General features: G+C 42.5%; 2 protein-coding genes across 5 annotated transcripts; one reads left to right on the top strand and one right to left on the bottom strand.

Annotated features, from left to right (window-relative positions):
* Positions 1-13,921: 13,921 nt before the first annotated feature.
* Positions 13,922-44,872, bottom strand: LOC147896148 (SH2 domain-containing protein A-like). 4 transcript variants are annotated; one of them, XR_015541883.1, is made up of 12 exons: positions 44,430-44,872; positions 44,126-44,311; positions 42,843-43,049; positions 42,566-42,667; positions 39,454-39,531; positions 39,147-39,314; positions 38,234-39,018; positions 18,526-18,688; positions 15,728-16,074; positions 15,482-15,553; positions 14,837-14,964; positions 13,922-14,710 (listed from the first exon to the last, which is right to left on the bottom strand). XR_015541883.1 is itself a non-coding variant. In XM_087382491.1 (11 exons), exons 1-11 carry the CDS (start codon positions 44,598-44,600, stop codon positions 14,955-14,957), a joined length of 2,289 nt encoding a protein of 762 aa, XP_087238617.1. In that variant the 5' UTR covers positions 44,601-44,872; the 3' UTR covers positions 13,922-14,954. The 4 variants fall into 4 exon arrangements, 1 of the variants encoding a protein (XP_087238617.1); XR_015541884.1 differs by having other exon boundaries at positions 13,922-14,964; positions 15,342-15,553; XR_015541885.1 differs by lacking the exon at positions 14,837-14,964 and having other exon boundaries at positions 15,342-15,553.
* Positions 44,873-62,211: 17,339 nt separating this feature from the next.
* Positions 62,212-63,054, top strand: LOC147896147 (uncharacterized). The gene is made up of 3 exons (XM_087382227.1): positions 62,212-62,293; positions 62,555-62,649; positions 62,795-63,054. Exons 1-3 carry the CDS (start codon positions 62,212-62,214, stop codon positions 63,002-63,004), a joined length of 387 nt encoding a protein of 128 aa, XP_087238353.1. The 3' UTR covers positions 63,005-63,054.
* The last annotated feature ends 9,035 nt before the right edge of the window (positions 63,055-72,089 follow it).

The raw sequence follows: 72,089 nt of genomic DNA, 5'->3' as shown, positions 1-72,089 counted from the left end.
ACAAACCTATCAGGTGGTCTAGACACTCTAGATGATCTTCTCAAGGGCATTTCAACTTGCTGTCCCACCTGCATATATCACCCACATTTGGCTCATCATTTCCACCAATAGATGATCCATCGTCTACCCTTGATTGTATACCTGTGGGAGTACTTGGTGGTACCATTTCTTGCACATTTGGTGCATGGACAGCTTGCTGTCTATCAACATATGCAGATGGATTCACATCCTGGAAAGTGATTTTCCTCATTTCCACATCCCTCATAGGTGCCTTATGCATCTTCTTCTCATTGAAGACTACATCATGGCTACGTATGATCTTCTTTGCTTTTGGATCCCAGAGACGATATCCCATCTCTCCACTTTCACCATAACCCAGAAAGATGCATTTCCTAGACTTAGGATCTAGCTTCTCTCGAAGCTCTTTTGGCACATGTGCATATGCCTCACACCCAAATATACGCAAATGAGAGTAAGAGGGCTTCTTGCCACTCCATGCCTCTTCAGGAATACCACCATCCAAACTCTTACTAGGTGATCTATTGATCACATGCACTGCAGTCTTCATTGCCTCAGCCCAAAAACCACCAGAAAGACTTGCATTGGAAAGCATGCATTGCAACCTTTCTTGAATGGTACGGTTCATTTTTTCTGCAACTGGATTTTGCTCTGGAGTACGAGGGGATGTGAGCTCCCTCTTAATCCAACGTGTATCACAGAAATGCTGAAAGTCATGAGAGAGATACTCTCCACCATTGTCAGTCCGTAGGCATTTAAGCGTTCTACCTGACTGATTCTCAACCAAGGCCAGCCATTTCTGAAATACCTGGAACACATCACTCTTCCGAGCTATAGCATAAGCCCACACTTTCCTAGTTGCATCATCAATGAATGTCACATAGTATTCAGCCCCGCCTAATGACCGTGTAGGCATGGGACCACATACGTCTGAATGCACCAAATCAAGCATTTCAAACTCTTTCTTTCCCCTTCTTTTATGGGCTGATTTAGTCTGCTTCCCATAGAGACAATGCTCACAAAATTCAAAATCAGAAAAACTCAAATGCGGTACATAACCCAAACGGCATAAGAGTTTCATTCCATTCTGGCTCATGTGCCCCAACCTGCAATGCCACAAAGAAGTGCTTGGCTGCTCGGTTATTGCAACAACATGATCAAATACCCCTGATACATGTAAGGGATACAAAGTCCCACACTTGGCACCCCTGGCCAAAAGCATAGATCCCTTCTGAATTTTCCAACTCTGAAAGCCATAAGTGGTGTGAAAACCAGCATCATCTAGCTGACCCACTGAAATAAGACTCTTGGTCAGCTTAGGCACATGTCTCACATGTTTCAAAACAAATGCAGACCCATTTGCAAAAGAAAACTTTATGTCACCTGCTCCCACTATGTCACATGCATAGTCATTTCCAAGATGCACACAACCTGTCTTTCCACTGTCATAAGTGGAGAACCATTCCCTATGGGGAGTAACATGGAATGAAGCACCAGAATCCAAAATCCAATCTTGGGAATATGCATCATCTGAAGTGGTAAGCAACTCTGCAGATAAGCTAGACATGAAGAGAACATCATTGTCACTATCAGTGTGACTGCATTGATCTCCTCGATCTTCACTTTTCCTTTGTCCTCCCTTGGACTCTCTTCCTTTTAATTTGCACCCCAATTTGCATTCTTTTTCTTATCCTTTTGCTCTCTTTTCAGCTTGTAGCAATCCTTTTTCATATGGCCCTTCTTGCCACAATGATAACACTCAATGTTCCGTGCCCTGGATTTGCTACGAGACTTCCCTCTTTCTTGGGACTTCCCCCTCAACTGTGATCTGCCCCTTTGCACATTTAAGGCTGCATCCTGCTTGTTGCCATCCATAGACTTCCGTCTAATCTCCTCGGCCAACAAGCTACCCACAACATCATCAAATTTCAGTACTCCACTAGGTGCAGAGTTACTGACAGCTGTACGGAAGGTATCCCATGAGGATGGCAATGAACATAAGAGAAATATTGCCTTAGTCTCCGCATCAAAATTCATTTTCTGAGCCTGAAGCTGGCTGAAAATAATATTGAATTCATTCAAGTGAGAAGCAATGGAGACCCCTTCCTTCATCTGCAGCTCAAACAACCTCTTCATGAGGTAAACTTTATTAGAGGCAGTTTCCTTCTCATAAGTGGCACACAGTTCTTCCACAAATCTTCCGTAGTCTGCTCATTTACTACTGTGAAATAAACTAACTCTGCAAGATGAAGTCTAATAGTAGACTTTGCTAATGCATCCAACTCATTCCAATCATCCTCAGACATATTTGCAGGCTTAGCTTCAATCCCTGCCAAGGGTTTAATCTGCTTCTTTTGAATAAGCACATCCCTTATTTGTTCTTTTCACAAAGAAAAGTTTGTCCCATCAAACTTTTTAATGCTGAAAAACTCCTTTTCAGACATGGAAGAGGATGCCATGATGCAAATGAAACAAAATCCCAAATGCTAGTGCCTACAAGAGAGAATCACACCAAATACCAGGTGCACCCAAATGTGTATGCCACAATAGAGTGAAATATCACCAAAACTCAAAGCTCAAAGCATCTGACTCATGTGCATATACTATGCATCCATATGAGCAAATCTGGCCCAAAAGAAAATGCCAATAAGTGCCAAATGACTCAAGCATAAACACTGTCCACTGGCATATGCATCAATAATGTCTCATCCAAGAGAGCATAGCACTATCAGTGCATCACCTGCAATGTTTCAAAGCTGTCCCTCAGCATAAAATAGCATCCATGTGCAAAGCGTCCATAAAAAATAGCATCCCACAAGGCAATTTGGGCCTATCAGCGCATCCAACAAGGACCGCAATGCATCCAAATGGCCTATAAATCATCCATTGCAACCCAATGCATACCACGAATGAGCGCACACTGCTCAAACTGCAACCAGAGTGATCTACATAAGGTATGCTCAAGAAATCATAGTCCCACGGTAATGAGCGCTACTGAAAATAGAACCTGAGATGCTTCAAAACATGGGCGCCATTGCATAATCGGACTCAGCAAGAAAATCTGCAAATATCTCTCTTCTACCAGAACTCCAAAATCCCAACCGATGAGTGAGAAATGGGAGTCAACACTTATCCATTGCCATGTGGCATAAATCTAAGGTTTCAAAACCTTAGAATGAAAAATGCATAACAGAGAGACGAAATCGAATACACAGAGATCTATACCTCTGAAAATCCTCCACCGAATCGCGCAAGAACTGATAGGTAGGGGTTTTTGGGCGTCCGGAACACAATGGGACAGACAGTTTTGGAAACCGTGGTCTCAATCACTGGGTCCAACACACGGACTGAAAAACGTTTTTGGAAACAGAACTATCTGTAAACTCCACCGGAGTGCGAATGATGAGCAACATAGAAGTTTTAGGACCTCCTGAGTCCACCGAAACTGACAGATCTGCAAATGGTTGCTCCAAACTTGAGTTCCAACACCCGGGCAAAAAACGCAGGAATTGACACAGTGAATCAGAAATCCAATGAAATGATCCCAGATTCAAGAATGAAGGTGTTTCCAAGCTTCTGAAATAATGTGGACACCAAAAGCAAGCAATAGTTGCCTCTACAAGTCAATACGGAGTTTCTATCATCGAACGGAACAGGAAAAAGCTCAAAAAACGACTTTTTCTTTGAAAGCTCTTAACAGGCTCTCAAAACCACTTCACAAAGCCAAAGTGACTTTTCTAAAGGTTCCTCCAAGGTCTCTGCACACTCGGATGCAAGTAAAGTCACCCACAAAGCTTCCCACAAAGCTTCTCCTTCCTCCCACAGAGCTGCTGAGCTTCAAGCATTCACGCACGCTCAGCTAGATCACCCGGGCTCTGATACCAGTTGAGAGTGCTCTCAACGGAAGCAAGAATGGAAGAAGGAGAGAGAGAGACAGAGAGCCACACAAGTTTGGTGGGTGCAGAACCACCCTAATCTTCTTTTTCATTCATTTAAATATGTGTTTGAGTATTGTATATAACTGGGGTTAAGGCACAGTGACCTTTAACCCCCACATTATCAACTATAATGCACGTGGTAATCAGAACCAGCATGGTATACTTGGATCTTATAAATGAGGATTACAAGCAACAAACTCCAAGAAGTTAGAGTAATATACAAGCACTAGCAGAGTGACAAGATCTAAAGGTACAAAGCCCATGCCCGACCTTGGAGATGCACCAAGAATGACAACAAAGCCAATCAACTGGCCCAATCAAGCACAGGTCAGAAATCAAGTTCTACAACAAATACTAGAGAATAATGTAGCATCAGAACCATGAAGATCACATCTACAAAGCAAAGGGAAAGCTAAACTTGACCTCGGAGAAATCCAAACACAGTCCGACATTATTCTGACACAAGACGCCTGACATCAAGCTACAGCTAGTCCAATTCAGCAGCAACATACAACAATTTAACATGACCCCAGATACACAAAGAAGAGTACAAGCCTCTCCCAACCAAAAGTATATTCCAAAAGATAGATAGGATTTGGTAGCCGGACCCAACTCCACTTAACACAGCAGCAAAACAATGGTGACTAAATCAAGATAATAGAAATCAAAGAGGAACAGACAGCTCCAATTCCAACCACCATGTTCAAAAACAGAAGTCAGATACAACAGAAGGACAAGCTAGAACAAGATGATCCTATACTCTTCTTTCAAGAGCTTTTGGAGTCCAAAGTGAAAATAACATTGGATCAACTTTTGAATCTTGTTCCAGCTTTTAAGCACGAATTATGTCAAAATTTTCATGTTACAAACAATCCTCTACCCATAAATCAGCCTCAGAGTGATGATGAAGAGGAAACCCCCCGACATCTACACATCTACTATTGACGATGTGGACTATCAAGTCCCACTCATAGATCTGGTTTATAAAAGGCAGAGGATCCCTGAGGTACTAGTTGATGGAGGGTCAAGAGTGAACATTCTCTCTGAGGATCTCTTTAAAAAATTTTGTTGTAATGAACTTGCCCCAGCACCATTTCAGGTGAGAATTGATGACCAAAGGAGGATACAACCTCTTGGAATACTATGAGGGCAGGAAATCACTATTATGTGACTCTCCTCCACAGTTACATTTGTGGTACTCAGGATGGAGGAAAAAGATTGTGCATATTCCATGTTATTGGGCAGCAGACCATGGTTGAGAGCTGCTAAAGGAAAACAAGACTGGGGATCAGAAAGAATCACAATCAGGAAGGGCAAAAAGAAGTTCAAAATCAATCTCTCTTCAAGGAGAAGCTTCCCAAAACAAGCTCAGCCACTACAAGCAAAGGGCATTAATATGATAGCAAAATTTGAGGAGGATGAGGAAGAAATTTTCCCAAGGAGAAATCCTACGGTTTTCCCAAATCAACAAATAGAGCCATCCGACCTACATCCGCCGACCATGGTGGAGCAGAACACAGTCGGAAACAGATCCTATCAGCATCAACATCCAAAGTAACAAGCAGGCCCAGCTAAATGACACACTACATGAGGATACTCAGAAATCAGCTGCACAAGCCATCCTAGAAGCTGAAGCTCACTTTGAAGAACATATGCAAAAGAGTGCTAGAGTCCGACAAGATGACTTAGAGGAAATGAACCTTGGAGACCCCCACAACCCCAAGACAGTTTTCGTTAAGTACAAGTCTTCCCCCACCTTTCAAAATGGCTTTAAAAGACTTATTGATAGAATATAAGGATGTCTTTTCTTGGCATTATACTGATATGAAGGGAGTAGACCCCAAGTTCTGTCAGCATAGAATCAACCTTAAGCAAGATGTTGTACCAGTGATACAGGGCAGATACAGAATGAATCCCAACTATGCTAAACAAGTTAAGGAGGAAATTGATAAGCTATTGAGAGTTGGTTTTATTTATCCTCTCACACATGTTGCATGGCTTTCACCTATTGTGATTGTGCCCAAAAAGAATGGAAAACTTAGAATATGTGTGGACTACAGAAAGCTCAATACTACAGAAAGCTCAATACTGCCACCATTACTGATCCTTTCGCTCTACCATTTTGTGATTCTTTACTAGATGTTGTAGCAGGACATGAAATCTCTAGTTTTCTTAATGGTTTCAGTGGGTACAACCAGATCAGAATGGCACCTGAAGATAAAGACAAGACAGTATTTGTCACTGGATGGGGAGTGTTTGCTTCAAATGTGATGACATTTGGTCTTAAGAATGCTCCTCCAACATTTTAAAAATACATTCAGGGGAGGCATTTGCTGAATATCTTACCTCTCTCATGAAAGTTTTCCTTGATGATTTTTTAGTATTTGGGAAAAAAAAAGGAGCATCTACACCACTTGAGTTTATGCTTTGCCAAGTGTAGAATGGCTGGTCTGAGCTTAAACCCAGCCAAATGTGCATTTGCTGTAAGTAGAGGAATTCTACTAGGACACATCATCTCCCAAGATGGAATGGAAATTGATATAAACAAAGTTTCAGCCATTCAACATGCTAAACCACCCAAGAATTTCAAGCAGCTTCAAAGATTTATAGGGCAAATTAAATGGCACTGCAGATTTCTTAGATACCTTGCTAACATTTGCTATCCTCTCACCAAACTGACATGAGAAACAGAGCCATATATTTGGGGTGATGCTCAACAATATTCTTTTAATATGCTGAAGAAAATGTTGATGATAGCTCCTATTCTTCAACCACCTGACTGGACTCTTCCTTTTGAGGTTTTTGTTGATGCTTCTGATTCAGCAGTTGGTGCAGTACTTATGCAACAAAGAACACCAAAATGGTTCAGACCAATTCACTATGCCAGTAGAATTTTAACCAAGCATGAGAGAAACTATGCAGTCACAGAAAGAGAAGCACTTGGAATGATCTATGCATTGCACAAATTCAGACATTATTTATTGGGCAACAAAGTACATTTTCATGTGGATCATCAAGCTCTCATTTATTTAGTGAACAAACTACAATTAACAGGCAAATTGGCTAGATGGATACTTTTGTTGCAGGAATCTGACTATAGTATTGTGCATCAACCTAGAAAACAACATTCCATTGCTGATTACTTGAGCAAGCTACTATCAGGAGAAGTTCCAACTGGCATCCCAGATGAACTTCCTAATGCAGGCATTTTTATGATAAGAATAAAAGAGCCACTTAATTGGTATGACAAAATGCTATTCTTTCTCACTCATGGGTTAATCTCTGAAACATTATCTAGGGATCAAAGAAAGAAACTTGTTTTATAGAGCAAACCTTTCCTAGTCATTGCTGGCATTTTGTATAGAAGAGGAATTGACTAGGTGATCAGAAGGTGTGTCCAAGACCATGAGCAGAAAGCTATCCTAGTTGAAGCCCATGGAGGACCAGCAGGAGGACACTTTTTTGGAGACATTACAGGTAAGAAAATTTTGCAAGCTGGTTTATGGTGGCCTACAGTTCTAAAAGATGCTCATAATTGGGCCAAAGCATGTTTACCCTATTAGAGAGATGATACACCACTTGACAGTGATAGGAAGCCTCATTAGCCAATCATCCCCTTGGGACCTTTTAAAAAATGGGGACTAGATTTCATTGGACCCCTCAAGCCTCCAGCAAAATACTCAAGTAATCATTATATTTTGGGTGCAACTGACTACTGTACAAAATGGGTTGAAGCTGTAGCCCTAAAAACATGCAAAGCTAGAAGTGTAGCACATTTCCTGTACCACAATATTGTCACTAGATTTGGTGTTCCTATTGAAATAGTGTTTGACAGAGGAACACATTTCCTGAACAAAACTATCAAGAAGATGAATAAGATGCACATGATCTTGCATAAAAAATCTACAGCCTATTATCCACAAGCCAATGGGCAAGCTGAGAAATCCAATAAACTGATGAAAAAAGTCTACAGAAGAACAGTTGTTGATCACCCTGAGGATTGGGATCAGCACTTGGATTCAGTGCTATGGGCACTAAGAACAACACACAAGGTTGCAACTAGATTAACATATTTCATATTGGTGTATGGCTGTGAAGTAGTAGTACCTATGGAATTTCTGGCAGATAGCCTAAGAGTGGCAATAGATAAAAAATTCTCTCTAGAAGATTCAATTAATGCTAGATTAGAGCAACTTCTACAATTGGATGAGCACAAAATCACAAGTTTCCACACTGTTGATATAATTCAGAAAAGGAGGGCATCATGGATAAACAGAAACATCAAGTTCAAATTGTTCAAAAAAGCTGCTTTAGTGTTAATGTTTAACACTAAGTTGGGGGAAATGCCAGGTAAATTCAAGCTCAAATATGATGGTCCCTTCAAGGTGCTTGAGGTTTTTGAGCAAGGTACCTTCAAATTGGTTGACCTACATGGGAACATATTTGACAAACCAGTCAATGGTTTTAGACTCAAACCTTATATTGGACCTGACCCCACTCAAGCAAAAATCAACAAAATCTCTTTGCAACTATGCCAAGACCTCAATCATGATCCTATGTACGTCTTAGCTATTCAGATTGACAAATCCATCTTTAACAAGCTCCGACTACAATCCGACCCGCCAGGCACACATGAAACATGTTGTGACATCAACAACAACATTGAGGTAAGCTCTTATCCCGACCAGCCCAATTTACTAAGTGATACAGGTGCAGCAAACTTCAAAGAAGTAAGCACAGTAGTGAGCCTGGCCCCAACAATAATTCGACAAACGCCCGACTCCGCGGACTCTAACTTCGACTCTGATTCCAACTCTGACTTCGATCCCCACAAAATGTACAACATCACTGCTACCCTCTGACTTCAATCCGACTCCAACTCCGAGTCCAACTCCGACTCCGACATCACTCTGACTCAAATCAAACTCCTGGATCCGCTATCACTCTGCTTCATGCTGAATGTGACACATTGTCTCCGACCCGACTATTGTTCCGCCATCAGGCTCCGCTCTGACATACTGATGAAGTTTCAACAGCCCTCCAACCCTGCTCCATCAACAAGGAGATCTATCTCATGCATACACAAGTCTTCGTATAGACAGGACAACTAACTAACGTACATGGGAAGATTTGCAAAATTCTCGACAAGGCTCTTTACTCAGGCGAGGCTCACAGATCCATATTAGCCATTCCAACCGACCTCTCCTCGACGAACTCCATCATCACAACTACATCCCACAGGGCTAAATGCAAGCTGATAAGCAATTCCTCACACACGCTGACAATCACTCGCAATTTGTTGCATGCCGATCCATCCCTTGCAACACAAGATAGACATATTCTTTTCCCACACACCCTTCTATATATGGCACCCAAATGCGGCCATCGCCTCACATTCACAAGCACATCGGAAGAGCCCAAGCCCAACCTTCACCTCTTGAGCACAACAGCACTCTTGGATGCAGACATGGCCCCTAAGCGTTTTGTAACGCCCGCTCGCAAAAGTCCAAGGCAACTCCGACGTGTGGAGAAGATCGTGATATCCCCGATCTGGAGGAGACCAAATCCGACGATGAGCCTCCTCTCCCACCCCAGAAAAAACTAATGCTCACCGCGCAAGCTTCACCAATTTTAAGGTGTCCCTAGACCTGACAAAGCATCAAAAGTGGCTGAAAAGGATTGGCCTATTGCAATATGCAAGTCTTCCCTGGGCATCCTGGAAAGCTTCTCCATAGTCTCTCACACAGTACAAAAGCTTCCAGAAGAGTGGAGGTAAGCTTGCCGGCAATATCATGCTTTCTTCGGAGATTATTGCATAGGTTTTCTAGCTCTCGATTATCAATGAGGAAGTGGTCTACAAAAGATACGTTGACTCCGACATGCAAAAGGAGTTTGGCCCCCCGGAAACACAGAAAAACTACTTCTTCATCAACAACGTCCAAGATTTGAGGAGACTCCAACAACTCGTATGGTATCTTAAGCGAATGCAGTTGCTTGTCAAGACCAACACTATGAGCCATGACTCCTATGCCACCCTCAGTGCAGTTGAGAAGGGTACCAAAATTTCATGGACGCATCTCCTACACTCTCGACCGATGAGTGAAATCGCCAAGAAGGACTTAAGTTCATCCAACACGCACTCAAAAATTGGGCCTTTCATTGCAGCCCTATTCGAATTTGCCAATCGATTGGATGCAAAGGGCCTAGACACAGTTCAACATTTCAGTCCAAAGCGCACCAAAGGCAAGCAAGTGCAAACACCCCAGGAGGACAAAGGAATGAAAGACATGATGAAAGCCCTGAAAGATGCCCAATACTCATCAGAAGAAGCATCTATGGCGATTTATGGACAGTCCCTAACTGAGCGACTTTGGGATACACCCCTTGCAGGGGAGAAGTTTCTAGCCTCACCATCCGAGTAGAAATCCTCAAAGAAGATCAAGCTCAATCTTCAATCTAAGTCAGTGCTTCCAAAAATCGAAAGATGGAAGAAACTGGAGGCTAGCATTCTATTGACAACACCTTCCATGAGCGGTTTCCAGCAATTCTCCCTTGTTCACAACATGCTGACCTGTCGACATCACCAACACAAAAGCAGAAGGGTTACAAATACAGAAGGAGTACAGGACAGCAATAACCCAGAACAAGCACTAAAAGTTACTGTTACTAAAAGAACGAATTAATGCTTTAGAGGAAGTAGACCAGAAACTCAGGGAAATGGCAGAGGAGATTGATGGTATTTTCTTAAGTTCCTCTGATCTGATAGAAATGGAGACGCAGCTAGTCCAAGCATCATAGGAATTGTGGACAAATCTTAAGAACTGCTTGTTTGCCATTACACAACAGACCATATGAGGCATTTGCCTCTACTACCTATGCCTATGACATGATGGCCCAAGAATTGGAAGCCCTTAGAGCTCCAGCTCAGAATGCTAAACAGAATCAAATGCAAGCGGAAGGTGACATAGAGATTTTAGAGATGCTAACAGAGCCTAGGAAACCAGATGAAATAGAGCAGGGCTAGTCTACACAATTGTCTGCTCAACATGCTTCTTTGAAAGATGACAAATATCAGGATACATAATTCATTTCTCTCCCCAGCCAGGCATTAACCCCTCTTGCAGATTTTGAGGAGACAGATACCAAAATGGAAAAGGAACCAGAGCTACATGACAACTACAAAGAAGACACGGAGGACACAGACCCCATTGTTGCCACAGCAACAGTTATTGATATAAACTCCACACATACTATCAAGGTCCACGATGGACTATTTTCAGTAAGGATTCGTGTCTCCCACTTTCTGGCAAAAGTTTTTCCACCGGGAGTGCCAGGTGTTGAGGGTTACCTCTCCGCCCACGTATGCTTTACCCTAGGAGGGTTAGTACACCCCTAGTAAAGGGAAGTTACATTAGGATTAGTGGGATAATTTTGTAACTGTAGGGACAGTTATAAATGTCCCTAACAGCTAGTAGGAGTGGCCTTATCCCCCACATTATGTTTTGGACTATTTGTTGTTTCTGGTTGTTACCCGATTGAAGTTGAAGGATGTTATAAGCTCATCTTCACCTCTTGTATGGTGGAATACAAACCACTAGTAGCTTTTATACTCTATAAACAAAAATTATTTCGATGTTTCGAGTTGTCTTTGCATTTTTTCGACGTTAGTCCGATGTAAGTCTGACCCTAGCACTACTATTGCCAGGTGTGGATATGTGTGGTTGTTTTCCAGCTTCTTGGAGACACCATCAACAGCGAGCAAGCACACATTTAAAATACCCCTACTTTGAACTTTTTATTTTTTGTATACTTGTTTTCCCTTGTTCATTTATGTATACATGTTGCAATTTTGATTTTAAAGTACCCTCCATGTACATACCATAATTAGATTAGACAAGTATTTTTACAACCCCCTCCTATCCATAGATGGCCCATAAGAACCACAGATAAAAAAATCCCCTTCCATTAATGATGCTACTATGTTACATGTTGTACATAGTGGTCGGTGCCCTGAGATCTACCCTTAGGATATCTTTGCACTTTTATTATTATAATCTCTTAATGAACATCACCCAACTCAATTCACTTTGAGATCATCATATGTGATTTCATTATCCATCATTTTTACATATTTATTTATCATTAAAGCATTCCTTGGTTTGTGGTGTTTTGTTTTATCACACACTACCTTTTACATTGCAAAGACTGATTGCATAGCCTCCTAGTCTATTAAATACCAACTTTTACAAGCTAATATTGCACATAGAATACATTTGCTCACCGGATTCCAAATTTAGCAATTGCTCAAGGATCTATGCCTTTTTGTTACACAATTCACCACCTTCAACTATAGTAATGGGTCTCAATTGTTCCTATTCCTCATTAAAAGAAAAGAAACTCGACCAAAGTAAACCATACACATTTTGGTCAAAAAAAAAGGCTTTTATTAAAACAATGCTTCCATAACCAAACCCACAACATCTTCATCCCATCTTCATTATCAACTATGATTCCTATGCCATTATTGCAAATTAAAAGGCTATGAAATTGAATATTTCCTTTAATTATTTGGAAATTCTGGATTTTGAAATCTATTTGGTTTCTTTTGTTGTGTAATTTAAACTTTAGGGCATTCTTACAGTTATATTTATTGTACAAGAAGGATAGTACGGTGATTGTTTGTACTTATGGTGGTCTTTGCTTATGGGATGCGATAGTGTAACTTTGTATTTAATATAGCCTTGCAAACTTACATTCTTTTTTATGGTTTCTCATTGCTATTATGTGGCATCCAGATGTGTGCTTACCTTACACATAGTTCTTGGTTGACATGGAAGGTGTCATACATGTGATGGGTGAAGAGTTCAAGGAAGACACCATAGACCCATTCTTTGTGCACATACTACGAGATGGGTAAAGTGACAATGGTGAGGAGGGGGATGTCTCATGTTTGATGAATGGACAGGTATTGAGAATCCATGGATTTTCAATTTCTTCACATGGGAGTTTGAACATGGTAATATGCAACAAATCAATGTGGGTCATTCGAGGATACTTTATGCCTATTTTACTATTTGCAAACTTGCGAGTTGTATTAATATGCAAGGCTAGTACTTTATGAGTATCTACTGACACATGTGTATAGGCCATATGGATTCTTGATGTATATATCAAATGGCCACTATATGTGTGTCGTCCTTCTCTCAACAGCACCTCCATCCATGACTTTGGGGAGAAAAGTTGAAGTTTTCTAGAAGGCAACTACATGAGAGAAGGAAGGATAAGTGATGTATTGACGTTACATGCACAATTATGTCTCTCTCTTCCAAAATTGTGGCATGTTCTTTATGAATATGTGCATCCATGATCGTATTGTTCACTTTATGTTATCTTGCTGGTCTTCACTTTTTTTGCTAGTTTATCTAGTTTTTGTATTCTCTTTATATGTTTCTCCATACTTTGTTCGCTTTTTGGTTTTGTGTATATACTTTTTCATGGTATATCATATTTTTCTTTTCTTTCGAATTTGTTCACCATGTAGTGTATTCTCATGTGAGGTGATATTGGCAATGTAGATGATTTGCTTATGGGAAGATTGGTTTTTTTCTTTTTTATCGTCTTTTAAACCAATTTGTTCACCCATTTGAATAAAATATTCCAGCACAAATTTTTTCCCTTTAAATACTATAATGAACAATGAAAATGGAATACTTATTCATCTAGGTATTAATATTGTCATGGTCTGGAGGAGCAATGGAACAACCAACAACTTTCCTCAAATGCATTACGGAGACCATGAGATACAATTAAAATAGGAAACACAACATAGTAAAAATCAACATAAAATTAGAGTCTGCCAACAAAGTCTTATGGGTTGACATCCACACAAGCTATATTAAGATTGAAGTTCGACTTACAGCAGAGGTGGAGAGCAATCTCCATCCCAAACCCTCCAAAAAAAACCCTAAAATACAGAGGTGGAGAGAAATACTCAATCCACAACCTCCAATGGAAAGACCAAAAACCTGCCTCTAATAGAAAGAAGAGGAGCGTGAAGCCTTGCCCTAACCCTGTGAAGTAGGGGGCCTGGCTTTCCCAGCGAAACACGTTTCCTCCAGCTCCAAAACAGGACCTGAGTGAGCACCTAGGGTCACTAGAACCATCAAAGCTGTTTGAAGGAGAAGATGCCAGACACTGTCACGGTAAAAGGGCACCACTAAATAACAGGCGAAGGAGCAAGGCGTCGCTGCTGCAGGCATGAAATAAACTTGGTGAAGCGCTCTCCAAGAACCATCCAATGTCTCGACGGGAGTGGCAGTGCCCTCAAATGTCAGCAGCCCAAGGACCGATTGGCAAAAGGGAAAAGGGAAAATGCAACTTCAAGTTTAATATCAATTTGACAACAATAGAATTCTGGTATAGTTGACCCAGAACCTTTTTTAATTGAAAAGGGATCCTGCATTGAAATTTTTTCAGCTGAATGAACGATTGTCAGATTACAATGATTTTACAAGATACAAACATCTTACACTCTTCAAGACCAGTTCCAAACGGTGTTGATCCAACTTCTCTTTGTGTTGATCAGGCTTGAACTATTCAGCAGTGATGCAAGCAATTTCAGCTCGCTATTTCTTCTGATATCTAGACTTCAAAGATTAAGACCAGTAAATGTCTCGTGGGACTATCCAGCATCCAGCTACAGAAAACCCACTGCAGTTTTTGAGGACCTTTCGCACATGACACCTTGCTTGTTTCTTGCACATGCCATTAGCCAAAAACCACGACAGTCAATAAACCATTGTCGTTGGCTAAAAAAACCACACGCCAAAGGATCCAGACAACACAAGCATGAATACATCCACCATAAGCAGCTGACTCACAAGAAAAATGTCATCCCCCCTTGATGATGCAGATTTTCTCGCCATTCCTCAAATATGAAACTTCTCAATTAGCATACACATGGAAGGCCTTGATACTGCTGATCCCATAATGGTATTTTTATTGCAATCTGAAGAATCAATGGCAAACGGAGTGAGCATTTTTCTTGCTATTCTTTGGGTAGGGAGAGAAGCATAGAAAACTGTAAAGATTGATCAACGCAATCTAACAAGCCCTATGCACCGGCATTCCAGTAAAGTTCTCAAGGAGATCCATCCACAGCCAATTACTGGGGAAAGGCCTAGTGCAAAAGGGAGTTGAAAACTTTTGTTTCAGGTCAGTGGGCAATCATGACATGTGACCCCAGATTCTAAACTTCCCTCATTGAAAGCCTCAAACAAATTGTTCATATAAACTTTCAAAAAAGCCCAAAAACAAGCAAACAAACAATTTCAACGTAATAGGCCATACAAAACGTAGTTGTGCCAACTCTACTTTATTTTTTACCTCGCCTTACAGAATGGGTGTTGCAGAGGATGCAATAATTACTTGATTGCATTAAACTTTTGAGCCCCTGCAAACACTTGGATGCTCTAGTATGATGGATCGAGATTTTAATATCTTACAAGCATAAACATATTCTTTACCCATATGGTTGAGACAACTCAGTCTGGGATAGAAGCAGTTCAGAAAGGGGCCTTTTATCTCCTGTGCTGAACCTGCAAGGACAAGAAGCTTGAGAGAAGCAAAGAAAAGAGGGATCCTGATCTGAATATAGAGGCCCGAAATAAAATGCTTGGGCCTCAGTCATAAAGAGCCACCAAATATGAACTAAGTAAACAAATGTCCCTAAAAATATTTAATGTAAGAACTTATTCGTGTACAGGACTTACCCTGAATTTTTATCAAGAGAGAGCAGCTTATGATGTAGCCTGAGATCCTGACCCACATAACTCACAATCAAGCCCCCAGCATCTGGATGTGGCCAGCTGCAGGTGCTCACAAAGCGGAGTACAAAAGTCCCAGGTTTAGATCCATCCTGAGTTCTTAACAATGCTTCTGCTTCCTCCCGTGAAATCATGCCTTGGATCCATTTTGGCTCTTCAATTTCCCATGTCAGGCGTACTTGAGGATTTGATAACGATAGGGATACGGGATATATCCAATACCATAACCGATCAAATTCCTCACGGGAAACATACTCTCCACATTTTGTTAACTGTCTCAAGAAATTTATGTCCTGCGACATGGCATGAAGAGTACATACACTTAATAACCAATATGATGAAACCTGACATGCTAAAACAGAGATGCCTAAAGAACAGAGTGAAAATTTTGGTGCTAAAACCGTGATGTTTTATGCATAGTGAGTCTGATTGGTGTTGTGACCTATTAAGACTAAGAAGTCAAGTAGTATAGGACCAGTTCAATGCTAAAATGAATCATATGAAAAGGTACGTGAGGCATTTGAAGACACGTCATTGAAAAGATAAGCGCATCAGTAGAAGTTCCAACGCTTTTTATCAGCTAACTTATAGCGCTATACGCTGGCATATGGCCATTTGTGATAAGCCTTACCAAGATTGGGATTTCCAGACATTATTCTTATATATATACCTTCATAAGACTAGAATATATCCAATCTTACAAATTCAAAAAATTTATGATCCATATCCATTAGATTCTTTTTCCCGATAGGCTAGGATATGGCCATTTCTTTTAAGTCCCACCTAGATTAGAATTTCCAGACAAGATCAATATGTGTTACATCTTCGCTTGTCTTTAAGGCCTTTATGTTCACAACTTTGAGACATAGTAGCTTGGTAATATATTAAAGCACTAACTTGGAGCACAAAAGACGTACTTTTAGCATCCTCATCAAAATTTGGCTACCATAAACGTGATTTGGGCATGGTACTGTAGACTGAAACTAGAACATATGAAAGTATCACAGTAAGCAGCGAAATGGACTCCAATTAGAATGAACCTTATTTCAAAGAAAGGAAGCCATGGCTCGTGCACAACAGCCTTCAGAGAATACAACTCTCATAATGATAGCTTCAATTTTAGCAAGCAAGAATATCCCAGCCACTGTATCTCAGCATTAGATAATGCCGTCGCAACCAGATTTTATGGGTCAGCCATCTTTTGGAAGTCAATATCGAAGGACAGGACCCCTCAATGAGGGAAATTGCCATCATAAGAAATTGAGTTATGTTTCTGAGATCTGAAACTGTAACCAACAGATTGCCTCGATTGGTGTCCAAAGAGTATTTCTTCCACAGAGGGTGCACTACATCACTTTGGTTGCCTGAAAGCAGGGAAGGACCTGATGCCAATATTCATTATTTCCTTTCTTTCTTGCTGTCAAAATTTTGTCCTCAAAGTAACAAAAGTTTGCGCTGGACATGAGGGAGAACTCAAAAATTTGTGTTCTGGCCTGTTTCAAAGAAAAGTAAGCATGACTATCAATCAAACTCTGGTCCTTTGAGCGGAAGGCATTCTACAAAGCTGGGCCAGACTCGACATTCAAGAAGAGCCCGACGTAAATAGGCCAATTGACCATTCCAACCCTAATGCTGACTCCCCACCAATTGAAGACTTCACAAGAGTCAAATAACAATATGAAAAATGTTGCCATATACCTTACACTTTTCACTGTTGGCAAAGAGGACAAGAATTACAAAAGAGCCTCTATAAAGAACTCAATGACTCCTTCGACACATTGAAAAATCCCTACAGTAGATATGAAATCATTCTCCCATCAATATGCCTAGTGGTCCCACACCCAACCCCACCACCTCCATATCCTAGCATGACAGCATTTCTAAGTCACACAAGCTCTAGAACACTAAACTTTTTGAAGCAATAGAGATACTGAATGCCTTTCTAATGGAAGAGCAACAGAGATATTGAATGCTTGAAAGAACTTTGTGTGTATGCATGTGTGCATACGTCCGCAAGCATGTTCAGTGTCTGTGCACACATGCATGTGTTTTGATATACATAGATAAAGGGAAATCATCAGAAAACAATCTTGCCCACAAGCAAGGGCAGGTCAAAAGTACAATAGTCACACAAAGACCTTCAAAACAATACTTTCAGGCCTATGCTATTAATTATGAGCCCCCTGAAAAGTTTAATCATGCTGGTAAGTCAAGATTGGCTTTTAAGATGATGGAATTATGGGCTCATCTAAAGCTTGCTTTGGATGATTGAATATAGAAATAACTGCAACAAGAACAAGGAAAACAGACTGATTTAATGACCTAACTGTAATCTCTTGAACTATAAGCTTTTTTAAGTGGCTGTGATGGCTCTCTAAATCCATTCAGAACACCTGTTGAGAGAAAATAGCTAGAGTGCTCAAACACGTCTTTTAATTGTCACCTACTCATTGACCACAGTTTTCTGGCCCATTCATCCTCAATCTGGCTTACTACATGGCAGTAAGATCACCGTCTTTCTCATCAAAGCTTCTGTTTCAATGGGTTGACTGTGCAGAAGGTGATTCCCATGTTTGAGCTCACATGCTCAAGCACCTTTAATTGATCTCTTCCATGTGTTTATGAAGTGGGCATATCATCCCTCATACATGAATTCAGTGAGCATATGATCCCTCCCCAGAAAGTTTTATTTTTTGTGAAAAAAAGCGTCTTGCAATATTTTTGGACCTTAATAAATAATTCACCTTGAAAGAAAAGCGTCTTCTTCTTGAAGCTGACAATTGAAGGAAGTGTTCTTCCACATGGTCTATCATGATATTCCATGGAACTGGATAAGCATCTTTTGTGATGCTTTTCCAAGCTTCATTTCCATCTTGAATTAACTGTTTGGAAATAAAAACCTGATACCTGGCAACATGAACAGAACAAACACCTTTCCCTGATAAGTACACAGGATCCATATGTAAGGTTAACATCCAAACTTGAAGAAATGGGGTCACAGAAAGAAAGTCAAAATAATCTGCTAATTTGTGCATATGCATATGCAGCCCATCAATTTCATATGCATTTTCAGGATGGACTAAAAGACAGGCTTTCCTTTTTAAATTCATAGCCTTTTTAAATTCATAGTAAGAGTACTACAAATTAAAGGGCTTAGACAGGATATATAGTTCTGTGTTTGGAGGCACCTAGATGGCATTGAATCCTTGAATGCTCTAGGAAAATTTGGAGCAGCAGCTTATGACATTGTAAAATAGTTCTGCCATGGTTTTGCGAATTGAGACATACTTTTTTTGACAGCTTATCTCATTGTGTTGTGAGCTAAGTTGATGTAGCAACTTCCTTTACTGCACTCAAAAAAGGACTAGGTCGTGATTTTCGACTTATTAGTATGATGGCATTCACAAGATATATCACCTATAACTGGAACAAGAAGAAATCTGACAATATCCCTGCTGGAGCATGAACAGTAACCTCTCAATCGACCAAGTAATATATACAAAAGATGGAATGCAAAAAACAATAAGCGAGACTCTCTCCATCAACTTCATCAGACACCATGTAGAAGAGATGTCCGGCATAGGGGTATAGCCTCATAGTTCGTCTTTTGTAAAAGACAGGCTTTCCTTTTTAAATTCATAGTAAGAGTACTACAAATTAAAGGGCTTAGACAGGATATATAGTTCTGTGTTTGGAGGCACCTAGATGGCATTGAATCCTTGAATGCTCTAGGAAAATTTGGAGCAGCAGCTTATGACATTGTAAAATAGTTCTGCCATGGTTTTGTGAATTGAGACGTACTTTTTTTGACAGCTTATCTCATTGTGTTGTGAGCTAAGTTGATGTAGCGACTTCCTTTACTGCACTCAAAAAAGGACTAGGTCATGATTTTCTACTTATTAGTATGATGGCATTCACAAGATGTATCACCTATAACTGGAACAAGAAGAAATCTGACAATATCCCTGCTGGAGCATGAAAAGTAACCTCTCAATTGACCAAGTAATATATACACAAGATGGAATGCAAAAAACAATAAGCGAGACTCTCTTCATCAACTTCATCAGACACCATGTAGAAGAGATGTCCGGCATAAGGGTATAGCCTCATAGTTGGTCTTTTGTAAAAGTGATTTACTACCTATATCTATACTTTTCAATTGTCCTTGTCTCATCCTTTTCTATTCTTTCTCCATCTCTCTTTTTCAACTATAGTTCTCGTATCATACTTCTGCGCCTTTTCTCTTGTTGTCAATTTTCCTCATGTCTTCTCTTTTGTTGCTAATTCATTTTACAGCAGTATACCTCGCAACATGTTTACTCATCCTTTTTTTACTCGATTTAGCACTCGTGGACTTTTATCTTGATCTACTAACATAGTCCAACATATTAACATTTTGCAACTTCGTATGGGTGGATTCTGGAATATTCTTGTTATTTTCTTTTTCCAAAACTTTCTATTAATGCTTTCATCGCGCATCGGGCTGGCTCCCGTCTTCACCCGTAAGCATTTACCTCCTTGAAAGGAGTAGGGGCTTTGCAATTGATTGCTTTAGGCCCACTCAGGTTGATTCGGTGGGGTCAATTCTCCATCTCCCACATCATGGTTTCGGAGCACAAGAGTTCAGCTACCAAAAGGCCCAGTTCAGCTTCTAGGCGATCCAATAACAAGCATTCTAAGGGATCTGAAGACAACCTTAGTGAGGATTTGTGAAAGCAAAGATCACGGAGCTTCTGTCTCTGAAGCGAAAGCCTCGATTTCAGCATCTATTCGAGGAGATGATGACCAAGCAAGGAGATCAAGAGCATTTTCTCGCCCCTCCACATACTTCAAGGAAGCATTCCCGGAGTCCTGCATCGCACCAAGAGCATCATACTTCAAGAAAAAAAGGGAGGAGCTCGAAGCCTCACGGGAGACGAAGCCAAAAGAATGGAAGGAGATCTCCCAGTTCAAGCCCATCTTCTTCTAGTTCTTCTTCTTCTTCTTCTTGTTAGAATTATTAGAATTATTATCATATTCTAGGCAGTGGCCAATGTATTGTAATAAGTAGGTTAGGGACACTTTTCCCTAATTGAGGTTTTTCCCCCTAACCACAGCCCAATCCCTAACTACGGTTAGTGGATAGGATAGGGTTTTGTCACTTAGACAAAGCCCCTCACTCTCTCTTTGTACATACACTCTTCTATTCAGTACACTTACGTTTGCTCACTCTCTTGCTCATTGCTCACCTTGCTCTCACATTTGGTATTAGAGCAGGTTGTCCCTGCCCGTGCTCATTGTCCAGCCTTCAACCCGATTCAGCTCGTGCCTGCTATTTCCGTACAATCCCATACGACTGTACGGATTCCACACTTTTTCCATCGACAGCTATGTAGATTTGACGCCGTACGGATTTCGCTTGGCGGCCATACAGCCCATACCATCCCACATTTCGTATGCCATCATCCGTACTGCATTCTGTACGCCGTCGTCCATACTGCATGCCGCCATTCCATACCAGACTTTGCCGTACTGCTACATCCGTACTTCATACATCAGGTCGTGTGGGCATCCGTACAATGCAGCGCTTCATACATCTATGCCATCCGTACAAATTGGCCGTACACTGTCCGTACCTTGTACAAAATCCGTACTCACAGTTCCATACTGTCAGTTCCATACTGTCAGTTTCCTACAAGTTGAAGGTGTTTGTACTTCATGCAGAGTTTTCTTTGCAGGTGGATCTAGGAAGAAGCTTTTGTCATGCATTTTGCATTGAGCCATTGTTTGGCTATGGATTCAAGCAAGCATTTCTTTGTAGCAGGTGGAAGTTTGGGGCTTTTGCAGAAGACTTGAAATTTTGGGTGACATTTGGGGATTCTGGTGAATTTGCCCCACTTTCAACTCAATTTCATCTCAAAATTTGGGGCTTTTGGTTTTGAACTGCAATCTCATGCATTTTGGGGGCTTTCAATTAATTTTTCCTCTTTTGGATGTAATTTCCCTGAAGAAATTGAGGCTTTTGGCATTCGGATGTAATTTGGCAGTTGAAAGACCATTTGGGAGTCCATACACTGTCCGTACCTTGTACAAAACCCATACTGACAGTTCCATACTGTCAGTTCCATACAAGTTGAAGGTGTCTGTACTTCGTGCAGAGTTTTCTTTGCAGGTGGATCTAGGAAGGTGCTTTTGTCAAGCATTTTTGCATTGAGCCATTGTTTGGCTGTGGATTCAAGCATGCATTTGTTTGTAGCAGGTGGAGGTTTGGGGCTTTTGTAGGAGACTTGAAATTTGGGTGACATTTGGGTCTTCTGGTGAATTTGCCCCAACTCCAGCTCAATTTCACCTCAAAATTTGGGGCTTTTGGTTTTGAACTGCAATTTCGGGCATTTTTAAGACTTTCAGTTAATTTTCCCTCTTTTGGATGCAATTTCCATGAAAAAATTGAGGCTTTTAGCATTCAGATGCAATTTGGCATTTGAAAGACCATTTGGGAGATTTGCAAGCAATTTTGGACTCAATGCGAGTCAAATTGCAGACTTTTGCCACTTTTTGCATATTTTCTTTGCATATTTTTGGGCATTTGCAGAGCATTGTGGTGCATTTCAAGCCTTTGATAGGCTGTGACAATAATTGTCACTGAGGGCAGATTTTCTTTGGCAGACTCTGGTTGTGCATTTAACATCCCAAGTTGGGATTTTACTTGTCTAGTTTGCTGTGTTTTTTGAGTTTATCTGGCAAAAATGGCTCAAAACAACCCCAATGAGGTGTTTGGAGTCCTCACACAAGAGGATAAGTTGGATGGCACCAACTACTCCCTCTGGAGTTTCATGGTTTGCAACATCTTGGTTGGCAAACATCTTTGGGATTATGTCAATGGAGATGAGGCCAGGCCAGATTCTATGCACCTATCACTCCTACAGCTGGAGACAGGGGTGGAGGTCAAAATGCAGCACAAGTAATTGGAGCAGCTGTGCTCCAGTGGCTCCCACAGCAGAGCAGAAAAGATGGGATTCTAAGGATGCACAAGCTCTTTCTGTGATTTCTCTTTCTGTCAAGAGGTTCATTATTCCTCACATTCGATCATGCAAGACCTCAAAGGCAGCTTGGGAGATTTTAGAGAGTATGTTTGCAGCAAGAAATGATGCCAGAGTTTCCTTCCTGAAGAGAGAGCTATCTCATACGCATATGGATGCATATGGATGAGGGAGATTCCATGGATGCTCACCTCACAAAGCTTCAAGATTTGAGGGAGCAATTGCTGAATATAGATGAAGTTATTCCGGATTCAGAGGTGATTACCACCACTATGAATTCCCTTCCTGAGTCCTATCTTGGTTTCCATACCTCGCTGAATTTGTCATTGAGGGGGGTAGCAATCCTCTCTATTTTCACGAGTTGGTAGGACTGTTGTTGCAAGAAGAGCAAACAAGAAGAAATATGGCAACTCGAGCTGGCGAGCATGCCATGCTTTCTAAGTTTAAGCCCAAGGGAAAAGGGCAACAAAAGCAACATGCCAATCAGCCTGCACATCAGCCTAAAGCTGATTCAGGACAGCCCTCTTATAAGGCTAAAGGTGATGTAGATAAGCCTAAAAATATGCGCATTTGTCACTACTGTAAGAAACCAGGTCACTACATTGGTGAATGCAAGAAGTGCATAGCTAAAGAAAAGAAAAGGGATTCAAGTATGGCTGTGTCAGAAGCATCAGCTCCTAATGCACATGATGGAGGAGATGTTACAGCCAACTTTGTGAAAGAGCACTATGCCTTTTTGTCTTGCATTTCAGATTTTTCAGTGGATAGTTCAGATACTACAGCCACTATTGATGATGATCCATATGCTTTCTTGACTTGCAGTTATGACCCTTCAAAGAATGCATGCTCTCACAGTGTCAATGAGACACTGAATACCTGGTATTTTGATAACGGTGCTTCTAAGAACATCACTTCTAAGAAGATCCTTTTTGCATCTCTGCATCCTCCACCTACTAAAAAGAAGGTGATGTGTGCAAATAATTCTTCTTATTCAGTGTGTGGAGTGGAGGACATTGTCATGACAAGAGAAATCACTAATCCGTGATTAGTAGACATTAAAACATTATTATATATTATACGCCAATGGTGTAACATGTATTTGTATTTATGATGGACACCGGCCGATTTATTATGGCGGTGGATCATCTCAGTAGAAAGGACTAGTCGAGCTGGAGCCACTGCTTCAGACAGCATCAAATTTGGACATGTGATACTTATTCTCTTAATAAAAATGCGCGCACACATGTCTAGGTCCTAAGGGCAATAGGAAGGAAAGGGTGCATTAAGGTGCATTGAATGGTAGATGCATGGGTCATAGGCTAAGGGTAAGTGTAAATGGGAAGATGGAACTCGAGTGATCTCAAGGAACATTAATGAAAGGATATCACCCTTTCATTGTGAATCTCATGTAGCATTCTTCATTCACCTTGCATTCATCCACCATCTCTCACACACCTTGCATGTCGGTCGAATTAGAAATCCGCCATCTCTCACACACCTTGCATGTACGTCGAATTAGAAACAAGTACTTTCACGAGGGCGCTCTTTCCCATTGGAGGGCCAATTGGCATTCAAATTATGCATGCCTTGCACACATTTGCATTCTCCAAAAGTCTGGTTCTTCACATTTGGTATCAAAGCTTCAACAATCCACTACCGGGACGGAAAGAGAAGGAGAAGGAGTGAGCACGAGGCAAGGCACAAGTGCGTGGGACAATAGCTAACGCGGAAGGGAGCCGCATGAGAAGGTAGCGCACAGAGAAGAGTGCACGGAAGGCATAGCGGGAGAGCACCGTGAAAGCGGACCACCAAACGGAAGCCAGTGCGAACAAAACCCCTCGCATGGGACCCCAAAGAACTCCGAGCGCAACAGGGCCTTTGGTCAGAGTGTGCGCACGAAGAGGGTTGTTGAACGGTCGAAATCAATCATGGTAGGCTCCGAATTCAGTCTACTTGAATGCAGGAAAACGAGGGCTGCTAGGCTACGAAATGTGGAGGAAGGGGTTGAATCCGCAACTCTGAGGTAAGGGCTCTCTCTATTTTTTTTGGGTCTATGGACGAGGAACGTGGTGTCCTAACGGGGTGAACCAACACCCCACCCCCCGCCACTCTCCACCCACCCCCATGCGAATAGACCCTTAAAACCCTTAAACTATGGGGAAAAGAGACCCCCCCGCCCCCCCCCCGGTTCTCCCCAACGGAAAGTCGGATTGGAACAAGATTTTAAGGGGGTGATCCAACCACCAACTCTACAACACTTGACTTTTGCTGTAAAATAAAATAAACCCCTTTTCTGAAATTACAGCAAGTCATTTTCTCTCTTGTATTACTAAAAGGAAAGAATGGAAGGGGAAGGAAAGAATGGAAGGGATATTTCCTCCACTACCAGAAGGAGATAGGGAGAGAACACCATCACCTCCTAAAGAGGATAATGTAGATGAGAGTTACACACATATTGGATATGATAACCCACGTATAGAATTACCTTCATCTCTCCTTCAAGAATCTCTTGATAGGGAGTTTTCGTTTAGAAATGAAGGGAGAAACGAGTCCATCCAAGAGCAAGGCGTTGAGTTTACGCCTTTAACTGAAAATCCCATACACATGAATTATAATCCGAGTGCGAGAGGGAGAGAGGAGTCCCCCATTGATAAGCTGGTTTCTCAGCTTAGCCATATGATTAACAGTCCATTATGACAAAATTAGGGACTAAGAGAGTGCTGAATTTTGGGGATGACGATTGAAGTACCCCCTCAAAGAGAGCTAAATTCCAACCCCAAGAAAGAACAGAATTCCCAAAGTATGATGGAGCAAGAGAGGCGGATAGAATCCTCAATTGAATTCGCCATTTTGAGCCATCGGATATGCTTTGCATTGTCGATCAAGCATAAGACACCGTTTTTGCCTTAGTGTCATGCACAACCATGAAAAAACACGGTCCTAGGTATGTCAATCAAACAAGTACTTATCGGATGGGGGATCCAGTTTGCATGCAAGTCCGTTTCAACTAGGTTGAGATGCGTGCAAAGTATTGTCACCATCGGATATGCTCTGCATGGTCGATTACGCATTATACAACGTTTTTCCCATAGTGATATGCACATCCACAAAAAAACACGCCCTTAGGTATGTTATCTGACCAAGTACTTATCGGATGGGTGTGCCTCTTTGAGAAAATTTCAATAATACCACCTAGGTTAAGGCGTAGAAAAAGTATTGTGCCCATCGGATATGCTTTGCATGGTCGATCGAGCATTAAATACCATTTTTGCCTTAATGTCATGCACATCCGTAAAAAAACACGCTGCTAGGTGTGTTATCCGATCAAGTACTTATGCGATGGGAATGTCACTTTGCATGTAAGTCAATTCCACCTAGTTGAAGGTGTGTGCAAAGTATTGTGCCCATCGGATATGCGTTGCATTGTCGATCAAGCATAAAACACCGTTTTTGCCTTAGTGTCATGCACAACCATATAAAAACACGGCCCTAGGTGTGTTATTCAAACAAGTACTTATCGGATGGAGGCTCCACTTTGCACGCAAGTCCATTTCAACTACGTCGAGGTGCGTGCAAAGTATTGTCACCATCAGATATGCTTTGCATGGTCGATCACGCATTATACACCATTTTTTCCCTAGTGATATGCACATCCGCAAAAAAACACGCCCTTAGGTGTGTTATCTGACCAAGTACTTATCGGATGGGTGAGCCTCTTTGAGAACATTTCAATACCACCTAGGTTGAGGCATAGGAAAAGTGTTGTGCCCATCGGATATCCTTTGCATGGTCGATCGAGCATTAAATACTATTTTTGCTCTAGTGTCATGCATCCATCAAGATAAGACCGATCACGAGAAACTTGGTCCTTATCACAAACGAGAAAAGAGCCTATTCTTCAATGGTCCAAATTTGTAGAGCAGCTTAAGGCCACTTTCATGCCTCGGAGGCATGAAGAAGAATTGAACTTCCGCTGGGAAAGGTTCTAGCAATTCGAAAACAAGAGTAACGCTGAATTTACAGCTAGGTTCTGGAAACTCTCTTTAGAGTAACCTGAGAAGAGCGAGGATGATAGAAGGAAGAAGTATTTAGCTTTGAGCTATATTTTGCCCATCAAGATAAGATTGATCACGAGAAACTTGCTCTTGCCACACTGCATCTACAGAAGGATGCTTTGATGTGGTGGTCCTTATCACAAACAAGAAAAGAGCCTATTCTTCAATGGTCCAAATTTGTAGAGCAGCTTAAGGCCACTTTCATGCCTCGGAGGCATGAAGAAGAATTGACCTTCCGCTGGGAAAGGTTCTGGCAATTCGAAAACGAGAGTAACGCTGAATTTACAGCTAGGTTCTGGAAACTCTCTTTAGAGTTACCTGAGAAGAGCGAGGATGATAGAAGGAAGAAGTATTTAGCAGCCCTAACCCCGAAAGTGAGATATAAGGTTGAAATGTTCAACCCAACCACCTTGAAAGACCTCACTAAATTGGCTGAGATTGCTGAGAGGAAATTGAATCCTCGTAAACCCTTCAACAAAGGAAAAGAGAAAGCTATTGTACAAAATGTTAATAGCCAATCACGTCCTGAATGGATTCCATTTCCTTCCATGACTAACGATGAGAAGAAAAAGCTAATTGAGGAGGGTAAATGTTTCAGATGTAAGAAACATAAGCCAAGGCATCCATGGCATAAATATCCTACTCTATTAGCCAAAATTGCCAAAACCAATTCTGTAAAAGGGAAAGGCAAAGCATCCAAGCAGAAGGGTGAGGCTTCTACCTCCTCATCCCAAGACCTACGGTGAACATAGAACCTAGAGTAAATGCTATCCATTCAGCCAACTGAGTAGGCATATTCATTGTAGAGTATGGATAGAGAATAAATATTTTTCTCCTCCGTGTAGAGCGTCTGATAGGATGAATAGGGCTGAAATAGAAGAGTTGGGAAAAGAGATTGAAGCTCTATAGTTTCTATAGACCAAGCAGCTCTCCATCGCAAATTCATCTATAGCCAAGGTCTACCTAGTTCAATAACACATTTGGGTGAGAGAACATCTTTTGAATATTGACCAGTTTATTGAGAATGTACTTCAGCTTATTGAGCAGGTTACTGTAAAGAGATTTCAGCAGCCAAGTATTCAGAAGAGGATTCTGAGCATGAAGAGATACTGAAGAGGCACTGCAGTGGTATTTATGCATTTTGAATATTCAGCATCAAGAGGAACCAGAACTTGAAGATGAGATTTAAGTTCTGTTTAGAAGAGATCGTGTACTGCCACGAGAAGACTATTTGCAGTTTATGAAGAGGAGATGCAAAAGAAAAAAGCGTATGCAAGAGAAAAAAGCGTACGCAAGAGAAAGACAAGAGAGGATCCAGAAGAGAACTTCTGCCCTCATACACAGTAATGTTTGCAATCCCATGAGGACACCTGCTTTTGGTGGTTATCTCTATTATGCTTTTGCAGGTACTCTTCTTGATAAAGCAGAACCTGACTCTTTTGAAGATACCAAGGATAATGTGCATTGGATGCATGCCATGCACAATGAATTACAGTCCATTGAGAAAAATCAGACTTGGGATGTTGTGGATTTGCCACCAGGTAAGCATGCTGTCGGTACCAAATGGGTTTTTAAAGTGAAAAGAAAGCCAAATGGGTCCATTGACAGGTACAAGCCAAGGCTGGTTGCCAAAGGCTATGCACAGAAGAAAGGCATAGATTATGAGGAGACTTCTGCTCCTACCTCTGGATGACCACCATAAGGTCACTCATTGCCATGGCTACAAATTTTGTTTGGAATGTCCATCAATTGGACATGAATTAAGCTTTCCTTAATGGGGACTTACAGGAAGAGGTTTATTTGGATTTGAACTTTCTAGCAATGCACTTCAAGTTTACAAGCTTAATAAAGCTTTATATGGGCTGAAACAAGCTCCATGTGCATGGTATGCCAAAATTGATGCAATCCTTGCAAGGGGTTACATAATAGTCCCACGGAAAGCACCCTCTACATCAAGAAGGATGGGGGGGATATTTTGATCATCATTCATTATTTAGATGACATGCTGCTTACAAGGTCAAATGAGGAAATAATTACAGATTTCAAAGCTGAGTTGAAAGCTGAAGTTGACATGACAGATTTTGGCATTTTAAATTTTTATTTGGGGATCCGCTTTATACAAGACAAGCATGGCATTGTTATGTCTCAATGCAAGTATGTGCAAAAGTTCTTGGATAGGTTCGACATGCATGATTGTAAGCCTATAGCCACTCCCATGGAGCCGGGGCTAAAGCTTACTATGTATGATGCAGGTGAATCAGTGGATGTCACACTTTACAACCAGGCTGTTGGATGCCTCATCTATTTGTGCAATACTAGGCTCGATATTCAGTATGCAGTATCTCAAGCAAGCAGATATATGCACAGCCCAAAGACTATACATTGGCAGGCTGTCAAACGCATCTTCCATTATTTGCAAGGCACAAAGTCTTATGGCTTGATGTTTCCCAGGGGGGGTGACCTGCAGATGCATGCTTACAGTGATTCAGATTGGACTGGAGACTATGACACCAGGCAGTCCACTAGTGGTAATTGTTTCTTTTTGGGCAAAGCTTGCCTGCTGAGCAAGAAGCAATCTACAGTGGCTACTTCCTCATGTAAAGCTGAGTACAAGGCAGCTTTCACAGCGACAGTTGAATGTGTTTGGCTGCATTGTTTGTTCGCTGATCTTCGTCTCTCATTGGAGGGTGCTTCTCGAATTCTCACTGATAGTCAAAGTGCTATAGCAGTGGCAAAGAATCCTGTGTTTCATGCTCGCACGAAGCACATTGAGGTTCATTATCATTATGTCAGAGAGAAGTTGCATGCAGGGGAGATCAGTATGATCTATGTGTCAACACATGACAATGTTGCAGACATCTTCACCAAAGCACTTCCACCTGAGAAGTTTCAGGCATTTCGCAATGCCCTAAACTTATCTCCTTTTGGTGATTGATCACTACCTTGTACATCTCATTGGCACTGCAAGGGGGTGTTAGAATTATTAGAATTATTATCATATTCTAGGCACTGGCCAATGTATTGTAATAAGTAGGTTAGGGATACTTTTCCCTCATTGAGGTTTTCCTCCCTAACCACTGTCCAATCCCTAACTATGGTTAGTGGATAGGATAGGGTTTTGTCACTTGGACAAAACCCCTCACTCTCTCTTTGTACATACACTCTTCTATTTAGTACACTTACGTTTGCTCACACTCTTGCTCTCTACTCTCCATTGTTCACACTTCTTCTTCCTCTTCCTCAACTTCTTCTGTATCCCGGGGACGCTCTATCATAAGCGCTAAAGAAGGAGATCCAGATCCTAAAGCAGAGACTTCAAGGAAGGTGGTTAGTCGGTCAAGTTCAATACTTTTAATGGAAAGTATGGAGCCACTCAAAATGCTTTGCAGTCCATTCATCAATTTGATATAGCCTTCAAAACGGGGCACTATTGTGAGAAGTCCAAGTTAAAGATTGTAAGTCTTCACCTGACAAACAGTGCCAGTGCTTGGGGGGGAGCTCTTTTAGTTGCAGAAGAGACTCCAAAGACATGGAAAGACTTTAAAAAGCAGTTTTATGAGCAGTTTTTGCCTAAGAATTTTTTTGATGATGTTCATACAGCCTGGGAAAGTGTGCGCATGGAAGCCTCTGATACCATCGAGACATACAATCAAAAGTTTTGGACAGCTTATCTTCAGATCACACCTTCAAAGAAATTTCAGAAAAGACGAAGCTTCGGAAGTATCGAGCGGGGTTCCTTCCCAACATACGAAACTCAAGTAAGCATTGATTCAAAGAAGACGAAGCTCCGAGATTTGATGCATTCAGCTTCCGTGGTTGAACTGTTAAGGAAAGACCTCCTTCACACTATGGCAAAAAAAGGGAAGGGTGTGGATACTAGCAAGAGGGTTGTGGCACCAACCAAGGTACAAAGAGATTTCAGCCTCAAAAGCCGAGGGGCCCATTCAAGCCCTTCAAAGGGAAGTCAAATTTTACTCCTAAACAGATTGAAACCTTCCGAAACGAGGGTAAGTGTTTCCATTGTGGAAAAGAAGGGCATATGGCTGCCAGTGCCCCGAAAGGCCTGCGGGTCCAAGGGAGCAGAAAACGCCAAGAGAGCCGCCAAAGCTTATGGCGGGAGGAGTCCCAAATATGTTGGGCAGAACCACAGAACCAGGAAACCGAGAACTTTACCTCGCGTGGGGTAAAGAGATCCAAATGCCTTAATTCTCTTTGATCTAGGAGCTACCGATAATTTCATTTCAGAAGACCTAGCTTTGAGGCTAGGAATTAAGACGGAAGAATTGGAATTATCTTTGGATGCAGAGCATGTTTCTGAAGGGGATCCAGTCAAAGTCACACCTTAGATTGGGAAGCTCAGAATTCATGTACAGGACTATGTAGACCACGAAGAGTTTTATGTTTCACCACTCAAGCATTATGATGCTATTTTGGGTATGCCGTGGTTCATAGAAAGGAGGTAGTTCTTGATTCTAAAGCAAGAACCCTCTGTTTTGTGCATCAGAATAAGCAACACAAAATTTTGGCCAAGGAAAAAGGCGAGACCAATTTAGTTGTATTAAATATTTCCATTGCTAAATCAATAAAGTCTGCGATTTCTGCGTATATGGTCTTTGTCAAGGAGAAAGAGGGTGAGCCTCAAGTGGGAATAAGTCTAGAGTCGAGCCCACGTGCTCCACCTCGAGCGTCACTAGACTTTCCGTCCAATGTGTTCTTCTCCACCTTACTACCTGTGAATCAGCCTAGGTGGGCAGCTCCTACCAAGCTTTGTCTGCAACACACAAGTCCCTGTTCCACTGCTCCAACCTGCTTGTGAATGGCTGCTCCAGAAGGTATGATGATCTCAGCACCTTGCTGCCCTAGAAGACAGCCAAGGTCCAGCCTCTCCCTAGAGCTAAGTCTGCAGCACCTGTTGCACTCTCTCACCTCCTGTAGATAGGCCCAAAGAGTAGGCTTCCTGCTGCTCCTTTCTGCCTTGGAACTGCTGGCTATGCTGGATAATTTGTGAGGCATCAAGCCTCTCCTTTTATAGGCCCTAAGGCCTGCTGTAGAAAACCGACCAGCCAGCTTCATACTGGCCGACCAGTCTGCTGCTGGTCCAGCCCTTCAAGGGCTCACAAAACTAGGCCTTTATGGCCCACACTTTTAGGGCTTTTGGCCCTCCAATCTAGGCAAGGGCCCAGCCCCTAGGTCAGCCCTATATAAGGCCTGGTTGACTGCCTCAAAGCAGCCCAACCAGCCTGTCTCCTGGCCGACCCATGTGCTGGTCTGTCCCGCCTCTGCTGCGCCACTCTGATCTGCCCACTTGCAGGCCCGCTCCATCACTTGCATGCCCCGCCATCTGCACTGTAGTTCGCGCAATCTGTTTTATTGTTAATGCATGCATTTCGCTAACCTCTAATGGGTTAAAGTGTTGGAATTTATTTGTGCAATGTGTAGGACCCATTGGTTTGTGCAATATGTAGGACCCAAGAGAGTGCAAAAAGGACTCGATTGGGGAGAAGCACAAAAAGCAAGTCCCACGAGACTCTTAAGCAAGGACAAGGGGGCACCTCTTTGAAAGAGGGCCCACAAGACTAAAAAGGCACCTAAAGCCTCCAATTTAGGAAGAAAAGCCTGAAACCTTAGCTTTTATGACAAAGTAGCATTTCGAAAGCAGGCCCTAGCTTTCTGCTAGGCCTAGTCTATGAAAGAAAGGCCTCTAGCCTCCCAAAATTCATTCAGAATTGTACTCATTCTATGCTCTTTCAAGAGCCAGTTGTACAAAGATTATTCTATTGCAATAAAGACCTTCGGGGGGGTCCAGCCCTTATTTATGGGCCCTAGTGTTGTGTTTTGCTCCATACCCTTCTCTCCCAGCACTCTATCTAATTAGCGATTCACCTTCCACAGCTCCAGCACGTATCTCGAGAAGTATACCGATTTTCCAGCGCCAAGCTACACAAGGGGGGGGGGGGGGATCTTAATATACCTAGATGAATCCAGGAACATTCCCAAACTCATCCTCTAAAAACACAACATAGTGCAGTTTCAATCTCACGATAGTCACTCATAAGATTGAAAACCATAAACTCCATCACGCATAGCACGGACTAGCTACTATGACATCCCCACTCACGTCATCAGCGCCCAACAGTGCGTGTAGACCATAGTATAAAAGTATGCTTTCACACATACAAATCCACACACCCATACCATACTTGAGCATCCATTTATACAAAGTCTTCGTACTGAGTTTCTGCCGGCACTCCAAAGGTGAAGGGCAAATTCAGCCATGACGAAGGCTAGCACTAAAGGAAGGAATGTTAAGACCACATTGTTAGAAATGACCCAACAGAGGGTACGCACAGCGGAAGACTGATAGTAATGCCCAGGAGCTCACACAGTGTGGTGTGGGTGTGGAATCACAAACTTCTTTACTTATGTGCATTCAATAGATGTGCAGACTCATCAATAGACAACGAACCAGCCAGATAGACAAACCACCAAAATAATATATTTCCGTCCAAAACTATGGACACAATACAAAATAGATAGATCCAGAGTCCCACCAATGGTGTGGTCCTCTGATCTAACCACGAGGTCCTTCTCCTCTCTGCTGGCTATCTCTAGACTCGAGCCCGCATGCTCCACCTCAAGCATCTGTAGACTTTCCGTCCAGTGTGTTCTTCTCCACCTTACTGCCTATGAATCAGCCTAGGTGGGCAGCCCCTGCCAAGCTTTGTCTGCAGCACACAGGTCCCCTTGGCCTCCTCAATGTAGGCCCCAAGAGAGCTGTTCCACTGCTCCAACCTGCTTGTGAATGGCTGCTCTAGAAGGTGTGATGATCTCAGCACCTTGCTGCCCTAGAAGACAGCCAAGGTCCAGCCCTTCTTGGCTAAGTCTGCAGCCCTTGTTGTACTCTCTCACCTCCTGTAGATAGGCCCAAAGAGTAGGCTTCCTGCTGCTCCTTTCTGCCCTGGAACTGCGGGCTGCTGGATAATAAATGCCCTGGCAAAGGGCTCCTTTTATAGGCCCCAAAGGGGCCTGTCATAAAAACCGACCAGCCTGCCTCATACTGGCCGACCAGACTGGCCGACCAGTCTACTGCTGGTCCAGCCCTTTAAGGGCTCTAAAACCGGGGCCCTTTGGCCCAAACTTCTGGGGCCTTTGGCCCTCCAATTAAGGCAAGGGCCCTAGCCAGGCCCTTTTGGGCTGCTGCTAGGCTTCCCTTTACTGCTGCTGGAGACCCTATTGCAGGCTGTACTCCTGCCCATAGCCTCTGCCATCTGCCCCATATCTTTCTTCATGCAGGTGCCTTCCTGCTGCAGCATCCTTGCCTCCTGCCAGGCCTTCACCAGCCCCGTACAACCATGTATGCATCCCGTACCTTCTCCGTACTGAAGCGCCGTCTGTCCTTGCTGGAAATCCCTGCGCAATCAGGCTGCTGCAGGTCCCTGATGTCGACGTGTCTGCCCCATACATCAGGAGCTCCACGACTTCCCAGGTACCCTCCTTTCTTTGTGTGACGTGCTGCCCATGTGGCAGCCCCGTCCCTCTTTCTTCTCTAGGCAACTTCTGCCCTAGGTCTCCCTCCCCCACGCTCTCCTCATTTGGGGGCTTATAGATGGGGAGGTGACCATTCCAACACCCCCTCTCACCGACACATCCAGGCCCAATGCCAACACGTTGATGAAGGTGCTCCAGTAACTCCCTGGTCGTAGTCCTCTGGAACTTTTCAATGTCGAAATCTTTTCCTGGTTTTTCATCCAGTGGCTCCTGCTCCACCAGGTCCGGTTCCGCTTCCGCACACCATCCTGGTACATAGGTCCATCTTTGATAGCACCTCCTGGCACCACCTCCTTCCGTCACATTCCCGCCTCTAAACTTGAGCAAACCAGCCGTCACGATCTTCCAGTTCTCCCCCTCATAATAAGTGAACAATCTAGGGTCTTCCAGGCACCATGCTCTGAGGGTTTGTTTCAACCCGTCCTTCCTTTGGCAAGGTCTGCAACAAAAGTACATCTCCAGATAACCTGGACTGCGAACTTTAAACGCACCTGACCTGAGTCACCCTCCTTCTCGCAAGGGGCACAATCCTCCAATCGTAAAAGTCGATTCCCAAGACCTTCTGAATCAGGGTCGTCCTTCAGCAAGGTCCCTGACGTCAGGCTCCCACACCTGTGAGCCTCCTACTTCGACTCTGATACCATGTTAGAAATGACCCAACAGAGGGTACGCACAGCAGAAGACTGATAGTAATGCCCAAGAGCTCACACAGTGTGGTGTGGGTGTGGAATCACAAACTTCTTTACTTATGTGCATTCAATAGATGTGCAGACTCATCAATAGACACTGACCCAGCCAGATAGAGAAACCACCAAAATAATATATTTCCATCCAAAACTATGGACACAATAAAAAATAGATAGATCCAGAGTCCCACCAATGGTGTGGTCCTCTGATCTAACCACGAGGTCCTTCTCCTATCTGCTGGCTATCTCTAGGCTCGAGCCCGCATGCTCCACCTCGAGCGTCTGCAGACTTTCCGTCCAGTGTGTTCTTCTCCACCTTACTGCCTGTGAATGAGCCCAGGTGGGCATCCCCTGCCAAGCTTTGTCTGTAGCACACAGGTCCCCTTGGTCCTCCTCAATGTAGGCCCCAAGATAGCTGTTCCACTACTCCAACCTGCTTATGAATGGCTGCTCCAGAGGGTGTGATGATCTCAGCACCTTGCTGCCCTAGAAGACAGCCAAGGTCCAGCCCTTCCTGGCTAAGTCTGCAGCCCTTGTTGCACTCTCTCACCTCCTGTAGATAGGCCCAGAGACTAGGCTTCCTGCTGCTCCTTTCTGCCCTGGAACTGCTGGCTGCTGGATAATAAATGCCCTGTCAAAGGGCTCCTTTCGTAGGCCCCAAAGGGGCCTGTCATGCCTCATACTGGCCGACCAGTCTGCTGCTGGTCCAGCCCTTTAAGGGCTCTAAAACTGGGGCCCTTTGGCCCAAACTTATAGGGCCTTTGGCCCTCCAATTAAGGCAAGGGCCCAGCCCTATATAAGGGCCCTAGCCAGCCCTTTTGGGCTGCTGCTAGGCTGCCCTTTGCTGCTGCTGGAGACCCTATTGCAGGCTGTACTCCTGCCCATAGCCTCTGCCATCTGCCCCGTATCTTTCTTCATGCAGGCGCCTTCCTGCTGCAGCATCCTTGCCTCCTGCCAGGCCTTCACCAGCCCCGTACAGCCACGTATGCATCCCGTACCTTCTTCGTACTGAAGCGTCATCTGTCCTTGCTGGAAATCCCTGCGCAATCAGGCTGCTGCAGGTCCCTGATGTCCACGTGTCTGCCCCGTACACCAGGAGCTCCACGACTTCCCAGGTACCCTCCTTTCTTTGTGTGACGTGCTGCCCATGTGGCAGCCCCCTCCCTCTTTCTTCTCTGGGCATCTTCTGCCCTAGGTCTCCCTCCCCCACGCTCTCCTCATTTGGGGGCTTACAGATGGGGAGGTGACCATTCCAACACACATGTGGACATCACATGGCTAGTGTTATGGAGGTCACATTAACCCAATGTCTGGTGTTCTAACCTTGGGAAATCAGGACACGTGATACCTCTGGTACACTCAGGGTGGTTTTAGGCTTGAGACACCTAAGACATCCTGCATATATATCAGTGAGAGCCATTACTCACTTGGGTCATTTTTGGGAGGGGGCCTTCCAAGAGCCCATCTAGGCCTGTGTCTCCCTAACAACATATGTACGCAAATGGGACTACCTGGTTTAGGATGTGCTGTCCTTAGGATGGACTATGATCGGAGGTTTCCTGACTCCTAGCTCAGTGGTGACCCTGAGGGATCTACGGTTGAGCGGTGACACTCTAGCCTACACCATATGTGTCCCTATGAATGTGTACTGACATTGATGAGCTTGCAAGATACCACGGAGATAGAGGTCCTAGAACCCCCACGTTAGTGGTGACTAACCTGTAGGGGCTGTTTCACGAGCATCAGCAAGACCCCCAATTCAGCAGCTCATAAAATAGCAAGAAGAGGAGAGAAGTAGTAGTCTACCTCCATCCCACAGAAAGGCCTAGCCTTTAACCCCTCCACCTCGAAGGAGCAGTTTGCATTGTAATCATTCACGCCTTCACTCAGCTATACAGAAAAGTTTAATTAGCATGTGCATGCTTGTAAGGTGCGTGCAGTGTGTGTGTGTGTGTGTTCGCCCTTCCTTTGGCTTTGCAGGAGCCTCGAGGTTCGTATTTTCTAAGTCTCAAGGGGATTCGTTTGGTTAAAGATGTTGTTAATGATGCTGGATTTCCCCTTACTTTTCCTTTGACCGCTACCAAATTTGGCCTTGGAATGCATTATCGTCCACTTTGGCATAAGATTACTTTGATGCTCCAACCTTTTTAGCTGGTTCCTCGATTGCATCTATAGGATCGTCTTCAAGACTGGACACTTTCTTATGTAGGCTTGTCATGCCGTCCTCTGCAGTTTGCACATATTATTGTCTCTTCTCTTTATAAAGCTCTACTTCCTCCACCATTTATCTCGCAAAAGACAAATCAGCTTTGGCATCTTAATCATCCTATGAAATGGTAGGGGAAACGTTTGCGACAGATTTGGCATTCTAAGATCCCTCTCTGTCAGCAAGTTTTCTTGTGGAGAGTTTTGTTGGGTGTTTCTTCCTCATGGACAGCTCTTGGCACGATGACATATTGCTTCCTCTATTTGTCGCAGATGTCTGGCTCCGAGAGAGATTGTGCCTCATCTCTTTTGGCATTGTCCTTCCTCTTGTGCTTTTTTGGACTTCCTTGGGCAGATTTTGAGAGCTCGGTTTCCTCACATTGCTTTTGGCAAGTTCTTCTAGCTTTTTGGTGTACATCCACCTAGACAAGAGTTTGATTTCTTTTTTGTTTGGGTTCGGTACTGGGCACTTTGGACTCTCTCGAAGGATCACAATCATAGGGTCTTTGGTAATCCTGTTTTTTCCAATTTCTCTTTCTTTAGATACTCTTTGTAATCGCTTTTTGATTGCTTGCAATCTCGTGTATTTGATCATGATGTATATTTGTCCTACAGTGACATTTTCTCTTGATGTATTATAGCTCCCCCTTTCTGGGATAGCTTTTTTTGTAATATAATGACTCAAAGATTCCACAAAAAAAAAAAGTGTGTGTGTGTGTTTTGGGGGGAGATCAAAGATTTCACCAAAAAAAGCGTGTGTGTTTTTTTTTTTGAGAGGAGGGGGGGGGGGGGGGGGGAGAGAGAGAGAGAGAGGCATTAAAATGCTTTGGCGAAGTGCATTGTATCAAGAGTATCATAGACTCGCTTCCTTGTGTTAACTTAAGGAGACATATAATTCAGAAGAACCAAGCTTATTAAACCCTGGAAAACACTGCATACCCATTGTGCTGGCAAGAGGTATAGTGGGATACACGCTTTGCAAAATCTGACAACTCTTGATCAGTCCGGCACATGACTGCTCCTTTCAGAAAAGCTGCACGGCTATAGATGTTTTCCAAACAATACTTGAACACAAAGAAATCTGATAGTCCTTCTGCATGGCCAACTCTAAAAACACCAGGGCTTTGTAACGTGGGAGCATTGAGGTCTTTACATGCCAAAATTTCCTCCTGGAATCTTTCCTGTTTCATGCAATGGCCATTGTCCAATGTACCATCCGACTGCATCAAGTGTGATGCAGGAGCTTGGGAGATATGGCATTCTTCATTTCCAGGCCATGCAATTCCAAAATTACTGCCTGCATATGCATTTTTGTGAACCTCGGAATGGGGGGAGGCAGTGACATCACAGGTGGAAAAACTATGTGGAGTCCCACATGCATCCTGAGGATCTGGAAATAAAGTAGAGACCTTCTTAGGAACCGTGCGTGGGCATTTTGCAGGAGGCTGTCCAGAAATAAACTTTGAAGGCAGACCAGTATTTGCATTCAAATAATCGTTACTTATAAGGGAAGTTTCCATTACAACTTCCTCCGGTGACCGGACAGTTTCCATTGAAACCATAGAAGCATTTGGCCTCTTCCATGGACCAGCTGGAGCTCTGCTGTTTCGATTCCGAGATACACACCGAATGGGCCGAGAAAATACTCGGAGAAAGGGATAACTTGGAGTATTTGGTGAATCAAAGCATACACGGAAAAGGCGATTATCACACTTTGATGACAACTGCACCCTCCCCCCCCCCAAAAAAAAAAAGCAGAGATTTATAAAACACTAGATGTATTGATCTGGTTTTGAACTAGAAAGAATTAGACTTATATCACCCTTAGCTCTACTTTGCCAAGGAGCCTAACCTGTGATATCTTGAGCTTGAAAGATGCCCGGCCATGAACCAGCTTGATTGGTCTCTCTGTGGAAGGAAATTCCACACCATCAAAAGTCGTCAATAGTGGAGCTTCGGCATCATCTTTCGGCTTCTCCACAGGAACACCGTTATCCGCATATACAAGGAGTGCAATAAGCTGTATCAAAAAGCAGCCCCTTCTCGTAAGCCTCGGACTGGAAGAACAACCGCCCTAATACTGCAAATGACTTGCATTGCAAAGTAATGTATCAGGACCCATTGATACACCCATCTTGTTACAAAGGCGACCTACTTACCTCCATGTCTTTGTGTATGGAGCGACCCAAAGCATCAAGTAACACCACATCAAGGGCAAAATTGCGGCGACAAGATGCCTACACACCATACAATAAATTGTCTAAGCATTGTGGTAATGCATATAATATTTGAGAACCGTTCTTATAGTCTATAAGCATGCACTTGTGTACATGCGTACATGCGTGTGCGTGCGTGTGTGTGTGTGTGTGTACAGGCTAGACTAAACCCTGCATGACGAAGTCTCACAGCCAGAAACAGCATCACTGCCTCACCCTCCAAGCTAACAGCAATCCCAGGCCGCTAATACAAAACACGATAAATATAATAAGACAGCTTATAGGATTTTGATAACACTAACCGTGGTAATTTGATAGATAAATACCATAATAATACCTGCAATTTCAAAAGTTTTGTACCAGAACAAATTATTTTCAAACACTCCAAGACAATGATCTCGCTAATTATATCTAACATTGATGCCACATGTTTTAGATCAAATGTCACAACAGCCTTACTCTTGTTACATCATAAGGCTATATTATAGAATGCTTTGAACACTGCCACAGTACAGATGTTGCAATACAAGGGAACAGATGATAAGACCCAAGGGAATGGTTGAAACAACTCTGAACAAAGGGTATTAGCAAAGTCCAAGCTACAGCATTTATTAAGCCAAATCACCCTCCTCGGATCTTGAAGGAGAACCCTTAGCATTTCTTTCATCATTTACAGTCCCCCATTCTCTCTCTCTACTTCATTATATTGTAAACCTGAAAGCTGCAGTCATATCTACACATAATGATGCAGCACATTTTTTTAACAATTTTTTAACAGCACATTTTTGAAATAATCATTATCAAACTCTCTCTCTTCAGGCCAGTTCTTTTGACTTTGCTCACTTTCTTTCTTGTATATATTCCATTTTTCTTGTTCTTGTATATATTCCATTTCCTACACGTTCAACTTTGAAGTCTCAAAAATCTCTTATTTGTAGAAGATTAGGAACAATTATAACCAGACATCTTCTGAAAATGCAAGTAAATAAGAGGTTGGTTTTTATGCCTGAATGTCTTTCATTGCCATGGACAACCCAATCGATCGGAGAGAATTTTATCATTTCTTATTTCCAAATAAGTACAATATAAACTTGCCACTATCAGAGACATGATACATGACATACCATCAAAAATAGGATACATGTACTATACCATCAAAGATAGGATACATGTACATATATTTGACAGCAACTCCAAAGAAGTTTATCAAGTGATAGACGATGACTCATCTCACCAACACCACCATCTGGCAGTCCTATGCACGCCCGCTATATGACATTCCTCACCAGCTGCCACCTGACTCTCACAGCAACCTCGCCCCACCTCCTGTGCACTTTCACCACTGGTAACATCAGACATGTAGCCCTAAAGCTACATAATGTCCAAGCCAAAGATCATGAGGGGCTATATACATTGCATATGGACCAAGTACCCTAGCCCCGACCTTAGCAAAGATTTTTAATAAAGTGTATGTACTGGTAATGGACCCTTAATACCATCATCCCTATCCACAAGGCACGGGATCCCATGAACCCGAAACCATCCTAATTGGGCATGTCGAGCTTAAGATCTATGCCTCGGTACTCGACACATAGGTTAGCCAGTTTATGGAGCACGAGGACCGCAAAGCTGTTGGATAGGCAAGCTTTTGAACTGATCAAGTGACCCTCGATCACATCCTCACACTCCGAGGTGTCATTGAGGAGGCCAGGATACGGAGACAGAGGGTTTACTACTGCGTTGTGGATTTCAGTATGGGTTTTGACATAGTGCCATGAGGCTGCCTCGTCAGACACCTACAGGATCTAGGGTACGGTCAGGAGATTATCTAGGCAGTTTCAACACTTTATGAGAGGGTTTCAAGCAAGGTTCTGGACGGCGACTGGATGACTTACGAGGTAAGGAGCACGATTGGAGTCAAACAGGGTTGCCATGTTGTCACCAACCTTGTTTGGCCTCTACATCAATAAGCTCGAGACTTTCATCGAGACATTAAAAGGCACGAGCTCATTTCTAGCTTGCTCCTTGGTTCAAATCCTCCTCTATGCAGACGATGTATCTTTCCGCTGAGGGTCTCCAGCTATAGAAAACAAGATGAAGCCGATTTAGAGAAAAGGATAGAACTAACAAAAAGGGGAGAGAGAGAGAGAGAGGAAGGGGGAAGGGATGCGAGATGAAGGAACGGGGTAGGAGAGAGAATAAGAGGGAGGGGGGAAAGAGAGAGAGAGAGAGATTATCAAAGTCTTTGAAAGACCGAAGGGTCTATGAGACTGACAAATGAGCTGAATGGGTGGAGCCTCTAAGCGGGCATTTGCACCCAAGACAAGTACAACATAAACATAAAACACTAGTACATTTCTAAGCCCATAGAGAGGACAGAGGTTGTGGTGTGCCGTGACTATGGGGTTCTCTATCTGCTCACAAAGGAGTCAAGTCCACAAGAAGCTCCAGTGATGTGCAAGATTGCAGCGGCATACAACCCATGATAGGGCATTGGCAATGGTCAGTATGTGTGGTCCGATGTGGTCTCTTAGCTATGGCTGTAACATGCAACGGTAATCTAATCATGTAATTCATAGCAAGACCTTCTTTAACCTTTAGCAAGGAATTAGCGTTGTGTACCATAGAGAGAGAAAGGAGATGAGGGTAGAGAGAGAGTTGAGTCAACAACCAATTGGGTCCCTGTACCCACTGAGGGCCCCCTCCCCCAGTCAGGGGAGAATAACAAACAAGTGCCAAGTTAATTTTATAGGATCAAAGGGACTTTTAGCTGTGTTTTATAATTATAAGTACACATTAAAACAAACAGGGACACATTTGAGCCATTTTACTTTTTTTTAGCACATACCCACCCCAAAAAAAGAACAAAAAACAAAACTTTTTCCCATACGGCGTATGCAGACCGTACTGTACAGCATGTAATTTATTATTCTGTACACTACACGTACTAAAACTACCCTCGGCTTTACCACCACAATTGCAAATAAACCACAGAAAGTTGCCGACAACTCCGATTCAAATCCTGTCTCTTATGCACAGAAGTATAAGAACTAACCTTGCCTCCTACCACACTCCAAATCCCGTCTCCACCTTCCTCTACTTCGAGGTCATCCGATGCCCCTGTAGAACCATCAAGAGATAATTCTAATGGTGGATGCTGCAACAAAACAAACAAATCTTTAGATTCAAGAAACAAAAACATTAAAAGGTTCATACCTATCGATCTTTATCTGACAACAGCATAGTAGAAAATATAATCTGATTTGAAACTTCTACTTGGCTCAAAAAAGCAACCGAGGGTTAAAGTGTGCTGTCATTAAGAGCAAGCATACCTTGACATAATGATTTGTCACAGCTGGTTGGGGCAGCACCCGGACATAGTGTGCATAACCCTGCACATTATCTGGGCTACCACATCCATTTCCACCAACAAGGGTGATTGTGCTTCTTGCTTCTTTACGATTCTCAATGAACCCATGTAAACGATTCTCACCAAGAACCACTCCATCCATATGTAAGCGAATGCCATCATTGCCCATCTGTATTTCCGGTCCAAAATGACAAGCAATAAAAAATAGATCAGTAGCCTACAGGTATTGACACAGAGTACGACATCTCCAATATTGAATGATAGGTGATCCTGCAAATCCTGAGCCTCTAAGGTTTGAAGCAATTGTGTATCATCTCCTAAGTATGAATCACAGATGATCCTGCAAATCCTGAGTCTCTAGGGTTTGAAAAAATGATGTACAGTCATAATTCAGTAACCGGCAATTACAAAAGGTAGACTTGCAACAAAACATAAGGTTGAAGCTGCTATCATTGGCTGCCATTCTAGAAATTTTAAATAAGTCAAGAAGCACAGTGGTGGTTGAAAGTCTCCCCTTTACCACTTGCCACCTTAGCAATCTTCTGAGACTCAAAACCATGATCGACAAGAGGGTAGAGCAGGCCCCTAACAAGCTACAATGACATTTGAAGTAAAACTTCAGGTTGAAGTTTCTAGCATTGACTGACTTTCCAATAGTTTAGAACAAGGAAGCATAAACGTTCATTGGTTTATTGGGAGATGGATTTAGACAGGCAGGCATGTTGTGTGTGTGTTTTGTTTGCTTTTTTAGAGTAGCTTTTTAGCCTGACTCTCTCTCTCTCTCTCTCTCTCTCTCTCTCACACACACACATAAAGCAACCTAGCTGAAAATACCTAAATCAGGCCTCGAGCAGGAGCACCCTAAGGCCTAAATGTGCAAGGCTGCTCTTGCTCACATTGTAATATCTGTGTGTTCCTCAGGCAACATAAAGACAGGGACTGCTTTTGTCGTCTCCACAGAGAAGAAAATATCATTGTGTCTTCATGCTCAGGAGCTCTAATCTCCTGCAGCAACGACTTTGAAGAATCACAGGGCTTACACTCAAAAAATGCCTTGCTACTTACTGGTGCAGACGAACTGCTGGCAGACTTTATGCGTATGCACGATAATTTCCCCATCCAAAATATCGTCACATGGACGGTCTCTGTAAAATACTGGATCACGCTTCAAACAACAATCCTCAATGAAGATATCTTAATTTCACACTTCCAGACTTGGTAAATGACAGAGACTGGCCGACTGACCTCACAGCCTATGTGAATCCATTTTTCTATCGGGCAAGGTTGGTCAGCAGAAACAGAACCATGATTCTTCATTTCACCACCTGCAACACTTGTTTCTTGCGGTGAGAAGCTCCAATAATAAAGACTCAACTTCCTATTGTGATCCATCGTTAGAAACGGCCTTTCTACTCTGCTTTCAGAGCACACCTGCTTGCACAAGGAAATATATATCATGGATTGGAATGGGCAACTTAAAACTGAAACTACGAAAGGATAGGCATTAAGAATGCGGTGTAAGATACTTCTTGTTAGCTTGAAAAAGTACCTGACGGATGACAATGCCAAACTTGCTAGTCTTCACAAGATAGATCCAGAGGCAAAGCGTGAAACTTCCGTCGTCTTGCATGACATCTTCGGTGAGTGGCACAGAGAACTTGTCCAACGTCAAATAATCATCGTCTCCAAAAATGGAGTTGTTTTTGCCTTTGCTCGACATCTATGCAGCTAAATTTCATGCAGAAAATACGCTAAAGGGCAGGCTTCCGAGCTTCGAAGGTATGAAAGGGTAAGGGAGTCTCAAGGACATGCTTTGATACCTCATCAATAGATAAATTGAAGTGGTAAAAGAGCTGAGAGCTAAAATCCAGCAATACGAATTAGCAAGTGGTACAGGCACTGTGCTATACCTCGAGAAAAAGCACGTGATTGATACAGTGCAACACGCGCTTTGCTTGAATTTCTCTCTGAATCCATGGAAGCAAGGAAAAAGCTTGAAGCTATGGAGACAGAAGGAAGACAGCTTGATATACAGTGAAGAAGACACAGTTAACCTGACTTGAGTTTAAACACCACCCCGAGTTTCGCTCGTGGGGCGGTTGGCCATCATGACACACCGCCCCCCTTTAACCTCAACTGCCTACTAGCACCCCCTAGTCCTTTTTTTTTTTTTTCGCGTCGGCCTTCGTGAACGTTTTGCTTTCAAGATGCCACAAATAATTTCGAGCATTTTCCCGATGTGTTTTTTTTTTTGCAAATTCCGTGATTGGTTGGTGTGTTGACTTCAGAACATCTTCGGGTCTGTTTTTTCTAGACGTGCATTCATTCCAATTGTTTTTAAAATATTCCTCTCTCTCCTTTTCCATCTCTCTCTCTCTCTCTCTCTCTCTCTCTCTCTCTCTCTCTCTCTCTCTCTCTCTCTCTCTCTCTCTCTCTCTCTCTCTCTCTCTCTCTCTATTAACATATACTATTGCTCCTATATGCAGATGACGTGGTTCTTTTCGCTAATGACCTTGACTCCATGCATCAACTATTACAGGTACTACAGGTCTTTTGCACGGAAAGTGGGCTGCAAGTTAACACTGCCAAAACCAAAATGAATGATGGCAGTATGCACCACCCGACCTAAACATCCCCCGGTTATCAGCTTTGAGGGGCAGCCCGTTGAATATGTCGATACCTTTAAATATTTGGGAACTAACATACCAATGTGCACAAAGAAGGCTGGATACAGGTTGGGGGAAGTACCATCAATTTGAAAATGACTGTAGGCACACTAATACCTGGAACTGGAAGATTTGAAATATGTTGTTTGATGCATATGTGGTTCAAACAGTGTTATATGGAGTAGAAGTATGGGGGGGCAGCATCTCTCTCTCCACATGGAATGAGATTGAAAAAATGCAGAAAGCTTTCCTACGAAGACATCTAGGAGTCAAGGCAACTACCCCTTATTCAGTCCTCTTATTGGAAACGGGCAGGCGGCCAATTGAATTCCATGCACTAATCAGAGTGATGCAGTACCTAGTGGAAGTACAACAAATGCCAAAAGAAAGATTGCCACATAGAGCATGGACTGCTAGTATGAAACTTCAGAAGAATCATAAAAGCAAGATCATCTGCACAAGATGGGGGACAGATATAAGGAAATGGTTTAGCAGATGGAAAGTGGAATCATACCTGACTATGCCCCCTAAAAAGGTCAAGATGCAAGAATTCCAATTGTCCCTACTATGCACTCTACAAACCCAATGGTTGACAGTAGAAAAGAGGACCAAGCTAGAATACTATCAAGATCAAATAAATCCTTTATGCTGGTCATCTTTCATGACACCAAATGCCCCTGCTCAACCATACATTAGTACTCCCATACCTCTTCTCTATCGCAGGAATATTGCCAGATTCCGCACACAGTCACATACCTTGGCAATAGAGACAGGAGCTTGGCTAAATCTGCCACAACATGTCAAAGTTTGCAGATTCTGTGATTCGCAGACAGTAGAGACATAGGCACATATAGCCCTACACTGCCCCCGATATGCACACATCAGAGACGACTATCAGTAGATACTGGCAGACACAACTCAGATCTCATCAGTTCTCTCCACTGCCTCTCCGACAGCGTTGGGATCTTTTATCACTCGTCTTTTTTTGTACTGTCAAGAACTTGAAAATTCTTGACCCCTCCACAGCGGAGGAGATTTTTGTACTGAGGATTAGGTCCCATGGGTCATTTTTGGCCCCCCGAGGACGATAATAAAATTCTACTTCTACTTCTCTCTCTCTCTCTCTCTCTCTCTCTCTCTCTCTCTCTCTCACTTTGGGTAGGCCCATTGAATACTATTCACCTCTCTCTCTCTCTCTCTCTCTCTCTCTCTCTCTCTCTCTCTCTCACTCACTCACTTTAGGCAGGCCCATTGAATACTATTCACCTCTCTCTCTCTCTCTCTCTCTCTCTCTCTCTCTCTCTCTCTCTCTCTCTCTCTCTCTCTCTCCCTCCCTCTCTCTCTCTCTCTCTCTCCTACACGTGACAGGCCACATGAATGAAATTCATCTTGTTAAACTTAAATTTCATTAATTTGTAAAGGACTTTTCCTTCCTTCCCATAGTTTACTCATACTTGTAAAGAAAGTCAAGGACTCCAAGGTGAGAAGAAAATGTTGTCTTGAAGGACAATTAAAAAATGAGCTACAAGTTTGACTATATGTATAAGTTTTTCATAACTACCGATCCACCCTTGCAGCATGCTTTCGAACTGATTTTGTTGGAGCCTCTTTTGAGCTTTGAAGAGCAGAATTGCCGTACGTTTATCAATGTTATGGGGACATACTTCACCTTGAAAACTTTTACTTCTTGCCCACACTGTTTACTCTTTGCTTTCATCCTTCACCTTGACTTAGCTACACACTCCTCTATCATGGGATCAATCCATGTACCAACTTCAAGGCTCTACATAGTGAAATGGCATGTGAAGTCTAGAGCGACATCTGATTTGCTAGAGTTGTGTATGTGATGAGTTTGAAGGAAGGTTGTGTGCAATAGCTATGGATGTCAGCAATCGGATAGCTCCATGAGCACTTGGATAGCTATATTCTACAATTAGACTTGATATGTGTTTGTTGTGCATGTGAGCGGTTTGAGATCTTTTGCAAGGAACTCTCTTTAGACAAGGACATTGATTTTAAAGTTTTAGCACTCTGATGCAACAATGCCTTGGGTTTTTGAAGTACTTGTATGGAGCTTCATTAATGGTAATAGTGTTTTGTGTGTAAACGTGTCTTTGTAATGAGAACATCTCGAAGTCTGAACATGACTAGCTTCAATGTGCCAAGAACCTTCTTATTACCACTCTTGTTAACATGGGCTTGATGGAAGACACTAGCAAATATTTCCTTGTACTGCCAAAGTAGGCATCCAAATTTCCAAACAACCTAGGCACCTTGCTACCATAACTCCATTAAAAAATGAAGAAATGTTTCTATGCCCACTAAATGAAGATCCCTACATAGACAAAAGACCTTTTTGAATCCCCATTGGCAATTACCTCAATCATTTTGGTAGGGTACTTACACAATGTACACCTCATATAATGTTGTAGAGCTAAAGACCATTAACATCTAAAACTAGAGACCTCTTGCCAACAAATGAGAGGACGGTTCCCTATCAAGGTATGTCATACAAAAAAACAATGACAACTACCTCATCTCCAATAATCGTGTCTTCTGTTGACCTAAGGACCCAATTTCTTTGTTTGGATGAAAGACTTTCATTTTATCCTTTGTTTCCATATGGCCTTGCTCATTACCAATGAGAAATTTAGCATTCATGTGCACAGTGATTCGAACAAGGGACCATAAAAATAGGAAGCCCAAAGGTCTAGGCATGCAATACCTTGCTAAACATTGTTCGCAATGATTTCTAAAAAAAAATAATTTATGTACATGGAAAGATGTTGGAGCACCACATAATAATGTCTCTACAATGATTAAACTTGACATCATTGGTGTAACAATAACTTTTAGGCCTCAATTGTGAATCATTTCTAAATTATCAAAAACAAAAAGGTCGGTGTCACATTAATTACATGTTGTGCTAACCAAATCAATCAATGACATCTACTATTGTGAATCCTACCAGCACTGACTAGAATCACAATTTCATGTCTTTTGAGATTGCAGAGAAACTATAAAAGCAAAATGGAATGAATAACGAGAGGGTATTGCTTGGATAGCACTGAAGTCATGTAGAGCTCATTGAAAATTCTTTTGTACTTTACTTTGTATTCCTTTCAATATTGCCACACTATAATAAATGCAAAAGTGTGCAACTTTGTGTGCTATGATCTGGTCCTTCATCTCATAGTGGTTTTGGCTTTCAAATGGCAGGGTGATTATGGTCTAGATAAGTGGGCGAGTGGTACTGTGTTTGTTGTTACAAAATGAATGAAACGTGCAAAGCAAAGTGTACTAGAAAGAGTGCACACAAAAGCAAATGAGTGAACTGGTACACATAAGATTTGTTGAAACAAAATAGTTTTATTTTGTATGGCCAAACCAGCCAAATACAATAGCTCTCTAGCTGCACTCGACACACCCAAATCTTCCTCTAAAATAGCTCCGAACCCCTAACTATAGGACTTGAACTCCTATATATACTTTCATGTACTAACACCAGCCGGCGGCGAGTACTACCCACTACCTTTACAACCATAAAACATTCATTTGCGTAATGTCAAGCATTCTTTATTTGTATTTGACATCGTGCCACCCTTTTCCTTGTGTTTTCCACCCTGCACCATCTTGTGACTTTACTACCCTCAAAAGGTGTTCCTAAAAGTAATGCTGATGGCCAGATTTGCGGGGTTAATGCATTGGCTTGGCCAATCAACCTGTTAGAAAATACCCAACAGAGGGTACACGCAGCGCGGAAGACTTATAGTAATGCCCAGGAGCTCACACAGTGTGCGGTGTGGGTGTGGAATCACAAACTTCTTTACTTATGTGCATTCAATAGATGTGCAGACTCATCAATAGACAATGAACCAACCAGATAGAGAAACCACCAAAATATATATTTCCATCCAAAACTATGGACACAATACAAGAGAGATAGATCCAGAGTCCCACCAATGGTGTGGTCCTCTGATCTTACCACAAGGTCCTTCTCCTATCAGCTAGCTATCTCTAGACTCGAGTCCGCGTGCTCCACCTGGAGCTTCTGTAGACTTTCCGTCCTTTGACCTCAGCTCCTTGCTGCCCTAGAAGACAGCCAAGATCTCAGCCTCACACTGAGCTAAGTCTGCAGCAACATTGGTACTCCAACTTCTGGATGTAGGCCCCAAGGGTTGTGCTCTGCTGCTCCTTTCTGCTCTGTTGGATGCTGTACTATTGGATGCTGAAATGAGGCAAGAGCCTCTCCTTTTATAGGCCTAGGGCCTTGCTGAAAAAACCGACCAGCCTACAACAGACTAGCCGACCAGACTGGCCAACCAGTCTGTGGCTGGTCCAGCCCTATAAGGGCACACAGCCCGAGGCTTTTATGGCCCAAATTTCCAGGGCCTTTGGCCCTCCATTCAAGGCAAGGTTCCAGTCTATATAAGGCATGCCTGCTACCCATAGACAATCACATTTGCTGCTCCACATCTGCGCATGCTCATCCTGCGCCTCTGCCAGGCCCTTCCCAGCCACGTGTCCTGCACCGTATCGTCCTGTACATCCTGCTGTCCTGACCCACCTGTACTGCACCATCATCAGGGTCTGTTGTAGGCCCTTTACCTGCCCACTACCCTCGCCATATGGCCTGCCATGCTGACGCCATCTGTAGGTCGCAATCTTGTGAGGTGCTACCCATGTGGCAGCCCCCTCTCTTTTTTCTCTTTGGGCACATCTCCTGCCCTGGTTCTCCCTCCCCCACGCACTCCTCATTTGGGGGCTTACAGATGGGGAGGTGACCTTTCCAACACCCCCTCTCACCGACACATCTCGGCCCAATGCCAGCACGTCGATGACGATGCTCCAATAACTCCCTGGTCGTAGTCCTCTGGAACCTTTCGGTGTCAAAATCTTTTCTTGGCTTTTCATCTAGTGGATCCTGCTCCACCAGGTCCGGTTTCGCTTCCGCACACCATCCTGGTACATAGGTCCATCTTTGGTAGCACCACCTCCTTCAGTCACGTTCCCGCCTTTGAACTCGAGCAATCCAGCCTTCATGATCTTCTAGTTGTCCCCCTCATAATGAGTGAACAACCTGGAGTCTTCCAGGCACCATGCTTTGAGGGTCTGTTTCAACCCGTCCTTCCAGTGGCAACTTTCTTTCACTTTAAGCTAGCCGCCCCTACATAGACCGATGACAGAATGACTATTGAAATCAATTTGGATGAAAACAGTGGGTCTTGCTTGCTACATGTATTCCTCATCATTTCTAACCTCTTGATTTGGATGAGCTCTTGCAGATGAGAGAATAAAGAATTGGGAAGGCTCATCCAAGGGATTGTAATACCCTACCAGACTCGTGGGTCGAGCTCAACAAAATTCACTATGGAAGAGAACCTAGTGAGCTGGGAAGGCTCAACTAGAGGGATTGTAGTACCTTATTGTACTACTTAGTTGAGATAAATTTTTTTCACTTTTAGCACCATGCGGTCATTCATTTCAAGAAGAGGGTCATCCTCAATGCTACTTTTTAGACCCTAGACTACTTTAAGGCCTATAAACTACTTTGTAGCTACTAAACCATGTAAAAGTCGATATGGTTTGCTGTAAAGCCTATATTGTTCACTTTAAAGCTTGCATACTGCTTTGAAGTCTACACACCACTTGAAAGACCACACACTTCTTTAAAGGCTATATGGTTTGTTTTAAAGCTTGCATACTCCTTTGAAGCTACACACCACTTTAAAGCCTGCATCCCGCATAAAAGCCTATATGCCACTTTAAAGCCTATAAAGTAAGAAACAAAAAGAGTGAAAAACAAACAATTATGCTCATTCATAAAGTGCAGATCCACTTATTGGCTAGCACACACACCATTTTATTGACCTCAGGTTGTATGGTTTGATTGCATCTCTACTGCATGCACTCATCACCAGTTGTTGCCAAATATAGCGAGTGGAACATGTGGTGGCAAAGCAACATGTATAGGTCTATGACATCGCTTGTGAAATAGGAGACCCACATGCAAAATACAATCTCACAAATCCATAATGATAGGTCTACTGAGACATTTTTCTACTTTGGGACAAGATGGCCATGGGATAGTCCCCATTTCTAAGGCCTTCAACAAACTATAGTTGAAATTTTGCTCTCTCTGATCTCTTTATGAGGCCACTATAATAATTCTAGATGCCAACAATAGAATTTACACCATTAGATTGTAGCACCACATGTAGCTCATAAGTCATTTAAAAACTTGTACACAAAAATCCTCACCCCAAAAACTGAAATTTATAAATGCACTTTAAAATAGACTATAAACTTCCCCCTAGTTAGAGTTCGGTGTCCTTTTCCTAGTTGTAATAGGTTTTTATCTAAATTGGAAATATACAATCACAATTTCCCAAGCCTAAGAACTTATGTTTAATAGATCTTCGAGAGCCATCTAGACAACATACCTCTATGCCATCAATAGAAAGCTTTAGTGCCTACACACCACCTCCCCTACCTAACTTTCACAAGTCGTGTTATTAACTAGTAGCTTGATCTCCAATTCTCTAACCATGTTCTCATCTTGAAAGGGTTTTGCTCTTAGAGAAGACAACATATTCCATAGAATTGTATCTCCACCTGGACCTCTACAACATGTTGGACACGAGGAAGAAGCAACCACTTTCCCTTGCTTGCATCATAGTCTTGCTTTGCATGCCATACATCAGCAACCAATTTCTCCATCTAATCCTATACATATTTTACCATGTCATGGATACCTTCCACTTCATCCTCCAAGTGCATGGGTGTGTGCATTCTACCAATGGCATGAGACTTTACTCAAATGCTCAAGATATCTTGTAACTATACTCTCAATGGCTTGGCCATGCCCTTTCCTCCACTTTTGTGATTTCTATCTAGATCCCCAGCCTATACTCACCCATTTTGGCAAGAATCATCTCGATCCAATCCATCATGATTTCATGATTCTTTTTGTCTATGGCAATTTCGGAAGCTAAGAACCTCTCTAAAACAAAGCCACATGCAAACATGATGGAAAAATCATGGTTAGGTGGGCTCTCCCAGTAGACACAATAGTGTAGAAGGCAACAATGGTAAAAAGTTTTAGGCTTGATGGTCTTCAGGTGCACCTTTTGGACTCCTTCATGCTTCTATTTGAAGGCAGAGACACTTCTCTTCTATGACGCCATTATATGTCAACGGACAAGGATTTGGACATTGCATGGAAAGTCTATACTATACAAGGAACTCTTCTTTTGTCTAGGAATGGTAGTTGACACACTGAGCTTTCCACCATTTAGCCTTCAATAGGGAGGGTAATGAAGCATGCAAAGAAGTGAAGATTTATGGGGAGCCTGCAATGTGATAATGTAGATGCATGAAGATGGATAGTTAGGGTAGGCACAAAATCAAGGGTGGGTAATGGATGGTAAGGGCATGCAAGAAAGCTCTATGCTAGAATCACAATGATTTGAGAAAGCATGAGGAAGGCAAGTGACAGTACGGGGAGGGCTCTAGGAGGATGGCTTTCTTGTCCAGCAGAACAAACTCAAGCATGTCAGTAATGATTGTAGTGTGCTTTTTTAAATCCCTCAATTTTCTCAAGACTTTAATACTATCAAGCATACCACTTTTTTGAAAAATTGTACCACTTAACCCATATATATTTATACATACATACATGCATACATATGTATGTATGCATGTATGTAAAAATTTGTGTAGAGTCACCTCCTAGCAAGCCATGACATGACGGATTGCTAGGAGGGGGGTTTCCCGTATTTTTTTCATCTGAAACAAATAAAGGCTTTGCCCCCTTGTACACTAGTGATAGAGAAAAGGGACAATTTCCCCTCATCGAAGGCTATGACATCATAGCCTTCATTTTGGCATCCGCATTCTTGTGTATATGCTTCAACATTCTTTGGGTATATGCCTTTGTTCTTTTGGTATATGATTTTTGCTTAAAGATCGTCACAAAAGCTTCATCATCAACAGTTTAGTGATTCTTCGTTGTTGGAAGAAGTGTATGCGACCCCATATTGCTGTGTTTATATGCAAAGGTTCACCCCTTAAAGACCTTCAAAAAACCTCAAAACTACATCCATCTAATGATGAAACTTTTACTTTTTTACAAAAGCCATGGCAGACAATCTTCCAGACCATCAAAACCCTGCGTGCATCAGTATTTGTCATATTGATCATTGTAGTCATTTAGATACCTCTGTAGGATTTTATGTTGTTTGTTTAAAGCAAGTCTTAATGTGTATTGGCATTAATTTTTACAAGAACATGCTCCATCTTTGAAGTGATGGACGTAGTAGGAATTTGTTACTATAATCTCCCGCATTTCAAGCTTGCATATCTTTTTTACTGCATTGTGGCAATCAGCACACACTCGAAGATTTTTTGTAACCTGAATAGTTGTGCCTTGAGGTGTCGAGATTAGCCCAAAAGCAATATCAAATCTCTCACAATGACCACACAAGCTGTTGACTGCTTGCTCATCTCGAATTGAATCCCACAAATGTCTATGCTAACCTAGCAACCAGGTACCTCGCTATCTCCCTTCTCGAGATCCACTGAAAGCCAAAATTAGCCCCCCAATCTTGAACCTCATGGATCTCCTCCTGGTCTATGAAGAAGTTGACAAATTTGGTCCAATTTATGCAAGCTCAAAAAGCCTCTCAATAAATGGATAGGGCTCCTTTGACCCTCTCTAGATTGGATGCTGAGTCATCCACATAGAGAGCTGTATCATCTGCAAAATCTGAGTCTAAGAGCTCCTTCTCCTACTGGATTGGAATCCTCATCCCTGTAAGGCAAAGCGCTCGACAGCATAGAAAGTAACCTAGGGCCTCTGCACATCAGCATGCCATGTCATCATGCCACATCACTTGATAGCCACATCATCAGTGACATGACATCTACCATGTCACCCTACCATGTCATCTGCCACATGGCACACAACCATAATGACCCCTTGCCAGGCACACTCTGTGCACATTGCATGTGCATCCACTTGCCGCCTCATCAATGCTCCACAAGCACACCCCTTGCCAAGCACAATTTTACATATCAACACAACTGCCTCATCATCGTTTCTCCTTTTTTCCCCCTCCACATAGATCAAGCCGTACCTCTTGATCTTGGAAGAATTTGAGGGTGCTCCAAAAAGGAAAATCACTCATTTTTCCATGCTCTACATGCTCATCACATTATGCGCAAATTTTAGCATTTGTGTCACACACTTTTTAGTCTCGGCATAAAATCCACTTCTTATACACATTCAAGCCTCTACATCAACACATCTAACCTCGCACCTACAAGGATCAAAAGAAAAAGAAACTATTTGCTACTTTTCATCATTCAATAGTTGGTCTAGATCTAGATTAGAGTAGATTAGTCTGTCATGAAGAATACAACTCCAAAGTAGCCAATCAAAGCCATGCCCAAATTTAGCTCAAGGGAAAGGCATTGTCTCTATGACCAATTTCATTGATACAAAAGGATTGGTGAAAGATGTACTCTACATTCCAAAGCTCAGCAAGAACCTCTTGTTAATCGGGCAAATGATGGAGCACAACTATTGAGTAATATTTGATGGAGATGAATGCACAATAAGAGACAAATCCATAGGATATCAGCTAGTGGAAAAAGTAGACAAGAAAGGATGTTTTTTCAAAATGCTAGCTTTAGTACAAGTATGCCATATCAGCTCAACAACAACTGATGCCACTTTCAGCAATCTAGCATAAGAGCTATGGACATGTCAATTTCAAAAGCTTGATGCTTAGGCTATCCAGATCCACAGACAATATCTTGTTGGAGGTACCGTTTCAGCCAGTCAGGATAGTGGGCTTCATGGAGCATGGCTCTCTTTCACAGTGGTACTTGGATCCTAACCCGCTTCTCCTCACCCTTGGCTCATGGAGGCTGTGGCTCTATGGAGGTGTCCCAATTAAGTTTGCAGTGGGACCCTGGGGAATGGGAATGGATAGATGAAGGGCATCGAGAGAAGGGCATCCCCTTCTTTCATTACACGGTCAATAATGCCAGGAAATTTTAGCTCAGTTGTAGGCGTTGGAGGCCCACCAGAGCTCATCATTGGGAGAACTTTCAGATTCGTGCTGACTTGCAGAAATTTTTTTGGCAGAGACTCTGGAAATCCCACCGGAATAGAAAAATCACTCTCTTCTTTTGGCTTTCTATTCATGGTGGGATAGCACTAAACCATTGGAGGTCTAAGTTCGGAGCTGACCCTTCTTGCCCTCACTGCCTTTTTGCTTTGGAGACAATACAGCACTGCCTTTGGGATTGCAGACAGGCGAGAATCATATGGAAGTGGATTGTAAGTCTTTTCAACACTTTTGTTCACCTACCTTTCTATATGGCCTGGGGATCAGTGGCTTGGCTTACTCTTTTAGGGCCCCAGGTATTTTTTGAGAGACTTGATTCCTCTTCGGCTCTTCACATCCGATGACACCTTGTGGAGTCGTGCTCTCTAGAGGATGTTTCGGCCACTCTTTTCAGGGCTGCTCACTCCTTGGTCGACTCTCCATGGGAGATCCTAGCTAGCATTGTAGCACGGCACATTTGGAGAGCCAAATGCACTGAGGCTTTGGAGGGTTCTCAGGTTCACCCTTCTCAGATCTTGGCCAGTACTTGGACAGATACGATACACTCTGATGGCCATTTGGGCGACCATGCAAGGATCATCTCGAGCAGCCTCCTCCAGGAGAGTTACTTTTCTCAAAGATTGGAGAGACTCTCCCTTCTTTGCTGAGACTTCTACAGGGTTGAGATGGCATTTTCAGCCTCAGCCTTGGTTTCTTTCTACCTCATTCCTCTGAGGTGTTTTTTATTACATGCTTAGCATGGTGTATTTTCGCACAGAGCTTGCGCTAGCGGGTTTCTTTCTTACTTAATAGAAGTCTCTTTTGTGAAAAAAAAAAAAAAAGCTTGATGCAACTGAGAAACCAGAATATGGCACTTGGCATTCCAAAACTATAGTTTCATGGAAAAGTTTGCAAAGCATGTTGCTTTGGTAAACAAAAGCGAACCAACTTTGATAGAAGCACCTCTCGAGCAAGAGGTATTTTTGATTTGATATGTACAGATGTATAGGATTATGCATAGACCCATAGCATCAATAGTTCACTCTACTTTCATTGAACTACAACAAATGTTGTTGGGTCTACTTCTTGAAAGAGAAACATGAAGTCTTTTCTAGATTTTAGACATTCAAAGCCATGGTAGAGAATAAGATAGGTAGAAAGATCAAAGTCATGAGATCTAATAGAGGGCATGAATACATGTCTCCAACATTCATGAATTTTTGCAAAAGTAATAGCATTCGAAGGCAAAAACTCTCAGGACATGAACAAGAACACCTGCAAAAACACAAGCCCGCCAACGATAGATGAACAAACGATCATATATTGTAGCGATTTCAAGTCTCCAGCAATGGCAGTAAGCCCCAAAAAGGGAAAGGCAAGAGCAAGGAAAAGTAGGGAGAGCATGAGGAAAGCTATGCCGAAGGAGGTGTGAGAGACATGGGAAGCGAGGTGTGTTCGGAGGAGGGCAAGGTCGGAAGACCCAAAAGAGGGAGGGGTGAGGGAGGGGCTGTGGGAGGAGGAGAGCAAGTGAGAAGCGGAGAAGGAGAGTCCGGCAATGGCAGAAAGTAAGGCGAGACCATTAAACAAGAGGAAGATACGAAGGGAGGAGGAGGGGAAGGAGGGCGATGGTGCAGATGCTCCTCAGCAAAGCAATGGCTAAAAGGAAGAATGGGACTTTAGTAGATTGTGCTAGAGAAATGCTCAGTGAGAATCATCTTCCAAATCAATATTGGGTAAAAGCAATTGCAACTACAAACTACTTGCTTAATCAGCTTTTAACCTAGCCGATTTAGGATACGACACCTTATGAGGCATTCACTGGATACAATCTAGGCATTGGGCATCTTTGCATATTTGGTTGCATAGAATATGTCAACATACATGATGATCATCATAGAAAGTTGGATGTTAAATCACGTCTCAGTCATGTAAATGCATCGTGATTGGCTACAGTGAAGAAATCAAAGCATACAAGTTGTATGATCCCATCAACCAAAAAGTCATAATCTCCAGAGATGTCATGCTCCATGAAGAATTAGAATGGAAATCATCAAATACACATGAGATGATCACATCGATTACTTAGTCAACTATAGAAAAGGTTGATGAAGAAGAGCAAGAATTGCTAGAGGAACCTCCGGAAGAGTAGTAACTCAAATGGTCTACTAGATAAAGAAGACTGCCCTCAAGATTAATATATGCTCAAAAAGGCAAAGCAATTCAGATTGAAACCACTAATTATGCTGTTATGACTACCATCATGGCTACGGAAGAGCTAGTGTACTTTGGGAATGTAGTTGATACGCTAGAATGGCAAACTACACTGAATTAAGAAATGGATGCCTTGTACCAAAACAACACTTGGGATTTATGTGACCTTCCACTAGGAAAGAAGGCCATTGCAAACAAATGGGTTTACAAATTGAAGTACAATCCAAATGAAAGCATGGAAAGATACAAAGCCAGAATAGTTGCAAAAGGTTTTGCATAGCAATATGGTCAAGGCTATGATGAGACTTATTCTCCATTAGCAAAGATGGACTCCATAAGATTTTTAACTAGCCACACTCAGCAGATGGAATGTGTATGAGCTAGATGCCAAAAATGCTTTTCTCAATGGTTATCTAGACGAGGAACTCTACATGCAGCAACCAACAGGCTATGTTGAACCAAGGAAAGAGCATCAGGATTGACATCTCAAGAAAAGTCTCTATGGCTTAAAGCAAAAACCCAAAAGTTGGTATAGTAGAATTGACAAGTATTTTGCTAATCTGGGATACATGAAGTCTAATGCAGATCATGCTCTCTACTACAAAGTTCAAGAGGAAGACATTACTATTGCTTTTGTATGTAGATGATCTGATTGTGAATGATAGCTTCATCAGCAACTTGAATCAAGCCTTATCTATAGAGTTCAACATGAAAGATCTTAGAGTTATGCACTATTGTCTTGGAATTGAGTTTTAGAGAGACTCAAACAACATCTTCATGAGCCAGTAGAAATACGTGGAAAGTCTCCTAAAGAGCTATCATATGGCATATTAAGATTGTAGCCCCTCCCATGGAATAGAGTTTGAAACTTACAAAAGACCCAAAAAGGCCTACAGTCAATGATAGATACTATCGGCATCTCATAAGATCTCTTATATATCTAACTATCACAAGCCCATATATTTATTATGCAGTAAGCTCACATGCACAATTTGTGGCAAATCCAAAATAGTCTCACTAAAAGCATCCAAGGGAGTCTTGAGATACATCAGAGGTACAAGACAGTTTGGAAAGGAATACAAAGGAAGTTATCCAAGGCTGCATGGATACTGTGTGACTATGCATGAGATCATGAGACCATGGATCCACACAGGGATATGCATTTTCCTTGGTAAAGGTGTTGTATCATAGTTATCAAAAATTTGTCTCTCTAATGGTTGTGATGTTGCCAACATGGTGAGGAATAATGCAAATGGAGTCTCTTGAGCCAACATGGCGAGGAATAATGCAAATGGAGTCTCTTGAGCCAAGGTTGTGATGTTGCCAACATGGCGAGGAATAATGCAAATGGAGTCTCTTGAGCCAAGGAAGAGCTTCTTAATTTTGGGCTTGTACATTGATAAAGGAATGACTAGAAGAAGAACAGAGGAGAAGAAGAGCCCAGGCACAAAGACCTTGATGATCCATGATTAGAATTCATGGGAACTACATTCAAAGAGATATAAGATCAAGCATTAAGCACATTCATTTTGCAAACAACCAAGGGGGGCATTATTATTCATCTACATCTAGATGCCTCTGTTTATGCCATAGGAACATCTTGGCTTACCTAGAAGGACAAATGGATTATCTTGTGTAACATGCTAGTCAAATGTTAGCTCCACTTGAGTGTGCAACTACAACACCACTAACCAAAAAGCACTAAGTATGGTGTACAGTATACAACTTTTAGACATTTTCTTGTAATCCTTTGGTGTTTTATATTGATCTCACTAATTTTGGTTGTATCTTTAATCAACAAGTTTTTAATACAAGGTAGATTAGTATGCTAGATGCTTCTATTATGAGACTTGCATATCCGTTTCTTATTCTTATAATTTGATCTATTTTTAAATTGTTGGACCTTATGTTAAGGTGTCATATCTTATCTTAACATGTGCCTCCGCAAGCTCACAATGCTTGGTTCTAACATGGTGACTATTATAAAGCTCAATGGAAAAGTGGTTACAGCTTAGGATAGTACTTGTACATATCTTAAGACATTGTATGAGACTTGAAGGCTCAATGAAATGCCTTTCTCATACGTTTTAATAAAATTTTAGTAGTTTTATCTAAACAAGTATAGGGAAAGGTTAGGTAAAGGAAAGTTTCTTGACCTTTACATATAGACCTAGGAATGTTAAATTCCTTGCAACTCTTTATCTTGAAAGCCCCTTAAGCATGCTTTGTGAGAACCTCAAAACCACCTAATATATAAGCACACATGCAATTATTTCACTTTTGAATGAGTTGATTGTGCACTATTTGCCCCTTTACTATTTATTCCATTGCATCAAATTTGTCGAGTGGAGAGTGATCATCCCTTTCAGATTGGAGTGAGGTTTTCTCTCGGTTTTCTAGATGCCTTTCTCATAAGTACTCCAAAGCAAGCCTTGCAGAGAGCCTTTCACAAGGCATTTTACTCATGAGAGAACTTTGGGGCCTCCTTAATGGAGGGTTTTCCCCCCCCCCACACTCACACAACCATGGTCCACTACCAGGGGCACATTTGCTCGAGACCTATGCTAGCAGGCAACACGAGACATCTCGTAAAATTTGAATAGGGGCAACGAGCTTAGGGTAAAGGGCCACTAAAGAGGTGGGTGCCTTTAAAATGTCATCAACCCCCCCAATAGGGAGGCAGGTGCCTCCCAATGCTCTTCATAGAAAAAGATGATGTGTTAAGCCCTCCTGTCACCATTTTTTGGACACACAGTACCTTAGTACTGGCTGACCTAAGCACTGGCACTCATAGATTTCTATCTTCCACATTTTTTTTGGAAAAGTTTGAAAATAAAAATTAGCTCCCTATTACGACCTGATGACTTCGATAGCTTCAAATCTGAATTTTGATTTGGCCATTTCTGCCATGGATTAGTGCTAAAAAGGTAGCTGTCCATAGCACCGGGCCCCTTACCCTAGATGGGGGAATGCCCTTTTGGCTGAGTTGCGAACACCGGAGTGACCGGGGCGCCACCATTTGCTCCCTCAAGAGAGACTCGAGGGGGTTTTTATGTAAGGACGCACACGTGTGGCTTGCTTGCAAGGCTAGCTATGATCGTGCTTGCATTTGCGCGTTATCATCGTTTGCTGCGTGGGTGGGTGCCTTGAATTGCAAGATTGGTCGGCCCTGCTCTGCTGTTGATCTGGGCGTGCATGCTGCTGTAATTACACGCCCACGCCTCCCCTTAATTAATTCATCCCAAAGAGAACGAGGAGTTGGGATTCATCCATCGATTTCGTTTTTCATCCGCCTTGATTACTTCGTCATGGCTAACGCGGACCATGGAGTGGGTGCGGCTGCGGCAACGGCGAACGGCAACGGCTGGGGTAAGGTGAAAAGCGTTAGCAACTGAAAGGAGAAGCGATGATTGTTGGAGAAGCTGGAGTTATTAGGAGGGGAGGGGGATGGATTCTTCGGGCGAGGTGGTGGGAGGAATGAGGGGGGGAGGGGGAACAAATGGAAAACGTGCGATCGATCGATCGACGGGAGAGGGAGAGATCGTGCATTGTAAGCCTTTCCTTGTTATCCACCTTCAATAGACTTCTAGATATGAGACGGTTCAGGTTTAATAAGATCGGCGTCTTTCTCCATGTTTTACTTAGAGTCGATGGGAGGTCATGGGAGGGAGAGATGGGACTCGGGAGTTCGCTGCCGGTATGATCAGTTGCAAGATGATCATAGTTTGCTGTTGATGGTGATCAGGAGGCGGCAATGATCGGATCATGGTGATTGATGGATCGATAGCGCATTTGAAGCGACGATCGATGGGCTGGAGAGGGGACGTGTGCGAGGAACAAGAAGGGATGAGGTGCTAGGGGAGGTTGCTGTAGCTGATGATCGTCGTGAACATGGATTGATGATCTGAAAACTGAGTGAATTGATCAGACACAAGGAGGAGAGATCAGAAATGAGAGAGAGAAGAGAGCAGACAAGCTTGCGTGCATAGATCATGCAGCAGCTCGCAAAAAACGCACGTATGATTGTGGCCGCAATAGCACGCTACTCCTTCAGCTGATCAATCGTAACCTGCACGAATTCCTCCACCTCGCATCTCCTCATCTTCTTCCTTCCACTAGCTCCTCCTCCTCCTCCATCGCCATAGATTTCTTTTGTCGCCCTCCCTCCATCATCTTCCTAGCTTGCCCTTCCCTCTCTTGATCCGACCTGCCCTCCTCCCAGCTTGGATTGAATTTGATATATTGATCCTTGTCCCGTCCCGAATGCTACACCCTCCATCCCGCCATGCGGACCTCGGCCCCCTCCACACAATGCTGCCTCTCTCGGTTCTCCCCTACCATGCTTCTCGCCTGGACCGTGAATTTCATCCTCTTCGTTTCTGCCATTAACTGCATCGACTGCTCCCGGCCGCTCCTTGAACGTACGCCCTCATCCCCATGCCTCTCCTTACTCTTACACTTACTTAGATTAATTTTTCGCCGTCATTGTATGGATTATATATATATATATATATGTAGACTTGGTTGCACCTCGTTCTCGACATGGTTTTTGGTGGTCAGCAGACACTAGATCTCTTGAAACGAAGGCTTGGAATTGCAATTTGAGTTTCACATTTTTGTTCCGATGAAGACGAAAGAGAGAGACACTGACAAAGAGTGTAATGTGTTCTGCGTGAACCCAGGGACCGTGGTGGACGAAATTATAGAGCACTCCACGGCCCGATTGCGAAAAGAGCAAAACTCAGAGATTGATCTGAGACAGCGACTCTGGCAGGAGGTAAGAACATCCTCTCTCTCTCTCTCTGTCTCTCTCTCTCTGTTTGTTTCTCGCCTGCTTTGTCTCGCGAGTGGTGAGGGCAGAGTCGTCGCCATGACTTGTGAATGCGTGGTGCGTTCTAATGAAGTAAGGCCTCATTTTACAGGGCACGATGAGACTGCGTGATCTGCTCTATCCGTTACAAGTGCAACCAGAGCTCAGGAGGAAAACATCGCAAGGCTATGGAAATCGGAGTTTTCGTCTGTTGCACAATGTACCCAATGGGCCAAACCCGATAAGCAATGATCTTCCGGCCAGTGGGTACGCAAAGACGCTCAGATCTCCTCCTGTTTACAGATTCCATCGCCACTACTAGCGTTATTCATATGTTGCTACGCAACATCTGCGTTCGGCAGCCCTGAGCATGCTCCTCTATCGCGATTTCTTTGCAACAAAAGATCTGATTGTTGCTTTCATCGTTTGGAGCTTCCTCCTCCTCGATCATCATCGTCGTCGGCTTCTTCTTCTTCTTCTTCTTGTCTGCCCGATGGACAAGTTATGCGAATGATCTCCATAACAAGCATTCAATTTTTTCGGTCTGAATGCCTTGGAAGCTAAGCTACGCCCTTTTATTGTAACCATAGAACTCCAATTAATGTAAGATATATGGAAAGATTTTTGCCTTTTACTAATCTTTTGTTCTTGACAATTGCTAAATTTTGGTTGTTATTAAAAAACAAAACAAAAAATTGGTCTATTATTCTCATCCTATGTTCTTGAAAAAAGGTGGGGATCCCATTAAGGCCTTCCTTTTGGAGTGACATTATAAGTCTAAGTGTAAGCTCCATAAATATTTCCAATAACTTATAAAAGGGAAATGATGGGTGTAAATTGGAAGGAAAGGAAAATAGAAAAAGCAAGTGAAGGTAAAGGAATATGGGAAAAGGTGGATGCTTAAAAGAGAGAGAGAAAAGAGGTGAAAGAGGTGTGTGGTAGAAGGACCATTAAATAAAAGTGGGGACATGACATTTCAAGCATTTGGTTGGCTTGATGATGGAGGATGATAGACGGTGATGTGGATTGGTGAAACTATTGATACAATTGCTCTACAAATGGTACCCATGTAGCCATCTTGATGATTCTGTAGTACTTGCAGGGGTTGTTCTGATGGTATCAGCCACTTGGATACAGTAGTCGTATTCTCAATCTAGCACTAGATCTCCTTGTGGTTCATTGATTGGCATGATCTTGATGGGTACGGTGCTAGTTTCAATGTAGCCTCAAGCTTTGGCTGCTACTATTGACAAAGATATATTGGTTGCAACTGTGCACCAAGCTGTAGCATCTCGTGGGGCAATTTCTCATTTCCTAACTCTAGAATAGGCATTCCTTCTGAGATATCCGCATTTGCCTTGATGTGATAGTAGGAGAAGGTGGTGACAGGTCTCATGCTGGTGATAAGGGGATGTCCAACTCCTCAATAGGTTCTAGTGATTGGGGCAAAGTCATTTCTTTTTCTTTTATCTCCTTACTGAGGATTACAACAAATAAGTGTGGAATCTTGCATTTTTGGCGAGATGAACCATCGAGTTTCTTTGTGAAGAAGATGACCAAATGCTGGATCCTAGTTGCCTACTTAGCAAAATAAATGTATGGAGTGGGAGGGATTGATTCTTGCCAAATTCGACTCCCAAGATTGTTGATAGGAATGCTTTTGCTTCCTTGAGTCGAGGGTTGATGATTGTGTGAAGTAACATCCCGTCCGTATAGAACTTGGTGCCCTTGGTGAGGAGAGGCTGTATTTTAAGAAATTTAACATTAGCAAGCCTTGTGGGGTATTTTCCACCTTGATTTGGGAGTGAGAAGGCCCTTTGAATCACTATAATATCGAGTATAATATTGAGTTAGCTTTGATTTACAATGATGGTGCCGTACTTGCCAACCTGTGCATCGTTGTTGGAGTGATACGAATGGAGAAATTGATATATGTGGTCATTGTAGGACTGTCCTCCAAGTATTTTAGGTACTCAAACAAACTGCAAAGACTCCTTTGCCCTAAGAAAGCTTTTTCATCATTGGAAAGTCTATAAGTCGATGTAGGTGGCTACACAAGCTCCAAGGATTGGGCCCCGTCAATGGTCGTGTAGAGCAGTGGTGACTCGGGTAGCATTTGTACTTCTTCTGTCTCCATGTCATGCACAGAATTCTCATCAGAGCTATCAATCTGAATGACAAATGCATGTGTTTGCCTTGGTTGAGAGGAGGTAGATGCTGAGAACTCTAGAGGGGGTCTCGTGGGGCTGAGGCAGTGGGGTCTTTCTTTGCATCCTCTTTAGCAGCGGCATTGTTTCTAAACCTACATCGATTTTGATATGGTGTACCATTGATCATTAGCTTAGTTGGTATGTAGGTATGACAGTTGTGTGTTTGTAGTGTGAGATATGTTATTTTAGCACATGCTTTGAGAGTGTGGAATGAAAGTGTGTGGCACAATTATTCATGCAATCTACTATGTATCTAAGCAAAAGCGTGTGAGTGCACGTGACCTAATAATAGGCAGGGACTAACTATATGCTTTTTCTTTTGCTAGGATTTTGTAAGGCAGCTAGGACTCAATCATTACCTCTAAGATCTAGGTTGAAATTGGTTGATGCTACCTATATGTGCAAAGATGTATATATGCGAGTGATTGCTCGTGATACAATCTAATACTAACTAAGGAAGACTTGGGGTTTCCAAATCTTCATTATTGTTAGGGACGTCTTGCTTGTTTATGTAGTAGCGCTTCAGTTGGCTCCCGTTTATGATTGTGTTGAATTGGACTCCATCCAATGTTTCTAGCAACACAGTCCCAATGGGATTCATTTTTTTAACTCTATAAGGTCCTTGTGATCTAGATATTTGAGTTTGCCCTTGTGGACTTTGGCATTATATAGCAAAACCAGGTCACCTTCCTTGACGTCTTTGGCTATAAGGTTTCCATCAAACCATGCCTTCCTTCTATGTTATTCTATTGTCATGGCATGGTAGGCAACTAATCTAGTCTCTATATGCTTCTCTAATTGATAGAGTCTGTCTTTCAGGGATTCATGATCTCCAATGTGTTCATGTACTCCTACATGTAGGCTTGGTATTACAAATTCTAGTGGGACCATAGCTTTAAGGCCATATACCAATTGAAAAGGTGTATTCTCTATATTGACCTTAAGTGTGGTTTGGTATGCCCATAAGGCTGCATTTTGTTTCTTTGCCCAATCAGAACGCTTTGGTTCTACTACCTTGGTGAGGATAATGCATAATATTTTGTTGGTGGATTTAACGTGTCCATTCCCTTGGGGGTACCAAGGTGTGCTTTTTCTACGGATCACCATAAAGCGAAACAAGAGTTCTTGGATAACCTCATTGACAAAATGCATGCCTCTATTCGACACAATTTCAATGGGACATCTGAATTGGGTGATCACATTCTCGTATAAGGACCTTGTTGTGCTTCTAGCATCATCTACCTTTCTGACTGCTTTAGCTTCAACCCATTTGGTAAAGTAATCAATGGTGGCCACAATGATGTAGCATGCTTGTGTTTCCTTTGCTATTGGATGGATGGTACCCACAAAATCAATCCCCCATTTTTCAAATGGTTTTTGTGCAATGATTGTTGTTAGGGGATTGAATTACTTATGTTGTGGCTTAGTAGTTTGTTGGCATACATCACATATTTTGACATATTCATAGAATTCACTGAGGATTAGCATGATCTCATGTGGCATTACACATCTCCTTAAAACTTGGTCCTTACCTATCTTGTATTGTCGCCCTACTTTGAGTTGCAACTTTTAGAATTGGTTTTCTCACATTTATTGCTTTCAGTTCAGGGGGTGTTCTCTCTGCCATTAAGTACCCAATGATATCTACAAACCACATGAGACATGTGATTGGCAATGTAGTGTTGGGCACCGTGGACTACTATTTTGAAATTGAATTCTTGAAGCAAGAGGAGCCATGTGGTTATTTTTCTTGATGTACACAGATGGTTCACAAAATAAAGCAATGCTTGATTTGTCGGTATAGAAGACAAAATCATTTGCTAATAAATAGTGTCAAAATTTCTTAACACTATACACCATTGCCAAAGCTTCTCTTTCTGTGGTGGTATAGTTGATTTCTGTTGTCGACTGGCAAAGTAGAATGGGTACTCCTTATGTTCACCAGCTTAGCAAGGTACACCCCCAATTGCATACTTGGAGCCATCAATATGAACATGAAAATCAATATCCCAATTGGGAGATATAAGGATGGGTGTTGTGATTAAGAACCACTTTAAAAGCTTAAAAGCTTGGTCGCACTCTTCTGTCCATAAGAATTCCACCAACAATTTGTAAAGTGGTCTATCTATCATGGCATACCTCAAGATAAATCTTTTATAGTAGTCGGCATGTCCCATAAAGACCTATACACCTTTGGTTTTGCAGGAGGAGGCAATTCCATGATAACTTTGATTTGTGCATGTTTGCTATCCCATATTGAGAAATGATGTGTCCCAAAACATCTCCATGGGTGATCATGAACTGGTATTTGTTGGATTTAGGGAGATGCCATACTCCCTGTATTTGATTAGAACTGCTTCAAGACATTTTAAATGGTCTTTCTTGTTAGAGTGGATGCATAAATCATCCAAGATTACCTTTAGGAACTTATTCAGAAATGACTTGAAGGCAATGAACATGACTCTCTAGAATGTGGTCGGGGCATTACATAGGTTGGAGGGCATGAATCTATAACAAATATGCCCCATTTTGTAGCAAATGATGTTTTGGATTGGTTGGCCCGAGCATTTTGCACTTGGTTATAGCCACTAAAGCCATCTAAAAGGCTATATATCTTCGATCCAGCCAAATTTTCTAACACTGTTTCCAACACTATTTCTTCTAAGGGTAGCGGATAGTGATTCCTGATTGTGGTGACATTCACATTCTTTAAGTTGACACATATCCTTAGGTTCTTGTTGCATTCAAGCACGATTTGACAAAATATGAAGAGGGGAGAGGAGAAGAGTGGAGATGAGGAGAGAGAGCACACCACAATGTACACTAGATTTAGTTGAAAATGTAGAATATATACAAACCCATTTAGGGTTAGGATTAGTGTTAGGGCATCTAACCCTTTCCTTTATAGCACTCTATTGGGTTAGTGCTATGCAAATATGATCACATGATGTTGAGCGTGATCTCTCAACACCTTCCCTCAAGATCAACATCATGAAGTAGGCCTTCCCTCAAGATGATGATTCTGGGGAATTGAAGAAGGATTGAACATTACATTCCATCACACCCCTTTAATGGGAATGTCCTTTCTCTGCATCAAACCAAGAGCTAGTCGGTGTTTCTCAAAAAACTCTTTACCGAGTGGTTTGGTAAAGATGTCTGCAACATTCTCTTTGCTATTACAATGCTGTCTCTCAGAAAAAATCTCTCAGACTAAATGGATTTTAATCTCTTTCTCTCAATGAACTCACAAGCAAATTCTCTCTCTCCCTCACAAAGAAAGTCTCTCTAACACTCAAGAAGAATGAAAGGAAAGAATGGAAAATGGATGGAAATTTCTCTTGAGCAAATGGAAATTCTCTCTACGGAAGAGAATCCTCACGATCACTCAAGAACACCCTCGATCACTCTCACTCTCTCAAGAATCGCAATGCCTCAGTGGAAGTTAAAGGAGCTCTGATACCATGACAAAATACGAAGAGGGGAGAGGAGAAGAGTGGAGATGAGAAGAGAGGGCACATCTAGAGAGCACACCACAAATGACTAACTATACACTAGATTCAGTTGAAAATGTAGAATATATACAAACCCATTTAGGGTTAGGTTTAGGGCATCTAACCCTTTCCTTTATAGCACTCTATTGGGTTAGTGCTATGCACATATGATCACATGATGTTGAGCGTGATCTCTCAACATGATTACGATGGATGAAACCCAATTAGTGTGCTCTATCTCATAGATGAATCCTGCACCTAAGAGTTTTTCTAGATCATAGACCATGGTGCCATATTTTGGATTTGTCCTATATGGTCCACATACCTTAGGGTGGGCACCTTCCCTAATAAGTATCGTGTTTACTGCCACTTCTGGTGAAACTCCCTTCATTTCCTTATATGACCATGCTAGGTAGTCTCGGTATTCCATTAGGAGTCCTTTTAACTTAGATTCATCTGCTTGTGTGAGCTGTTTCCCAATGAATACCAATTTCTCTTCCTCTCATTCAAGGGTGAGGTTTATTGTGCGAGTTTTGTCTGATTCCTCATAGATTGCAATCTCTCCAATGTTATCAATTTCTTGCACTTTAGATTCTCATACCGGCCTTGGCATTGCTATGGTGACACTACCATTGGTGTAGTTTTTGAAGTACTCTGGAACTTCACGAAGATCAACCTCTGATGGTGTTGAACTAGACTTACATGGGCTATGGTCACTTGGTGACGTAATATCATTAACTAGTTTTTTAGAATCTTTTGGATTTTCTTTTTCGGAGTCTCATTATCAAGCTTCATCCGCACATGGGGCTTTAACTTCCAAAACTTTTTATGTTGGGAACTGTGGGGTAACTTTTCCATTGGCAAAGTATTCCCAAGTAATGGTTCATATCTTGTGCATACTCCTTCAGGTCCATTGGGGGACCATTCCAGAAGAGGTGGCTCAGATTTTGGGAGAGCCAGCTTGGTAAGATAGAATCTACAATCATGGTTTGGGCTCATTCTAACTCATTGAAGTGGTCTTGGCCTTGTAGCGATGTCCTCCTTCGGTTTTCTTGTGGGGTCTTATGCTATTGTTTAGCTTTGGAGTTTTGACTTTAGGAAGTTTGATAGTCATTAGGGCATGGAGAATGGCTAAATCATTGTCAAAGACATGGTCTTCTAACCAAGCTTTTTTAGCCTCCGTTTCAAGGTCCCAAGGAAAATCCGAATCCTTATTGGATAGCTTCTTTAAGATCACTATTCCATTCAAGGTCAACCATAAAGAATGGCACTTCTGGATCTATTGGTTCTTCATGGGTGAGTGGAGGTTTTACTTGCATGACCTTAGCATCAATTTGCGAGAAGATTGGATCTAGTGTATGGCAGTTTTGCCAATGGTCGCCAATGCTTGGATCCAATTGTTAACATTGCTTTGTGTATCTTCCGCTAAGGCATGTTATTGCAAGAGGGATGACTTACTTGAGATCGTCGTTGAAGAGGTTTCATCCAGTGCTTTAGGCACAATGGGTTTTATTGGGCTCCTGTCCCCACATTGACTCTTACTACTATGTCACTATTTGGTGTTGTCAATCTATCAGCTCCCCAATCATGGAGTATTGATGTTTCATGCAACCAAGGACGTCCAAGAAAGATTTGATAGGATTTCTTGGGCAGATCCAAGATTGTGAACTGAAGAGTAAAGCGGACTCCTACTTCTTTTGTGGAAACTCCATTCACTATACCCAATGGCTTTGCATGTGAATCATCTGCAAGGCGTATGTTGAAATTAGCCTTTTGCATTGGTGGGAGACCCCATCATCATAGAGATCCTTGGAAAGGACATTCATACCTACTCCACCATCCACATTGGCTTGTACTTCATCATATGCTTTATGGATCAAAGGCACAGTGATGTTGTGTATGTCATCATATGTTGGGGGGGAGGGGGGATGTGGGGGGTCACGGTGGCAGTGGTGGTGGCAGAGGGGGTGGTGGTGGAGGGGGGGGAGGTGGAGGCCTGGGGGTGGTGGTGGTGGAAACTTGCCGGATGTTAAACTTGATGGAAATTCAAAGGGAGGAGTAGAATACCATTTACAATGCTCTCCAATTCTTTCTCAATGTAACAAGATTGTTGAGGGCAAATGGGCATTGGATGGATGGCTATTTTATCTTCGCTACAAGAAGGGCTCAAAGCAACTCAATGATGAGGATGGGAGTAGGGTGGTGGTCAATTAAGAGGGAGGAGGGTCAGCTCAGAATGGGGAAGAGGATGGAGGCTAGATGTAGAAGAAGAAGAATGAGGGGGTGGAGTGGGTTTTTATAGAAAGGGAGGTGGGGGGTTTAGGGTTAAGGTTAAACCCTAGAACCTTCCCGTGCCATAACTTTTCATGGTTAGCTCAGATTGCTCTTTTGTAAAAAGGTGAAATGCTCAAAATTTTGAGCTCTACACATTGGTGTCCATTAGATAGCCTAATTTGTTCTTTAAAAGGATTATTTTAAAGAAATAAAAAAATTTTTAAGGTAGTAACCCAAGGTTGATGCTTGGGGTTGATATTTTTGGCTAGAGTTGGAAACAATTTTTACTCTCCTTGCCCTTGAATGCTGTGTTCGTGATAGTTTATGGTGGTTTGTTCTTCACACATACTTGCATATGTCTACTTGTTACTTGAGACACTAGTCTCCCCACCAACAGTGCCAAATGTTGGCTCTTTCCCATGACTTCCATAGAAAGATCAAGGTGCTCTAGGTATGCAGGGTTCCAAGGCTTTTTGTCACCTATAGGTTATATGTGTAATCATATGTAGTATAAGTGTAGCTTAGGAACTCTGGTCATATTTTGGTAAGAGACATAGGTTTAAGTGTAGTAAATAGACATTGTGCATGTTTGTATGAAAGGAACATGCATCCTCGTGGTTGGGGTAATGAAGGCTTTTGCATCCGTTGGGGGTTAAAGGGTTTAGAAAGAGTTTAAGGGGTTGTATGTAGGAGTTGTTAAATTGCACAACGCAACGAAACAGAAACTGAACAAAGAATATAGAGTACACAGCAAACTGGAGAGGAATAAACTTTTCCTTCAATATTGATGTAGTGCAGATGATGGCTTCGTCCACTCGTGCACTCCCACAGTGGAGCTTAAAATGTGCAAAGGGGCAGATCACAGTTCAGGGGGAAGTCCCAAGAAAGAGGGAAGTCTCATATACTAGGTGAAGAGCTACTAGCTAAAAGATCTGATCTTATCTGAACTGATATGATATAATAGACTAGGGAGGCCGCCTCTTTATAGCTATGAGGGTGGTAGTCAGATCAACGTAGTTGGTGGAGTCGACCAGTTGACCTAGTCGATGGAGCCAACTAGTCAACCTAGTCAGTCATCCATGGAATATTCAGGAAATATTTCCTATACCATCGCCTCGGGGGCTCCCACCCCTGAACCCCCACCAGGGGGGCCGCTGGCCCCTCTAGGACCCCTTAGCTGGGAGCTTACTGGCCCCTAGGCCCTAGCAAGAATAAGGGACTCCCACACAATCATTGGTTCCTCTCCTTTGTTCCAAGAGGGGTGAAATTTTCTTGAACATGCCATAGCACATCAAGTGCCTATCAGACAATTTGGCCATATAAATAGCATACTTCTCCAACTTTATTGTACTATATATGTCAAATTTGTAGAGAAGTTTGCATTGGTCCTTCCTAGAGTCTCCACTAGCCTATTTGCAAGAATTGGGATGAC

This window comes from Dipteris shenzhenensis, chromosome 12 (assembly GCF_047967505.1).
Source record: "Dipteris shenzhenensis isolate YYH24624 ecotype China chromosome 12, Dip_SZ_1.0, whole genome shotgun sequence".
In the NCBI taxonomy this organism is placed as follows: Eukaryota; Viridiplantae; Streptophyta; class Polypodiopsida; order Gleicheniales; family Dipteridaceae; genus Dipteris; species Dipteris shenzhenensis.
Note: the sequence above shows the minus strand (reverse complement) of the source record. Positions and strands in the feature narration are given on the sequence as shown.

Coding starts and splice junctions, on each gene's coding strand:
- LOC147896148 (XM_087382491.1), bottom strand. CDS start 44,600: ATGTCGAGCAAAGGCAAAAACAACTCCATTTTTGGAGACGATGATTAT. Junction 43,050..44,125: donor GGATTCACATAGGCTGTGAG/GTCAGTCGGCCA, acceptor CCGGAAATACAG/ATGGGCAATGATGGCATTCG. Junction 39,019..39,146: donor TCAAGCTCAAGATATCACAG/GTTAGGCTCCTT, acceptor GGGAGGGTGCAG/TTGTCATCAAAGTGTGATAA.
- LOC147896147 (XM_087382227.1), top strand. CDS start 62,212: ATGCTTCTCGCCTGGACCGTGAATTTCATCCTCTTCGTTTCTGCCATT. Junction 62,294..62,554: donor CTCCCGGCCGCTCCTTGAAC/GTACGCCCTCAT, acceptor GCGTGAACCCAG/GGACCGTGGTGGACGAAATT. Junction 62,650..62,794: donor GACAGCGACTCTGGCAGGAG/GTAAGAACATCC, acceptor CTCATTTTACAG/GGCACGATGAGACTGCGTGA.